This window comes from Scomber japonicus, chromosome 21, assembly GCF_027409825.1.
Source record: "Scomber japonicus isolate fScoJap1 chromosome 21, fScoJap1.pri, whole genome shotgun sequence".
Lineage (NCBI taxonomy): Eukaryota > Metazoa > Chordata > Actinopteri > Scombriformes > Scombridae > Scomber > Scomber japonicus.
Window position 1 is genome coordinate 28,374,723 of NC_070598.1, and position 72,089 is coordinate 28,446,811.

General features: G+C 41.4%; 1 protein-coding gene and 2 pseudogenes across 1 annotated transcript; 1 reads left to right on the plus strand and 2 right to left on the minus strand.

Moving 5' to 3' along the window:
* Positions 1-6,877: 6,877 nt before the first annotated feature.
* LOC128382393 (uncharacterized) lies at positions 6,878-22,014 on the minus strand (annotated as a pseudogene).
* A 96-nt stretch (positions 22,015-22,110) lies between these two features.
* On the plus strand, positions 22,111-23,573 carry LOC128382394 (transcription factor Adf-1-like). Its single transcript, XM_053342383.1, has 4 exons — positions 22,111-22,240; positions 22,384-22,656; positions 23,026-23,139; positions 23,287-23,573. Exons 1-4 carry the CDS (start codon positions 22,111-22,113, stop codon positions 23,571-23,573), a joined length of 804 nt encoding a protein of 267 aa, XP_053198358.1.
* A 47,090-nt stretch (positions 23,574-70,663) lies between these two features.
* The window catches only part of LOC128382395 (G2/M phase-specific E3 ubiquitin-protein ligase-like), a 9,459-nt pseudogene continuing 8,033 nt past the window's right edge, over positions 70,664-72,089 (minus strand).

The following is a 72,089-nucleotide window of genomic DNA, read 5'->3' on the forward strand; positions in this document are numbered from 1 at the left end:
CCTCATAAGGTGAACAAAAAGATCTGAGTTGGAAGAACTCTTGGCAAAACTTAAAAACCTTAGTTAAGTCAACAACAGCTGGCAGAAGTTGAGAAAACTCAAAAATCTCTTGCATCATGTTGCCTTGATATTTTACATTTTCTCAACTTTTTCTTTTTTACAGTGTGGGTTGAATGCTTCCTAATTCATCCTTTTAAGGAGGGAGACTATGTACTAATCAAATCTCTAGAAAAAGTGACTTTGTCTCCTAGGTGGAAAGGGCCGTACCAGGTGCTGCTGACAACCAGGACAGCTCTAAAGGTGTGCAAATCGATTGCAGGTCTGTTTGTTGACTTCAGCTCGACATTCAACTCCATCAGCCCCAGCCGACTGATAAACAAACTGCAGATATTGCAACTCGGAACCCCGTCTGTCTGTGGATCAAGGACTTTCTGACGAACAGACTTGGGCACTTCCACATCCTCCACCATCGTCCTCAACACTGGTGTTCCTCATGGCTGCGTCCTGATTCCAGTCCTGTTCACACTGTACACCCTGCACTCAGGCCTGAGCATCAACGGGGAGGAGGTTGAGTGTGTCACGGATTTCAAGTTCCTCGGCGTGCACATCTCGAGAACCTGGGCTGGACTGTGAACACCACCCACATCATCAAAAAAGCCCAGCAGCGTCTCTTCTTCCTGAGAACGCTGAGGAGGAGCAAACTCAAAAAGCCCAAAATATCATAAAAGACACTTCACACCCCGGACACTCACTGTTTGAACTGCTGCCATCTGGGAAACGATACAGACTCATGAAAACAAGGACAAACAGACTCAAACACAGTTTCTACCCAACAGCAATAACTACTCTCAACAAAAACAGGCGCTAATGTGCAATAACAAAAATGATTGTATGTTGATGAATGTTCTTGTATTGTCCGTGTGTTGATGTATGTGTGGAGGGGTGAATGTGTCTAGATATATATTTATTTTATTTTATTTTTATTTATTTTATTTATTATTTTTTTAGTTATTTTATTTTATATATGATGCACTGACTGGAGAGCACTTTTAATTTCGTTGTACCTGGTGACAATGACAATAAAGATCTATTCTATTCTAAACTCCCTCCACCTTTTCTGAGGAACTTCTACCACTGCACAATAGAGAGTGTCCTTACTTTCGGATGCACAGTGTGATACGCCAGCTGCACTACAGCAGAGAAGAGACGGCTGAATAAAGTCATCAAGACAGCTAAGTGGAACGTTGGCTCCCCACTCCCACGCCTAGAAGAGATCTACTCGAGACATCTCCTCCGGCGGGCCAAAAAGATATAGAATGATCCCATTCACCCATGTCACTCTCTGTTCACCAGACTCCCGTCTAGCAGGCTCACAGTAATGCAAGCCTGTACAAACAGACTCATACACAGCTTCTTCCCCATGGCGGTGAAGAGACTGCTGCAGAAACAATGAACATACCCCAATTTTACCTGCACTTCAACTTGTTCTTGTTCTTACTTGATTTTTGTACATATTTTTTAGATATGTTATTTATTTAATACATATTTATTTATATTTATACCGATTGTAACTGCTACAAGGATTGCTGCCAAACTAAATTTCATTGTATCTTATGTGCAATGACAATGAAGCTTCTTTATCTTCTTTATCTTTATCTTTATCTTTACAAGACCTTATTCTGTTGAGCTGTGCATTACTCCTGCGCTTGATGAAATGCATTCAAATGTAAAGTAAGGACATTTTTGATAATTTTGTGTTTGTGCATATGAATACATTTTTAACATCCAAGTTAGTGTTAAAACTGCATTTTTTTTGCCCTACACCTGTCAAAATATCTCTTGCCGTTGTTTACCTGATGGTGCCATTTTCATGTATTTTGCTTATGGATAAATACAATTTATAAGAGTGCGTCCAAAATGACCTGTTTGTTTGGTATGGATGTCAGAGTGTGGTATTTATGTATTTGTGTATTGAAAAATGAATGTGTGCATGTGCAACAGATAGAGAATTCATATCGTCTTTCAGGTCTGCATTTGCAGCTTCATGTCTCAATCGTTCTCTCTCTCTCTCGCATCACACATGCATGGGTGTTGCCCATGGAGGTGGGACAAGTCCCATCCACTTTTTAAAATGATAGTTTGGACCCCTCCATTTTAACAATGTCGAAAATCAGTGCATCAGTCTTTCCACTCAGTGCTGTTTATTGAGAGAATGCACAGACAAAGTTTCACACACACAATGAAACTCAATGAAAATCAAAGCTTGGCATTTAACTTACATGTTTGTATTTTGTTCGCCTGTTGCTCATAGGTTTTTATTTTTGTTTCACACTCTCCATACAGACACGTGACACGTGTGTGTGGGTATGTGTATATGTGTGTGCGTACACATGTATGCACAGCTCAAGAGACTGTACAAATTATATTGTGCTGCGTTCACAAGTCAGAGAATTCGTATTGTCTTGCAGGTCTACAGTTACTCTGTTACCTGCATATGCTGGTTTGTGCGCATGTGTGAATAAGTGATTTTTTCAGCTGCTCCAGGTAATTCTGAACCCTGAAGGCAGGCTGGTCAACTGAGCTTGGTAGATTGTAGAATGTAGACTCAATGGGAGGAGGCTGTTAATGGTGCAATGTTGGTTTGCTGAACAAACAACACAGAAAGGACACAGAAAAGAGTTATACCTAATTATACATGGGAGGATGGACTGGCAATCTTACAAATAGCTGATTTCACAAAAACTTGTGTTTTCCTTTCTGTTCCCTTGTGTTCCCTCAGTGACATTCTGCTTATTTTACTGGCTCATAGGAGCTCCAGCACAATGTGGTGTGATTGAAGCAGCCAGTAATATTCTGTAGGTGGGACACTATTTTTATTTATTTTTTAATCTGTTTACATAAATAATGTAGTAAATGATTCTGAAGTTACAGTCCAACATAACTATATAATAAAAGATCTTCATTAAGTCAAACCATATTTTTATAGTATTTTTGATAACACAACATATTTCCAGCTACAGTCATTAAACCTATTTACACTTTGCCCTGTATTCTGATTCGTATCTACAGGGTAAAATGCAGCATGTAATTCAGTCGTACAGTTTTTAATTTCATCTCTTTGATATCAGCCTCAGTTTACTGTTAACTTTCCTATAGCCACATTAAAGGTGAATTTACTTACTCCAAATGCAATACCAATTTTTCTTACTGCTACTGCTTCAGATTAAAAGTGTTCAACTGGTGAAATATATGCTGATTTTTATAGTAAAGCAGCAACAGGAAATGCATTGTATTTGTCACCATAGTTACCACCAAAAGTGATAGTTGATTATAAATGTGTCTAAAATGAATTAGTAGGTTTCCTTAAAATGCAGTCAGTTGTGTTGGTTGTTCTGCAAACAGATACCCAGTTGCCTGTTTTAGCTGCCCAATAAGTGTTTGCTGTATTATTAAATAGCACTCGCCAAATTAACCAGGACTGAAATCTTAAGGATTACAACATAACTCATTTTTCCTTGCACATTGTTTCATATGATGAATGTTTGAACTTCATGTGCAGAATGATGTATGAGTTAGATGGCTGTTTTCACATTCATTTGCTGAACGATGAAAGTTTGTCTGTACTCACCACCAATCTTCAGATTTGTGATATCACAAATTAGTTAGTACTGAGTGGTGGTCCAGTATGCAATAAACACAGGTGTGATGTGAAAATGTGAAGTCGTCAATACATTGAGCACAAAGTTGTCAGTGAAATGGAGACAATGTGTTCAACAGTTAAGCTTGTGAAATTAATACTACTTGCATATTTATAGATTTAGGTTTTTTTCAATCAGGGAGAATAAGTATTTCAGAATTTGTATAAGGTATTCTGACTTTCTTACGGACTATTTTTGTATGTCTTGAAATATGTCTGGAAGGGACCTTTAACTACTATCTCCTCACATTCAGTCTTCTTCAGGGAGGATAAATGCATACTTGCACTTCCAAAAATGTATTTTCTTTATCAAATAATCCTAGTTTAACAGCAGAAAACATTGTCTTTTCAATTCCATTTCTTTTTAGATACGTGCAACATTTAGCAAAACAGCCTGACCACACTTCATGGTGTTGGAGATGTACCCCTACCACTATCAGATTCAGTGAATATCCTTCTAAGTCTGCGACATTACAATTAAAGTAGTGATTCTTTTGGGGTTTCATACCATTCCACAATAAGGTCCAACAGGCAGTGAGGAGCCCATCATACAGCTTCAAAAAGTGTTGACAATCTCCATGGTCATCCTCACTGATTTGGGTAAAGGTGACAGTCGCCACCCTCTCTAGGTGCCATGGAGACATGTCACAGTGGGTATTTAAATGTGATATAAATGTGTTTTCACTGTGGGTTCAAATGTAACTTTATACAGTGTATTTCTTTCTCTTTGCCACAAGAGGGAGTATTCACCAAGGTGAGCGCTTGAGCTGCAAGACTTCTGCTCCTCTGGCAATAAACACAACTTATATAAATGATCAGTGTCTGCTTTTCCTGGAAAAAAGCTAGTAATGTGTGTTACCTTTTGACAACTTATTCCTAAGAACTCTTAGAGCTCTTCTGATGTCATTTGGGCAAATGATGCAGTAAACGATCATCACATGTAAATTTCTCATATGTTATATGTGAAAGGGTGAATCGTGCATTTTTTTCATCTGACAATAATTGTGAAGAATAAACATTTGATTTAAATAAAAGAGAAATCCTCATCCTATCATAACCTCTGCTGAAATTCTGACCATGTATTTATCTAATGATCTCTCTCTTGTTAATTCTTGACTTTATAGAATTGTAAATTAAAAATTGTGGTTAGTGTAAGTGAACAACAACAAAAACAAATTTAAACCAAACTTAAATCAAAACTTGAAACTGCAAACTTAAATCCAAAACCATAAGTATGAAAAACTGTTCCATAATGGAAAACTATGGTGGAATGGAGTCACAAATATCACTGACAGAGATGTGTTCAGGACTTTCATTCTGAAAAGGAACTGGCCATTAGAATTGCAAATATTATTTCTTGAAGAATTGGCCTCTTCAATGTTGTGTAATTGTTTATTATTATATGCTCTACTATTCGTACTTATCTATTGTTCTTTATTATTTCTTATTGATGCTCTTCCATTACTGTCCACTTGCTGCTGTAACACTGCAAATGTCCCCATTGTGGGGAATAAAGAAATATCTTATCTTATCTTATTTTGACACGGGAACATCTATGACATGCTCTTATTGAATGTGAGTTTGCATTGCTGAATAAAACTGCTGTGATTTCAAATTGATTCTAAAATGAAGTCTGATTTTTTAACTGAAAGAAAATTGTTACTGTCAACAGAAGTCACTTGCACAATACAGACAGAAACATAGTCATAATCCTGCTTCATCAGGTGGCAGTCAATGATAGATAGATAGATAGATAGATAGATAGATATAAGGGTTCTGTCTTTTGTGGTCGTGTGTGTGTGTGAAAGTCTACCACACACAGACATACATCTATGTGTGTTAAGCAATAAAGACTGTTTTCTAAACAAAACCAGTTCTGCATTATGTAGGATTTTTGTGTATTTTCAGAAAGGATAAGTGATTCAGTGGGCATTTGCATGAACTTGCTGAGAAAAGACAAATTAAGCAATAAAAGGCCATTCTCTTAACAGAAGTGCTAGAAAGTTTACTTTTAAGCTTTGAAACTGATAAAGACATACATGAGATCCACCATGAGCCAAGAGAGGCTCACAGGATTGGCCGTTACGTCAATTGAGCATGATGTTCGCCGGTCTTTGGACATGGAGGACATTGTGGTTGCCTTTGCTGAAGCCAAGGCTCGCAAACAGCAGATGTAGATATTTTGCATATTTTTTAAAGGTTAATCTTATATGTGTATGTGTGTGTGTACTTTTATCTATGTTGGATTTTATATTTAATACCGAATTTGCAATTTTTTATATATGTTGATTGCAAATGTTCAAATAAAATAAGTAAACATACTATGTGTGCAGGGTTAGGGTTAAGGGCTAACCCTAACCCTATGCAACATTTGTAAGCAGTATTTGTTAAGAAATATTTTATTGATATAATGTGTGGTTGAACTTCAACAGTGTGTCTATGCTGTGGTTCCTGTAGGCTTTGGGTGGGCGGGGTGGGATGGTGAGGCGTAGGTTTTTTTGCTGTGGTCCAGGGGTGTCGGCGTCGGCGGGTGGTGGTGATGGGGGGGCCTCCAAGTCCATTTTGCTTGGGGCCCCCAAATTCCTTGAAACGGCCCTGGCAATACCAATAGGAAACTACTGCTGCTGCTTCACATTAAAAAGTTCAACCAGTTAAATATATGCTGATTTTTATAGTAAAGCAGTGTTGGACTTTATCAATCAATCAATCAATCTTTATTTGTATAGCGCCAAATCACAACAAAGTTATCTCAAGGCACTTTACACATAGAGCAGGTTCTAAACCGAACTCTTCAGGTTTTAACTTTAAAGAGACCCAACATTCCCACATGAGCAACAGTGGAGAGAAAAAACTCCCTTTTAACAGGAAGAAACCTCAGGCAGAACCAGACTCAGAAGTGGGCGGACATCTGCCTCGACCGGTTGGGGTTGAGAGGAGAGAAAGGAAGGATAGAGGAGAGAAGCACAATGAAAATCAACAATGGAGCCAGATGGTCCGGGACTGGAATCCGTCATCTGGACGTCTACAGGCCCAGATTACCTGTGAGACGAGAAAGCAGAGCCAGAAACCAGAAACCAGAAAGACAACTCCGGGGAAGAAGTTTAGGTTATTGAATGCACTAATAGAACATAAGTGTTAATGGATATAGATGGATGGATAGAGAGAGAGAGAGAGGGAGGAGGAGAGAGAGGCCCAGTGCATCATGGGGGTGGGGTCCCCCGGCAATCTAAGCCTATGGCAGCATAAGTTAAGAGCTCAAAGAGCCCTAACTATAAGCTTTATCAAAAAGGAAAGTTTTAAGCCTACTCTTAAATGTAGGGAGGGTGTCTGCCCCCCGGACCAAATCTGGAAGATGGTTCCACAGGAGAGGAGCCTGATAGCTGAAGGCTCTACCTCCTGTTCTACTTTTAGAGATACTAGGAACCACAAGTAGACCTGCATGCTGGGAGCGCAGTCTTCTAGGAGGTACATAAGGTACTATCAGTTCTTTGAGATATGATAGGGCCTGACCATTAAGAGCTTTGAAGGTGAGGAGAAGGATTTTGAATTCTATTCTGAATTTTACGGGAAGCCAATGCAGTGAAGCCAAGATGGGAGTAATATGATCTCTCTTTCTAGTTTTTGTCAGAACACGGGCAGCTGCATTCTGGACCAGATGGAGAGTCTTTAGAGACTTGTTAGGACAGCCTGATAATAATGAATTACAGTAGTCCAGCCTAGAAGTAACAAATGCATCGACTAGTTTTTCAGCACCATTTATAGACAGGATATGTCAAATTTTTGCAATATTACGCAGATGAAAGAAGGCAGTCCTTGAAATTTGTTTTATGTGGGAATTAAAGGACAGATCCTGATCAAATATAACTCCTAGGTTCCTTACAGTGGTGCTGGAGGCCAGAGTAATGCCATCCAGAGTAATTATGTCGTTTGATAGTGAATTTCTAAGGTGTTTAGGGCCAAGCACAATTACTTCAGTTTTTTCTGAGTTTAATAACAGGAAGTTGCATGTCATCCAGGCTTTTATGTCCTTAATGCATTTTTGTAGTTTAGTTAATTGGTTAGTTTCATTTGGCTTTATTGATAGATATAATTGAGTATCATCTGCATAACAATGAAAATTTATTGAGTGATTCCGGATAATGTTTCCTAAAGGAAGCATATATAAGGAGAATAGTATTGGTCCAAGCACTGAACCTTGAGGAACACCATGTCTAACTTTTGTTTGCATGGAGGATTTATCATGAACATTTACAAACTGAAATCTATCAGATAGATATGATTTAAACCATTTCAATGCTATTTCTTTAATACCAATTAAATGTTCAAGTCTCTGCAACAGGATTTGATGATCAATAGTATCAAAGGCAGCACTAAGGTCTAACAGGATGAGGACAGAGAGAAGTCCATTGTCTGATGAGGTTAAAAGGTCATTTGTAACTTTTACCAGTGCAGTCTCTGTGCTATGATGAGCTCTAAATCCAGACTGAAAATTCTCAAATAAACTGTTACTATGTAGAAAGTTACACAGCTGGTTAGCAACTGCTTTCTCAAGGATCTTAGAGAGAAAGGGAAGGTTTGATATCGGCCTATAGTTGGCTAGAACCTCTGAATCAAGAGTAGGCTTTTTAAGAAGTGGTTTAATTACAGCTACCTTAAAGGACTGTGGTACATAACCTGTCACCAAAGACAGATTAATCATATCTAACAAGGAAGTGCTAACTGAGGGGAATACTTCCTTGAGCAGCCTAGTTGGAATCGGGTCTAAGAGACAAGTTGATGGTTTCGATGAAGTAATCATTGAAGTTAATTCTGTAAGGTCGACTGGAGAGAAACAGTCTAAGGTATCAGGTTTAACAGCGATTTCTAGGTATTCTGTGTTAGAAGATGAATCAGAGTTTATTAAGGGCAGGAGGTGATTGATTTTGTCCCTAATGGTTACAATTTCATCATTAAAGAAACTCATGAAGTCATCACTACTGAGAGTTAAAGGAATACATGGATCAGTAGTATTATGGCTTTAGCTTTCTTTACTGACTAATCTTACACTATGTGTGACCTGAGTCTGCGTGTTCGTTTAATAAAGCAAATAGGAGAAGATATTCGGTCTCAATATGCCATTTATTTAGCAGTAAATGAACAAAGCATACAGAGCTCTAGGTCAAGATTTTCCTATCCCTGATGAACAACAAAGTGTGTCAGTTCACAAAGTCTGACTGACGATGCTCTCCCTGACCCAGTCTTATATGCAATACAAAATGTTTATGCAATGTATAATGTGTTGTCTTCTGATTGGCTGTTTATTTGACTCCATCCTTGCATCCTCACATTCCAGGATCTTCTGACTTCATGTGACTGCATCCGACCTCCTCGAACAGCGTCCGATATAATGAGATATTTCCTGTTTGAAACTTATAGAATGCAAAGCATCCTATATCTTATGCCTTCAGAGCGATAGCCCCCCTTGTTATTTTCATATTTTCTTCAGAGACAAGTAGTTCTTTGTCATAGTTAATACATACTTATAATCACAAAGCTTTGCAAAAGTTCAACTCTTTTTCATGCTTTTCCACTCAACATACAACTTATTGTTTTCATAATGTCACACACAGCACCACATTATCATATGAAGCAAATAATAAGATACTTCATCCCAGAGCTGGTGACTCGGACTTGCGACTCGTGTAAGTCGCACTACACATTGACTTCAGACTCGACTCGGACTCGACCTCAAAATACTTCAGACTTGACTCGGACTCGAGGCTGGAGACTCGCAAATGACCATTATTTTCATGTTATCATTTATATTCTCATTATTTATTATCTGTCATTCGTATTCTCTGTTTGCATTTGGGAAGTGATCTCTGGCTGTGACTGAGGCTGACAGTTAACACCAACATCACGCATGCGCCGTGTGTGTACGCGCGCATTTCGAGCAGAGCCCGTCTACTACTGTATACTGTATTAGAAACTCTCTGATTTCAAGACAATGGTGAGTGAAAGAAGCCCATCGTGCAAGTCTGTCAGCAAAGACACAGTTGAATTTGATGTTTTTCAAATGTAACCATTCTGTGGTGTAAAGATTTTTCAGGGAGGTGAAATGAGTTTTATACAGCCAGTTTTTCATTTTCATTTTTAAGTACAACTTTTGATTTACTAGCACCATGGTGGTTTTTCATTTTGTTATCATTTACAACATTACTAAGACACAGTTATTTCTTGTTAAGGAAAATATTTGGTTGTTTTTTTTTCAGGAATGTGAAAGAGGTTTTAAAGAACCAGTTTTTCATTTTTAAGTTAGTAAGTCAAATGAGTACAACTCATAATTTACTTGCACCATTGTGGGTGTGTTTTTTCATTTATTGTTAAAATGCAAAATATTGTGTGCCTGTTATCAAAATACATTGTTGGTGCGATATATTTCTTTTATTGTATTTTACAGCATTGTTAAAAAAAAACTCTTGTTAAAGAAAAATACGGTTATGAAATTGAAACAATCTTTTGTATTTTTTCCACGTCGCATTGCTGTAGATTCTAGTGAAACAATCATCAATACTGTCTTATATAGAGGATTTTACAGAGCTTATAGAATTTGAATTTGATTTAGTGTTTGCGAGAGACTTGAAACTTGACTTGGACTCTTAACCAGAGACTTGAGACTTGACTTGGACTTGCAAAAAATGACTTGTGAACACCTCTGCTTCATCCCATTAGCTGATACTTTAACATGTATTAATTCATAGCATATATTTACAGCAGCAACAGGAAATGCATTGTATTTGTCACCATAGTTACCACCTCTGTGATGAGTTCTGCATTTTCTGGGTGTTTTTGTGTATTTCCAGACAGAATACGTGATTCATTGACTTACTCCAAATGCAATACCAATATTTCCTACTGCTGCTAGATTAAAAGCGTTCAACTGGGTAAATATATGCTGATTTTTATAGTAAAGCAGCAACAGGAAATACATTGTATTTGTCACCATAGTTACCACCAAAAGTGATAGTTGATTATAAAATATATGCTGATTTTTATAGTAAAGCAGCAACAGGAAATACATTGTATTTGTCACCATAGTTACCACCAAAAGTGATAGTTGATTATAAATGTGTCTAAAATAATCATTTTCAACAGGCTTCCTTAAAATGCAGTTAGTTTTGTTGGTTGTTCTGCAAACAGATACCCAGTTGCCTGTTTTAGCTGCCTGATAAGTGTTTGTTGTATTATTAAATTGCACTTGCCAAATTAACCAGGACTGAAATCTTAAGGATTGCAATCTCCTTGCATATTGTTCTATATGATGAATGTTTGAACTTCATGTGCAGAATGATGTATGAGTTAGATGGCTGTTTTCACATTCATTTGCTGAAGGATGAAAGTTTGTCTGTACTCACCTTAAATCTCAGTTTCGGATTTGCAGATACAGCAACTTGATCGGCTGAGCTCGACATGATCACGGACAGCAGATAGCTTCGCCAAAAGTGTGAGGAATTGGGACAGAGAAGACGTACACGACGGAGGTCCAAGGATGACACGCAAATTTGTGAAGCGTTCCTCATTTTCTGACTTTTTTCTCACTTATTTACAAAAAGTTATGAGGTTACAAAATACAAAATGGGGAAACAGATATATAAAAACTCAACAATACATCTTTTAATGCGTTACTCAACTTCTCACATGTTAAAAGATAGTCATTAAACTGAAATATACAATATTAATAACACACATTAACAGCTCATCTTGCTGCGGACAGTTTAAAAGTTCATGAAAATCAGGAGTGAGCTGAAAACAGTGAAGCTCAGAAGTATAGAAACAAGCTGCAGTTGCTCCAATCAGCCACTAAGTGTCGCTGTCCGGCCACTCTGTAGGAGGCATTCAGGGACGCTGCTGAAGCGCCGGAGACCAGAGGTTCTTATTTCGTTTATTCATTTATTATTATATACTGTTAAGTAGAATATATAGACAAGGACACATACCAAAATAGAAATAACAGTAAAATAACCAACAAAATATTAATCATTCAATCATCAAATCAAAGCCAAAACACATTCAAATAAACAAGTCAAAAAGACACACTGTACCAAATCATTTAAAACAACCCTTGGATATTATTAAGAGTTTTGAAGTAAAACCAGATCCTTAAACTCTACAGCTTTTACTTTAGTGCCATAATTCTTCCACTTTTTGTTTACAAGGTGAAGATGTTGGATCTGTGTTTGTTTTCTATGTGTTCCTCCACACTTCTACATAGTAGGTCACATGTGGGACAATGAAGCAACAGTACTGTAGTGATGGTTGATTTGGAAGATCTTTGACTCAATTAATATAAAAAGATTACGAGAAATTAGAAATGAAAAGCATCCGTCTACTGAAACAGCACACACAGAACCCTTACATCTATCTATCTATTTATCTATCACCTCCATCATTTTAGAATCAATTAAAATCACAGCATTTTCTTTAAGCAATGGAAAATCTTACATCTATCTATCTATATATCGATCAATCTATCTATCTAATTGACTGCCACCTTATGAAACAGGATTATGACTATGATTCTGTCTGTATTGTGCTCGTGAGTCCTGTTGGCAGTAATATATTCCATCCATCCATCCATCTTCTTCCGCTTATCCGGAGTCGGGTCGCGGGGGCAGCAGCCTAAGCAGGGAAGCCCAGACTTCCCTCTCCCCAACCACTTCGTCCAGCTCTTCCCGGGGGACCCCGAGGCGTTCCCAGGCCAGCCGAGAGACATAGTCTCTCCAGCGTGTCCTGGGTCTTCCCCGAGGTCTTCTACCGGTGGGACGTGCCCTGAACACCTCACCAGGGAGGCGTCCGGGAGGCATCCTAATTAGATGCCCGAACCACCTCATCTGGCTCCTCTCGACGTGGAGGAGCAGCGGGTCTACTCCGAGCTCCCTCCGGATAACTGAGCTTCTCACCCTATCTCTAAGGGAGAGCCCAGCCACCCTACGGAGGAAGCTCATTTCGGCCGCTTGTACCCGCGATCTTGTTCTTTCGGTCACTACCCAAAGCTCATGACCATAGGTGAGGGTAGGAACGAAGATCGACTGGTAAATCGAGAGCTTCGCCTTTCGGCTCAGCTCTCTCTTCACCACGACGGATCTGTGCAGAGTCCGCATTACTGCAGACGCCGCACCGATCCGCCTGTCGATCTCCCGTTCCATCCTTCCCTCACTCGTGAACAAGACCCCGAGGTACTTGAACTCCTCCACTTGAGGCAGAATCTCATCCCCGACCCGGAGAGTGCACTCCACCCTTTTCCGGTTGAGGACCATGGCCTCGGATTTGGAGGTGCTGATTCTCATCCCGGCCGCTTCACACTCGGCTGCGAACCGATCCAGTGAGAGTTGGAGGTCACGGTCTGATGAAGCCAACAGGACCACATCATCTGCAAAAAGCAGTGACCCAATCCTGAGGCTACCAAACCGGACCCCCTCTACACCCTGGCTGCGCCTAGAAATCCTGTCCATAAAAATTATGAACAGGATCGGTGACAAAGGGCAGCCCTGGCGGAGTCCAACTCTCACCGGAAACAAGTCCGACTTATTGCCGGAAATGCGGACCAAGCTCTGACACCGGTCATACAGGGAACGGACGGCCCTTATCAGGGATAACTCGGCGACCTCCACCCCAGAGATAGGAGAGCCCACACCCGAGCCCCCAGGCCCTGCTTCCTTACCAGAAGGCGTGTTGGTGGGATTGAGGAGGTCTTCGAAGTATTCCTTCCACCGATCCACAACGTCCCGAGTCGAGGTCAGCAGCACACCGTCCCCACCGTACACAGTGTTTACGGTGCACTGCTTCCCCCTCCTGAGACGCCGGATGGTGGTCCAGAATCTCTTCGAAGCCGTCTGGAAGTCTTTTTCTATGGCCTCACCGAACTCCTCCCATGTCCGGGTTTTTGCCTCAGCGACCGCCCTAGCTGCATTCCGCTTGGCCTGCCGGTACCCGTCTGCTGCCTCCGGAGTCCTACAGGCCAAAAAGGCCCTATAGGACTCCTTCTTCAGCTTGACGGCAGCCCTCACCGCCGGTGTCCACCAGCGGGTTCGGGGGTTGCCGCCCCGACAGGCACCGACCACCTTGCGGCCACAGCTCCGGTCGGCCGCCTTAACAATGGAGGCACGGAACATGGCCCACTCGGACTCAATGTCCCCCGCCTCCCCCGGCACATGGTCGAAGCTCTCCCGGAGGTGGGTGTTGAAACTCTCTCTGACAGGAGACTCTGCCAGACGTTCCCAGCAGACCCTCACAATGCGTTTGGGCCTGCCAGGTCTGCCCGGCATCCTCCCCCACCATCGGAGCCAACTCACCACCAGGTGGTGATCAGTTGACAGCTCCGCCCCTCTCTTCACCCGAGTGTCCAAGACATGCGGCCGCAAGTCCGACGACACGACTACAAAGTCAATCATCGAACTGCGGCCTAGGGTGTCCTGGTGCCAAGTGCACATATGGACACCCTTATGCTTGAACATGGTGTTCGTTATGGACAATCCGTGACGAGCACAGAAGTCCAACAACAGAACACCGCTCGGGTTCAGATCAGGGGGGCCGTTCCTCCCAATCACACCCTTCCAGGTCTCACTGTCGCTACCAACATGGGCGTTGAAGTCCCCCAGCAGAACGAGGGAATCCCCAGGGGGAGTGTTTTCCAGCACCCCCTCCAAGGAGTCCAAAAAGGCTGGATACTCTGAACTGCTGTTTGGACCGTAGGCACAAACAACATTCAGGATCCGTCCCCCCACCCGAAGGCGGAGGGAGGCCACCCTCTCGTCTACCGGGGTAAACTCCAACATACAGGCACCAAGCCGGGGAGCAATAAGTATTGCCACCCCTGCCCGGCGCCTGACACCAGTGGCAACTCCAGAGTGGACGAGAGTCCAACCCCTCTCGAGGAGACTGGTTCCAGAGCCCTTGCTGTGCGTCGAGGTGAGGCCGACTATATCTAGCCGGAACTTCTCAACCTCACGCACCAGCTCAGGCTCCTTCCCCACCAGAGAGGTGACGTTCCACGTCCCTAGAGCTAGCTTCTGCAGCCGAGGATCGGACCGCCAAGGTCCCCGCCTTCGGCCGCTGCCCAGCTCACAGCGCACCCGACCCCTTTGGCCCCTCTCACTGGTGGTGGGTCTGTGGGAGAGGGGTCCCATGTCCCTTCTTCGGGCTATGCCCGGCCGGGCCCCATGGGGGAAGGCCCGGCCACCAAGCACTCGCCTCCGAGCCCCGCCCCCAGGCCTGGCTCCAGGGGGGGGCCCCGGTGACCCGCGTCCGGGCGAGGGACACGAAAAACCAATAGTCGTATTCATCATCGGGGTTTTCTGAGCTACCTTTTGTCTGGCCCCTCCCCCCGGACCTGTTTGCCATGGGAGACCCTACCAGGGGCATAAAGCCCCCGACAACTGAGCTCCTGGGGTCATTGGGACACTCAAACCCCTCCACCACGGTAAGGTAGTAGCTCAGGGAGGGGGTAATATATTCTTTCAGTTAAAAAATCAGACTTCATTTTAGAATCAATTTAAAATCACAGCAGTTTTATTAAAAATCACACTCAGCTCCATTACTACAATAAGAGCATGTCATAGATGTTGTGGGTCAAAATAAGATAAGATATTTCTTTATTAGTCCCACAATGGGGAAATTTGCAGTGTTACAGCAGCAAGTGGACAGTAATGGAAGAGCATCAATAAGAAATAATAAAGAACAATAGATAAGTACGAATAGTAGAGCATATAATAAAAGCAATTACAAAACATTTAACAGGCCAATTCTTCAAGAGATAGTATTAGCATTTCTAAAAGGCAGTTCCTCTTCAGAATGAAAGTCCTGAAAACATCTCTGCCAGTGATATTTGTGACTCCATTGGACCATAGTTTGTTCTTCATAATTATCTTCACATGAAAAAAATGGACAATTCACCCTTTCACATATAACATATGAGAAATTTACATGTGATGATAATTTACTGCATCATTTGCCCAAATGACATCAGAAGAGTTCTTAGGAATAAGTTGTCAAAAGGTAACACACATTACTAGCTTTTTTCCAGGAAAAGCAGACACTGATCATTTATATAAGTTGTGTTTATTGCCAGAGGAGCAGAAGTCTTGCAGCTCAAGCGCTCACCTTGGTGAATACTCCCTCTTGTGGCAAAGAGAAAGAAATACACTGTATAAAGTTACATTTGAACCCACAGTGAAAACACATTTATATCACATTTAAATACCCACTGTGACATGTCTCCATGGCACCTAGAGAGGGTGGTGACTGTCACCTTTACCCAAATCAGTGAGGATGACCATGGAGATTGTCAACACTTTTTGAAGCTGTATGATGGGCTCCTCACTGCCTGTTGGACCTTATTGTGGAATGGTATGAAACCCCAAAAGAATCACTACTTTAATTGTAATGTCGCAGACTTAGAAGGATATTCACTGAATCTGATAGTGGTAGGGGTACATCTCCAACACCATAAAGTGTGGTCAGGCTGTTTTGCTAAATGTTGCACGTATCTGAAAAGAAATGGAATTGAAAAGACAATGTTTTCTGCTGTTAAACTAGGATTATTTGATAAAGAAAATACATTTTTGGAAGTGCAAGTATGCATTTATCCTCCCTGAAGAAGACTGAATGTGAGGAGATAGTAGTTAAAGGTCCCTTCCAGACATATTTCAAGACATACAAAAATAGTCCGTAAGAAAGTCAGAATACCTTATACAAATTCTGAAATACTTATTCTCCCTGATTGAAAAAAACCTAAATCTATAAATATGCAAGTAGTATTAATTTCACAAGCTTAACTGTTGAACACATTGTCTCCATTTCACTGACAACTTTGTGCTCAATGTATTGACGACTTCACATTTTCACATCACACCTGTGTTTATTGCATACTGGACCACCACTCAGTACTAACTAATTTGTGATATCACAAATCTGAAGATTGGTGGTGAGTACAGACAAACTTTCATCGTTCAGCAAATGAATGTGAAAACAGCCATCTAACTCATACATCATTCTGCACATGAAGTTCAAACATTCATCATATGGAACAATGTGCAAGGAAAAATGAGTTATGTTGTAATCCTTAAGATTTCAGTCCTGGTTCATTTGGCGAGTGCTATTTAATAATACAGCAAACACTTATAGGGCAGCTACTTAGGCAACTGGGTATCTGTTTGCAGAACAACCAACACAACTGACTGCATTTTAAGGAAACCTACTAATTCATTTTAGACACATTTATAATCAACTATCACTTTTGGTGGTAAATATGGTGACAAATACAATGCATTTCCTGTTGCTGCTTTACTATAAAAATCAGCATATATTTCACCACACAGCAAAAACTGGAGTGTTGAATTAACTCCCAGAGTCAATTTCAACTCTTTTTCAGGGCTTATATAGCTCCACACTCTACAGAGTTAAATTAACATTTTCCAAATAGTTAATTATTTAACACTTGCAGCTTGGCTGACAACAAAACAGCTTAAACTTAGGTCCAGGATAATAACCGTGTTCACCTCTTAAATGTGACATCAACTCCTGACTGCTGAGATAAACTTTCTTACACTTAAAACATGTAAGCATTTTGATCACAATGCCTCTTAGAGACTGCCTTGCCTTTTACTCAGGTTGTGACAAGTATTTCCTGGTTAATCACTTAACACACGCCCCTGTTTTTTATGCTGTTAGCCTAAACGACATGCCCAAGTTGTGAGCAGCACAGATCCCACATAGTTTGAGACTCAGAGATGTGTCTGGTATCATTGGAAAGGAAACACTCTCAGGATTCTTGTAAAAGTGTCTGTGTGATTCTGTGACTTACTGACAAAGAGTGGCAGAGGTTACAATGATGGGGTTGTTTACTCGCCCATAGGTTTGTCTTTACAATGACATGTGTACAGACATTCAGGGACCTCTCAGCAGGATATAGACACAATGAGGCCACAGCCACATGTCTTGGCTTCATGCAGTCCAAATTTGGAGTCAAAAGACCAAAAGATGAATTTTTCAGAATTATTTTTCAACAGGTATGTACATGCGTTTTCCTCAGGTCCTTTTTGAAGACTCCAAATGGACACTTGGTTACCAAAGCTGTATAACCACAATCAAACACCTATAACTTCACATCCCCTTTGCCTACAATCAAAATCTTGGTCTCTAATGAAAGCTGACGCCATATTATTATTATTATTATTATTATTATTATTACATATAACCATATTTTTTTGTTTGGCCATATCTATCTATCTATCTATCTATCTATCTATCTATCTATCTATCTATCTATCTATCTGTTTATTTTGCTATAAGTCATATGTCAAGTCGAAGAAGAACCAACCGTGTACCAAAATGCCGAGTGCGTATGATATATGGTTCAACTCTTTTACGCACAGGGCGCACGCCGGTTACGCTTGGAGTTTGTTTATGGACAGCCAAACTGATAGCTTAGTGTCATACACCGTTGGAAACCTCTGACTATTGGCTAAAAGGTTATCAACTTCATTTCACCGAATATTTCCATAGGCTGGACCAGCTGTCAATCAAAGCCATGTCGTCATTGTTGTCGGTCACATGTCCTCATTGGCTTTGGAGACATGTACTGCCTAATCCTAAACACCGATTGGCTTGTGTGTGGTGTCGTCAGAAGCAGAAGAGGCTCACGGTCGTAAACATCTAGTCACGTGTACTCTGAGATGGACGCGCAGGTCAGGAAATGACGTAAACGGACCGTATTTGGTTTGTTATTTGTGTTATTACGTTACGTGTTGGACTAAATACATGTTGACATATTGAGGAAAGTATTTCGGTTTTATGGAAACGGATTTCATATTTCACAAGAATGGATACTTGGCGAGCTGTACAGAAAGTTCTGAGTCATAAGATGATCGTTGTGGATAAAGGGAAGACTTTGAAGGTATGTAGGCATTATAGCTTTTCTTACTTAGCTCAGGGGCTAGCCGAGCTAATCGCTAATACTATTACGGCTGTGAGCAACCATATAAGTCGTGAGTGGTCTTGAATGAATCAGAACAATCTAAGCTTTCCAACGATGTACGGCATGAATATATATGTTTAAGGGTTGGTGTTTAAAACATCCAGAAGAACTTGTGGCTACCTCCTAACATCCGTCCCGTCCCGTAGACGGAACAGCATGCGTTAAGTGGTTAAGAAGTTTGGCTCTCATGTCTCGAACTCTTGGTGACTCCTTCATTTTTCCCATATCGATATTATAGACCAGGGGTCTCCAAACTATTCCACAAAGGTGTGCTCTTGCTTGGTTGGAACTAAAACCTGCAGCCACATGGCCCTTTGTGGAATAGTTTGGAGACCCCTGTTATAGACTGTTGTCTGCAGGAATGTGTAAAAATTCACAAGCGCACCATCGTAAGACACATTGAACACAAAATGAGCTTTAAAAAGCTCATCAAATGCCCCAAGGGAGCGGTTGGCCTGGCAGGGGATGAGACGCTTGTCCATGGAGACATAGAAGCTGTCGATCTTCCTCTTCTGGCGCCCAACGGCCAGGAGGTACGGCTGCTGGCTCTGCTGATTCCGAAGATGCTCTTCCAAACTGCAGCAAGACTGGGGTTGACACAAGGACATTGGACATTAGACAAAGTAGTAAGTCAGAAAATAGCATTACATCCCATGTAAACTTGACTGCAATTTGTTTCATCCACCTCTTAGCCACTTTTACACATGAGACTAAGACGATGACATGACAAATTATCATAAAAACTATATATTAACTATAATTACCTTATGAAAGACAACATGTCTCTCAATTGCATCAGAGGCGCTGATTTTTGGACACTTCGGTCCCCCTGGTGGTGGCGGAAGTAGATATAACAGCAACAACAGGGAGGCCATCTCTTGGTCATAGGCTATGGACAAAGTCAGGAGAATGAATTAACTGCAAATATTCAAAAGTTCTTCGAATTTGAATGAGAATTCTATAGAACAAAACTCACTTGTTGCCTCATCAAGATCACTTCCTGGTGGACTCTGTGCTGACTGCACCATTTGACGCAACTCTGGTGTTGAAGTGAGCTGTTTGGCCTCTTTTATGACATTATACCTGAAGATCGGATCCCATTTCTGAAGCAATCTGGTGGATACCTCATCATCAAACAGGAGAGCGAAGTCTCTATAAGAAAGAAAATATACTACTACCACATTCAGCACAAAATTTCAAGTCATTGTATGGCTTTCATACTTACCAATCCTTTTGTATCCAGTAATCTTGGGAAGATGGAGAGGATGTCAAGACTTTTGTCTGTGTCATTGATAAGCTTCTGACGATGCTGAAAGGTCTCTCTCATCTTCTGGAAAATTAAGGAAGTGTCTGTTGTATGGTTGAGCAAAGAGATGGCTTCCTGGCATGCATCCCCATCCAGCTGCTGTTCAACAATAAGGGACCTTTGGAAATTTGGGCCTCCTGAAGAAAAGCACACACATTCAAAAAAAAGCCTAGCAGATAGGTAAGTGGAAACAGAACAGTATCATTAAGTACAAGTAAATGTTAATGACAACATTATCTAGTTTGTGGACAGTTACTTTCTTACCTCCTCCTGGGGAAAAGCCAGTGGGGCTACTTGGAGGTGCAGATCCTCTTCGAATCTTTCTCTGGATCGTCTTCAGACGCCAAGAAATGTATCCGGTGCTGCTTGCAGCATCACAAAAGTGTTCCTAAAATGGAAATACATTCAAAATTAATCTGTTATCAAACTCATAAGTTCCTAAGAAATCTCAGAATTTAAATGTTACTGTAATGCACACAAAACCCAACAACACAAAACATTATTTTGGGTTGAATTATGTAAACAAAGAGTACAATAATAATGACTATACATAGCCTTTCTTGGAGTATGGGTCTTTGAAGGACGGGAACACTGTCACTATCCCAAGAGCATACTCTTCTCGAACAGCTTTGGTGGGGAGTTGCCTGAGAAGAGAGATTAAATTAGCATTCTACTGTATATTTATGTAACGGCCAAGCAAAAAAAAGGGTTAGGGTTAGCAAAAAGTTGTGATAAACAGCTTTTCTAAAGATGACAAATGTTGATGTTTTAAGAAACCTGTGAAATCTGCTACTTTTTAGCAGATGCTGCATCAATTGTACCCTCAACTCTTGGTTTCTTCCTAGGGACCTCATCTAGGAGTATAGTTGATGTACTTGCACTTGAACTGAAGCTCGAGTCAGACCACTCAGATGGAGAGGACAAGGAGCAATCAGAAAATTCTAAAAGGAAAAAAAAATGCATGCATCAGATTTATCAAAATACATTTTGTATTCATGTTGGATTTATGTCAATTGAAATGACGTTTAAACCATTTTAACAAAAGTTAAATAGGTTAATGGCTGTAGCTGGAAAAATGTTGTGTTATAAAAAATATTATACAAATGTGGTTTGAATTAATGACGATATTTTATTATATTGTTATATAGTTATTATTACAGCTATTTGTAAGATTGCCAGTCCTTCTTTTCTGTATAACTCTTTTCTGTGTCCTTTCTATGTTGTTTGTTCAGGAAACCAACATTGCACCATTAACAGCCTCCTCCCATTGAGTCTACATTCTACAATCTACCAAGCTCAGTTGACCAGCCTGCCTTCAGGGTTCAGAATTACCTGGAGCAGCTGAAAAAATCACTTATTCACACATGCGCACAAACCAGCATATGCAGGTAACAGAGTAACTGTAGACCTGCAAGACAATACGAATTCTCTGACTTGTGAACGCAGCACAATATAATTTGTACAGTCTCTTGAGCTGTGCATACATGTGTACGCACACACATATACACATACCCACACACACGTGTCACGTGTCTGTATGGAGAGTGTGAAACAAAAATAAAAACCTATGAGCAACAGGCGAACAAAATACAAACATGTAAGTTAAATGCCAAGCTTTGATTTTCATTGAGTTTCATTGTGTGTGTGAAACTTTGTCTGTGCATTCTCTCAATAAACAGCACTGAGTGGAAAGACTGATGCACTGATTTTCGACATTGTTAAAATGGAGGGATCCAAACTATCATTTTAAAAAGTGGATGGGACTTGTCCCACCTCCATGGGCAACACCCATGCACGTGTGATGCGAGAGAGAGAGAAAGATTAAAGGGGTGTTCACACCAAGAGCGTTGGACGCGATTTTGCGTCGAGATTACATGTAAAGTCAATGCAAACACGCGATTGACTGCTTTGCGGCGCGATACAGCGTCACACGCGACGCGATGCCGCGAAAATCGCGTCAACGCTCGAGTTGAAAATATTGAACTTTTGCAGCGACATCGCGTGACGCCATTCCGCAGCAGCCTATCAGCGTTGAGATTCTCCTGACGTCGCTGACGTCACTGACGTCACCGTCCTGGATCACTCTTCTACAAGATGGAGGACAAATTGATCGTTGCCGTTACAGCTCACCCCGTGCTTTACGACACGTCCTGTCTCCTTTACCGGGATATGTATAAAAAGGAGCAGGCGTGGAGTAAAGTAAGCGAGGTGGCTGGATTACCTGGTAAGTTCTGTAAATATGTATTTGTTGCGTGTTTGCAGCTATTGGTTAGCATTAGCATAGCCCCAGTTAGCGTAGCTGGCTTTCCCGTCATAAAGTTACTGGTTTACTAGATTCAACAGTTAATTTACGTGTGTTCTTGTCAGTTGATGTGTGTCGCAGGAGATGGAAGAGCCTCAGGGACACATATATGAGGGAGAGGAGGAAGGGGACAGAGTCAAGGAGTGGGGCAGCAGCAGGGACAGCGAAGAAGTGGAAGTACTTCGCGGTCCTGTCTTTCCTCGACCCCTTTGTTGCCCCCCGTGAAACAAGCGGGAACATGGGGGCAGGGGTCGAGGAAGATGGGGCCGTGGAGTACAGTGTAGGGTCCATGGAGGACGAGGGAGAGACAGCAGGCTCATCAGGGATTACCATCGGAGGTTTGTTGATGAATGAACACACACACAGAAACGACATGGAAACTAGTTTTTGTATAAAATGATAACTGACTTGTATTGATGTGTCAGTACAGATATTTTTTTCACAGCCTGCACTAAAAAAATGTCAATAACTAATCTGTACTCTCACCTACACCAAACCTACAAGTTAAAATGTGAAGAATGAAGGGCACTAAAACACCATTTGCTTTAAAGTGTTGTGGAGGATAGATATTGCTATGGCTAGAACAGTATGATGTATTAAATGACTGCATCTGTAAAATGCTTTATGTGCTGTAATTGTTAGAATAACCTTGACAATTAATATACTGTATAAACAAAAAAACTAAGACATGTGTGTCACTACTACAGCCCAAGCAGATTCTGACATTGAGCCAGAGTCTGCTGGTGCTCCCCCTGATGATGGTCCAGTTGTCTCTGCTGCTGTCTCTCCCACTGCTGTCTCTGCTGCTTCAGTGCCAAGAGGTATGTACAAGACATATTTAAGATAGTTTAATAGATAATTAATTTAAGATATTTAAACAAATATTAATTTGGATATTGAGTTACTTCTAACTATTGCATTTTTTGGACGGTAGTAGTTTCATAAAATGTTTTTTCTATTTCATACAGCGATGAAGAGGTCCAGGAAGAGAGCCAGGGAGGAGGAAAACTCCGCCGAATCCAACAACAGACGGGTGGAGTTGGAGGCTCTCGTCCTGGAAACCCTCAACGGCCTGAAGCAGCGAGCTCAACCTGCTCCCCAGCCTCCCCCCTCAGAGGATGAACTATTCCTCAAAAGCCTGGTTCCTTCCCTGGAGAAGTTGTCGCCCCATAAGAAGGCATACGTTAAATTTCAAATTCATAAACTTATTTATGAAGCTAGCACTGTTGTGCTCAATTTGGAACCTGCCGAGTAGCTATTTAGCAATGGGGCAGCAATCACTGCAGGGAACGTATCAGACTTTTGAGGAATCATTCATTTTGTTCATATGTGTCCCTGAGGCTCTTCCATACGTTATTTATTTTTTATTGTTTTTGTACATATATATATATATTTGTTTTTTGTATGACAATTTAATTAATAAAATATAAAAATCTCAGCTGTCTTTCGTCTACTCTTACCTACAGTGAACATTCTCACCAGACTTCAGATATTTGTTGCACACCCACATTGTGTACTGTAAACTTTGATTCAAGCTGTGCAGAGGTTATTCACATAAACTAAACAACTTATTTCAACCTCTTAAAACACACTGTTCCATCTACGGGACGGGTCAGAGGTTGGGAGGTAGCCACAGCATTATGTGGGACACTGACTAATCATTTACAGGACAAAACAATACCAGAATAATATCAGATGGCACCATTGATATGATAGTTAGCATATTTATCATGTCATGCACATTTTATGTTTATTGTATTGTTGCAGACATGCCAAATTAAAGCTTTATTAAAGGCAGTCCCAGATAGCGGACACCACATCAGCCACGACCATGGACACAGTGGAGACCCCAACACGGAAGCTGTTGGCGATGGTCCTGTAGGAGTCACCAGTGGCCAGGTATCTGCATCATAGAAAACATTAAATTAAGCTGAGTTGTAGCATGCAGTGATACTTTATGTGGCAGTTTATATTTTATTTAGATCAGAAAATACACAAATACATAGGCCTACAGTATGCATCAAATCCATACTCAAGACTCAAAATACAAAACAACCACAAAGACACAAATAAATGATCACATATGATATGTCATATGTGAAAGTGCTCAAGCAATCAATGCATGCAATGTCTTTCTTGTAAAGCACTTTGAGCTGCACTTCATGTATGAAAAGTGCTATACAAATAAAGATCAGTATTGGTGAAAGGCGATCTGGTCCTGTTTTCCAAAAAACGGCAATAACGAGGCTCACTGCTGAAGTTATGCCGGGTGTTGCGGTTTAACTGGTGACCGTGTTAACTGGTGACTTTCTCACATTACATTACGTTACGAGAAGTCAATGAGTTATCTGAACAAAACCAAACTTACATAAATGATTAGTTATTACACATATTATTGTGTATTTTTAAAGGATTAAACTACAATCAATGGCTTTTTTAAGAGAGTTATGAGAAAGTCACCTATTAACACGGTAACCAGTTAAACCGAAACACCAGCTGTGAAGCAACATTTCTCAGCAAAGCAGCAGCAGCTAAATCTCCCTGTCAGTGAATATTTATTGATTTTAACACAACAATACACAACTACTCACCGGAGACAGATGGACAGGGCAGCGGTGGTAGCAAATGTTGTTATCTCGACCATGGTTGAAGACAGGGGCGCAACTACCTACTTTCTGAGGGGTATGCAGATACATTGCAGGCGCCCCCCCCCCACCCCCCACCCGGCACCCCCGCCTGACTTTTTTTTTAATGGTTATGTAACCCATGTTTGTTTTATGTGTGTTTGTATTATTTGTATGATTTGAGTGAAATGCCGCTTTAAGGGTTAAGACGACATCACATTATGACAGTTTTAAGACAGTCATGAGATTTACGATAGTAAACTCCCTAGTGAGCATCGCGAGCTCAGATGTGTGTCCTGATTCCTTCTCTCCATCCTCACACCTGAATGACATGAACTTTGTGTTAAGGAAGTTTCAAAAATACAGCAAGCAGTCAAACCACATATAAAAATATGAAATTTTAATTGTAAATGATATCCTTATTGGATATCAGTTACTGATTGGACGCTGCATCTGATCTGACTTATCAGATACATCACAACAGCACTGTAGTGTTATATCTGAGTGAAGACATTAAACTCAAGTGTATCACTCCCAAGTTCTATAATTTATCTGTTTTATGATTCACCATCTAGTTAAAAAAAAAGATAACTGTCTGAACAACAAAATAACCACAAACCAGTTCCTTTATTTTTCTTGTCATGATCTGTTATATTGTAAATACTGATCAGACAACAGTAACCTGTTGTTTTACTAGTAGTAGCTTTAGCTAACCTGAATGTTTACAAGCCTCCTCTTGATACACTGACATAACTTACCTACTGTCTTTCAACCACTTTGAAAAGCTTTTTTTCATCCCTGCAAAATCTTTCTCTTTCTCGCTCTTCCGTTTTCTGTTTTGTGCCCCCGAGAGCTTTATTTTCTGTCTCTCCATGTCATTAGGTCCCTGTCATCAAATGACAACACGATTAAAATGAAAACACTCCTGCTCTAGCGCGTGCTCGAGGGGGCGCGCACCGGCGCGCCTATAGTGTGGAGGCGCTCCGGTGCTTTCACCTCTCTCCCCGGAGGGGAGGCGATTATCGGAGGGGCAGGGGAGGGAGGCGGAGGGGCGCCTAATCAGTGACGTGCCTCTGTTATTGATCATATCATTTACTACACATGCACAAACGCTGTTAAATACAGAAAATGCAGACTCGAAATAATTTTACCCCCATCGCTTTGGCGCCCCCTCCATTGTGGCGCCCCTATGCGCCGCATATAGTGCATTCCCACTTTTTGCGCCACTGGTTGAAGAGACAAGAAAGCAATGTTGTTGTGCTGTGAAAATGGGCAGACTCACGATGGCGCGATGACGCGATTGTACACAAAATGGTCACGCTTCAAAACTTGAGCGACAGCGCGACAGATTTTCATTTGTCGCGCCGCAAAATCGCGTCCAACGCTCTTGGTGTGAACACGGCTTAAGACATAAATTGTATTCATCCTTAACCACTTAACGCACGCTGTTCCATCTACGGGACGGGATGGATGTTAGGAGGTAGCCACACATTCTTCTGAATGTTTTAAACACCAACCCTTAAACATATATATTCATGCCGTACATCGTTGGAAAGCTTAGATTGTCCTGATTCATTCAAGACCACTCACGACTTATATGGTTGCTCACAGCCGTAAAAGTATTAGCGATTAGCTCGGCTAGCCCCTGAGCTAAGTAAGAAAAGCTATAATGCCTACATACCTTCAAAGTCTTCCCTTTTTCCACAACGATCATCTTATGACTCAGGACTTTCTGTACAGCTCGCCAAGTATCCATTCTTGTGAAATATGAAATCCGTTTCCATAAAACCAAAATACTTTCCTCAATATGTCAACGTGTATTTAGTCCAACACGTAACGTAATAACACAAATAACAAACCATATACGGTTCGTTTACGTCATTTCCTGACCTGCACGTTCATCTCAGAGTACACGTGACTAGATGTTTACGACCGTGAGTCTCTTCTGCTTCTGACGACACCACACACAAGCCAATCGGTGTTTAGGATTAGGCAGTACATGTCTCCAAAGTCAATGAGGACATGTGACCGACAACAATGACGACATGGCTTTGATTGACAGCTGTTCCAGCCTATGGAAATATTCAGTGAAATGAAGTTGATAACCTTTTAGCCAATAGTCAGAGGTTTCCAACGGTGTATGACACTAAGCTATTAAGTTTGGCTGTCCATAAACAAACTCCAAGCGTAACCGGCGTGCGCCCTGTGCGTAAAAGAGTTGAACCATATATCATACGCACTCGGCATTTTGGTACACGGTTGGTTCTTCTTCGACTTAACATATGACTTATACCAAAATAAACAGATAGATAGATAGATAGATAGATAGATAGATAGATATGGCCAAACAAAAAAATATGGTTATATGTAATAATAATAATAATAATAATAATAATATGGCGTCAGCTTTCATTAGAGACCAAGATTTTGATTGTAGGCAAAGGGGATGTGAAGTTATAGGTGTTTGATTGTGGTTATACAGCTTTGGTAACCAAGTGTCCATTTGGAGTCTCCAAAAAGGACCTGAGGAAAACGCATGGACATACCTGTTGAAAAATAATTCTGAAAAATTCATCTTTTGGTCTTTTGACTCCAAATTTGGACTGCATGAAGCCAAGACATGTGGCTGTGGCCTCATTGTGTCTATATCCTGCTGAGAGGTCCCTGAATGTCTGTACACATGTCATTGTAAAGGCAAACCTATGGGCGAGTAAACAACCCCATCATTGTAACCTCTGCCACTCTTTGTCAGTAAGTCACAGAATCACACAGACACTTTTACAAGAATCCTGAGAGTGTTTCCTTTCCAATGATACCAGACACATCTCTGAGTCTCAAACTATGTGGGATCTGTGCTGCTCACAACTTGGGCATGTCGTTTAGGCTAACAGCATAAAAAACAGGGGCGTGTGTTAAGTGGTTAAGCAAAATACATGAAAATGGCACCATCAGGTAAACAATTGGATGAAACTACAATCTGAAGCCACGGCATGAGATATTTTGACAGGTGTAGGGCAAAAAAAATGCAGTTTTAACACTAACTTGGATGTTGAAAATGTATTCATATGCACAAACACAAAATTATCAAAAATGTCCTTCCTTTACATTTGAATGCATTTCATCAAGCGCAGGAGTAATGCGCAGCTCATCAGAATTGTCAGATTGCCCCGCCAAACACTGACTCAGAGGACACACCGTTCCTCCAGCGGGTCTAACCGCGGCTAGTAACATGGCGGAGTCTGCAACGTCTGCTGCGGGACGGATAATAAGATGAACCATGAAGTATCTGCCGCTTAAACAGATAAGTACTACACCACCTCCATCTACACAATCGATCAACGGAAGGCTGGTGATTGCCGTAATAATTGCATCATTGACATGTTGTACTATCAGCAGGAGCGAAGGACTGTTTGTACACTCCTGCAGCAAAAAGCCAATACCTGCTTTACTCAAAGATGCTGAAAAACGTCTACGCCAGCACCTCCTCCTCGTCAGACAAAGGCAAGAGACACTCAGCCAACCACAGCCTCGTCCAACCAGCAGTAATGCTGCTGCTGGCCGGAGATATTGAACTGAACCCAGGACCGCATTGCTGGCTGTCTGCCAACACGGATGCTAATGTTAGCTACCCACGACAACAACAACAGCTAGCTGCACATGCTAGTGGAGATACCAGTGTGCTAACAAACCTAGCCTTCCAGCTAACTCATCCAGGATTGACAGCAACAATGCAGCTAACGCAACCAAAAGCCAAAGCTCTGGTGGACTTACTCCATCTGCCTCCCCCGGTGTTTTGAAGGATCTCCGGCGTGGCCCTGGCGTCAACATCCCTTGCCGCCAGAGCCCAGTGTCGCAGCAGCACCGACGCCGCGCTCGGGAGAGGCAGCGAGACCCGGACCGCCAGCGGAGTCGTGCTAACGGCTCCCTGCAGTCCAGCAGCTGATGGTCGGACATCACGGCACCCCGCGACTCCATCACATCCACTCCCCGGGACCCTCCGCTGCAGCGATGCCGGTGTATCGGATGACGCATCCTCCCGGAGAAGCCGTGGGACCCTGGCTGTCAGCGGGGCCGTGCTAATGGCTACCAGAAGTCCAGCAGCTGGCGGTCAGGGGTCGTACAACACCACGGTTCCTTCTCCTGTCTCCGGTGCGCTCTGCGGCAACGGAGCTGAGAATTACCAGGGAGGAGACAACGACATCCCGGGCCATGCCAAGGGCTCTCAGCAGCCCAGCAGCTGATGGTCAGGCACCACCTCTGATTCCCGGAGCCCTCAACCAGTCCAGAATAGTCTGGGATCCCCATTGCAAGCCGAAGGGACTTTTTTGTGGACACCTGAACATTAGAAGCCTTGGCAATAAACGTGAACAAGTGGAACACCTCCTCAGTGACTCAAATATCGATATACTAGGCCTTTCAGAGACCTGGCTGAAACCATCATCTGCAGAATCCCTGGTAATGATGCATGAATACCAGGTATTTAGAAAGGATAGGGAAAGAGGCAAAGGTGGGGGAGAACTACTTTATAAAAAATCTAATTTAAAATGCAAACTCCTTGAACTACCAGAAGCCATCAAATTTGACTGTGTTGGAGTAGTGTTGTGTTGCTATCTACTGAAATGTCTTTCATTTTACTATGTCTACAGATGAAGCCATTTCATAGTTCCCGTGTTTCCTTGATGGCTCCTTGACTGGTCCTTGACCGGTCCTTGGCTGGCCGATAATGGAAGCAGGGGGGAAATGCGATCCCCCCGCGATGACGTGGTCAATGAGGCCCAGACTGGGAACGCCCCTAAGCTGCCCGATTGAAAACCAGCTGCAATGCCTCATTTATCCACGGGGAGGAGCAGTGTGTTTAGACCCACTGCTCATAGGAAAGACTAGGCTGTACAACGATTAAAAAAAATTAACCGGATTCATCACGTTACAACCCTGTGATTAAACCTGATTAAAATACTAGGCCAAATATTATATACACTAATATTACTTGTTTTACTTCTATTCTTCTGTATAAAGTCGCCGAATGAAGCAGACAATATAGTTAATCCATTAGAAAGATGCAATGAAGCTGCCGTACATCTGACAGGACACCGTGTGTCACAGGAAACACTCGCGGACACTTAATAATTCCTCTGACTGATCACTGATCACTGTCACTGTCAAACCAAGAAATACCCCATGAGACAAACCCAGTCTAGTGATTTAAAACAGGACACGCTATTTAATACGTAGTGTTAATATTATATGGGTTCCCAATCCGACCATTTTTTTGTGTATTATTTTATCATTATTAAGGCAAAATAACTCAATTTATGTCCATCGACATTATAATGAATCGGCTATAGGCTTAATATTAGTTTACATCCAGCGTGCTGCGTGGACTTCATCTGCTGCACCGCTGTTACCACAATAATGAAATGCTAAGTTTACTACAGTTTGTGACTGTGACCCTCATAAAAATAATATTTTACAAATCTGCATTATATAAACTAACGAAATTCGTTAAAGCAAGTCATTTGGCGACTTCTAAGTCATTCAGTTAAACTAAGTCTGTTCAGCTGCTGCTGGAGAGGCTGCGAGCGTCAATGAAATCAGTGCGTCTTTTTTACACAAGTATCTGTAGTAGGCTACTGCATGACTCAGGCATGACTCAGAAGAACATGCTTGTACTTTTTAATCATAGTGCGTTGTGTTAATTGATCGGCTGTGTTGTGTGTTATCGGCGCAGCACACGTTATGTGCGCCTTTTGCGCAAGGCATGTGCCGGATGCAATTGTGCTTGAGTACACTTGGGTTTTGAGGTAATGTGAGTGCGGGCCAGCGGGGGACGGGGGGCATTCGCTTTGAAAGACAATGGGACAGCACTGTAACCATCCCCCTCAACCCATCACCTTCGAGCTGGACATCTCCCCCACTGAAAATCAAGATCAAGACACTGTTTGTGCCCCCACTATATCCAGCACATATGCTACCGTATGTGTGGTTGAGTTTTAATTTTTACATCTTTTCTAAGTGAGTGAAGGGTGTAGTAGTAGATGTGTGTAGTGCCCCCACTCTGTCAGCACACATGTGCGGTTGAGTTTTCAGTTTTACACCAATAGTTAATTAACTTAGTTACTGTAATAATAATAATAACAAATCTGAATGTAAACTCAATTTTTCTGACTTATATTTATCTTTTTCATATAATTAATGCTCATTCAACTCTGTCTGGCCCATATCTGTCGCGGCATCTGAGCGCTCTTTCTCAGCCTTGCGCAGGCTGAAAACCTGGCTACACAGCACCATGACGCAGGAGATATTTGACTATTATGAAAGCTCACAGTGACCCCTCTCAGAAAATAGTTCCGACGTCCATGAACACTATTCTGATCTCTGTGCGTGATTTGTGTGACCATGGAACCAAAAGGGCCATTAAGCCCAAACAAAAGGTTGAGCAATGATAATGCTAATAAGGTGGATGGGCTTACCTGGCTTAACGCATGCACTGAATAGACCGGGGTTGGCTGGCACACATGTGCTGTATAATTGCCTAAAATCAAATACAGTCCTGTGGTCCGTTTTTGTCATTTCGTATTATTTATCTGAGCCTAAAATTAAAATATGAAAAGGCTTTTTTTTCGTTTTTTGTGTTAGATTCAAAACAAATAACAAAATAATCAGCAGTCAGTAGTAGTAGTAGTAACACAAAAAGTAGTAGTATTTAATAATATATTAATATTTTTTGATTTGATTCGATGAATCTGGATGACCTGACAGTAACAATTCCTAAAACATCAGAATGTGAGCTAGTTTGTGACAGAAGCCTGTATTACAATGAATAGGCGGGTTTACAGGAAAGGATAGACACGCCCAGGAGAAGGAGGGGGTCTCTCCAGCTGCTGGAACTCAGCTGGAACTTGGCTGGAACTTGGCTGGGAGTCAGCTGCCATTCAGCTGGCATTCAGCTTGGAGGGGAACTTTGAAGTGGCTACTACTGTATATCGCCACCCATCCACCAAAATAGACTTTTATGACCAACTAAAAATCATGTTGAACTCAATTGGCTCAAATAAAGAGTTAATCATCTTAGGGGACTTCAATGTAAACTGGGATGACAAACAAGGTAGGAAATTAATCACCGAAAATTACAACCTAAAACAACTAATAGAGCAACCAACTAGACTGACAAATAAATCGCAGACAAGAATTGATCTTTTATTTACAAACAAACCCGACAGAATATTCAAGACATATAATTTCCTGACTGGTATCTCTGACCATAACAGCATCTTTTTGTCTAGAAAGCTCAATAATTCAAGGTTTACTAGACCACCTAAAGCCCACCCCTCCCCCAGTTTTAATGTAATACCGAGGAATCAGCTTCAAAACCTCAGGGAGGGCATAGAAAACATTGATTGGGAGGAAACCCTCTCATCAAACAACATAGAAACCAGCTGTGATTCCTTTCTAAATAAAATCAAAAATGTGTTGTCTCCTCTCACCAGGAGAGGGAGGAGAAGGGCCAGGACACGTAATGCCCTGCCATGGCTCGACCAAAATTGCAGGGACCTGATGAGGTCTAGAGACTCACTACTTAAGCATTACCTGAAATCTGGCCCGCCTACCGACAGGCTAAAATTTACACACATGCGTAACAAAGTAGTACAGTCTTTGAGAAAGGCCAAAGCAAACTTTTTTATTTCTGTAATCAAGGATGCAAAGGGCAATGGGACGAAGGTGTGGCAAACCTTAAATAAATTATTAGGTAAGGATACCAAGCACGAAACAAACACTCTTGAACTGGAAATTGGTAATATCTTGGTGAAGGATCCTGCAAGAATTGTTAACACTTTTAACAATTACTTTTTAGACAGTGTGCTTGAAATAGCAAGACATTTCAATCCCTCAACTATTGTACCTCGCTTGATCAGCAATGAACAGCCCATTTTTCAGCTGGCTAACATAACAGAGACAGAAGTCTCAAAGATTATTGGAGCACTCAAAGCACAAAAGATGTATTTGGTATTGACACAAATTTCATAAAGACACATTCTCATGCATTGCTTAAACCCATTACTCATCTGGTTAACTTATCAATTAACCAGAACAAATTCCCGTCAGACTGGAAGGTGGCCACGGTGACTCCCATTTTTAAATCTGGCTCCAAAACACTGGAAGCCAACTACAGACCAATCAGTATACTACCAATTCTTTCCAAAGTAGCTGAAAAATGGGTAGCGAACCAACTGATCGCACATCTGGACGGAGGTCTCACTCCACTGCATCCTATGCAGTTTGGTTTCAGGGCACACCACTCCACTGAGTCAGCAAAATGTTCATTGAAAAAACTAAGTGTCTGTTGGAAAAGTCCCCATGTGTTAGTGCTGTATTTCTTGACCTTAAAAGGGCATTTGACACCGTCGACCACCAAGTACTTTTAAACAAACTCACATTTTTTAATTTCTCTGATAACACCATGCTATGGTTTAAATTATACCTATCAAGCAGAACTCAATGTGTGACTGCTGATGGGGTCAAATCACCTTTTCACACTTCTACTGTTGGTGTCCCGCAGGGTTCGATCCTTGCGCCTCTGTTGTTTTCACTATACATAAATGACCTTCCAGATGTGTGCCCAGACCTTAACTCATTGGCTGCCATTGACGTCTATAGACGTCAATTTGATTACAACCGTTCACTGCCATTGACGTCTACAGACGTCAATAATGTTTTTCAAGGGGGAGGGGGGGGGGGCTGGGGGACGGTCTGGCGGAGCTTGTCCATCAATAATCAGGCATGTAACTAGGGTAATGACAAACTGACCCCTGTAGATGGCAGCAGTGGTATGTGTGGATGGTATAGATGCGAGAGGGATGCGCAAAGAAGAGGTAGAAGAAAGATGGCGAAATGTACGGTATTCAAACAACTCACGCTCGAAGTTAGGAGTTGAGTTTGTTTACATCGCCACTATTCTCCTTATATATGCTTCCTTTAGGAAACATTATCCGGGATCACTCAATAAATTTTCATTGTTATGCAGATGATACTCAATTATATCTATCAATAAAGCCAAATGAAACTAACCAATTATCTAAACTACAAACATGCATTAAGGACATAAAGGCCTGGATGACCTGCAACTTCCCGTTACTAAACTCATTTATTGTGCTTGGCCCTAAACACCTTAGAAATTCATTATCAAACGACATAATTACTCTGGATGGCATTACTTTGGCCTCCAGCACCACTGTAAGGAACCTAGGAGTTATATTTGATCAAGATCTGTCCTTTAATTCCCACATAAAACAAATTTCAAGGACTGCCTTCTTTCATCTGCGTAATATTGCAAGAATTAGACACTTCCTGTCTCAAAATGATGCTGAAAAACTAGTCCATGCATTTGTTACTTCTAGGCTGGACTACTGTAATTCATTATTATCAGGCTGTCCTAACAAGTCTCTAAAGACTCTCCAGCTGGTCCAGAATGCAGCTGCTCGTGTTCTGACAAAAATTAGATCATACTACTCCCATCTTGGCTTCACTGCATTGGCTTCCCGTAAAATTCAGAATAGAATTCAAAATCCTCCTCCTCACCTTCAAAGCTCTTAATGGTCAGGCTCCATCATATCTTAAAGAACTGATAGTACCTTATGTACCTACTAGAACACTGCGCTCCCAGCATGCAGGTCTACTTGTGGTTCCTAGTATCTCTAAAAGTACAGGAGGTAGAGCCTTCAGCTATCAGGCTCCTCTCATGTGGAACCATCTTCCAGATTTGGGGCAGACACCCTCCCTACATTTAAGAGTAGGCTTAAAACTTTCCTTTTTGACAAAGCTTATAGTTAGGGCTCTTTGAGCTCTTAACTTATGCTGCCATAGGCTTAGATTGCCGGGGGACCCCCATTATACACTGAGCTCCTCTCTCCTCCCTCTCTCTCTCTCTATCCATCCATCTATTTCCATTAACAGTCATGTTCTATTAAAGCATTCAATAACCTAAACTTCTTCCCCGGAGTTGTCTGTGCTTTCTCGTCTCACAGGTAATCTGGGCCTGTAGACGTCCGGATGACGGATTCCAGTCCCGGACCTTCTAGCTCCATTGTTGATTTTCATTGTGCTTCTCTCCTCTATCCTTCCTTTCTCTCCTCTCAACCCCAACCGGTCGAGGCAGATGTCCGCCCACTTCTGAGTCTGGTTCTGCCTGAGGTTTCTTCCTGTTAAAAGGGAGTTTTTTCTCTCCACTGTTGCTCATGTGGGAATGTTGGGTATCTTTAAAGTTAAAACCTGAAGAGTTCGGTTTAGAACCTGCTCTATGTGTAAAGTGCCTTGAGATAACTTTGTTGTGATTTGGCGCTATACAAATAAAGATTGAGATTGATCATAGCAACATGGTGACGCGTATTCTGCCGGACCGCGTCACCATGTTGCTATGACGATGTAAACAAACTAATATTATATACTGTATAATACGGTAACATCTGATTTCCATTACTGATGTGAATGAATTTTCAATTTACAGATTGTGTATCCAGCAGAGAGCCCACTACTGGCAGTGTGGAGAGGCAAGGTAAAAAAAAAAAAAAAAAAAGTTTTTCTCCACATCACACAGCAGCAATAAGAACTGTATTTTTATGGTAATTGTATTTCTATAACTTACAGGTCATTTATTGAGCAGAGGCAATCCAGCAGAGAGCCCACTACTGTTGGCAGTGTGGAGAGGCAAGGTAAAAAAAAGGAGTTTTTCTCCACATCACACAGCAGCAATAAGACTCGTCTGTCTAGTCATGTCTAGGAACAGGTTCCAGATTATATGGAGGTTCCTGCATTACAATAATAATGCATCACAAGATGCAGCTGACAGGATGTACAAAGTCCGCCCAGTGTTAGACTACATAGTCAAAAAGTTCAAGGAGATGTATCAGCCAGGCCAAAACATCTGCATTGATGAGGGCATGATGCAGTGGCGGGGGCGACTCTCCTTCAAAGTGTACAACCCACAAAAGCCGGTGAAGTATGGGATCAAATCATACATACTGTGTGACTCTGCCACCGGCTATTGCTTCAACATGCAGCCTTATGTGGGGACAGCTAGCACTCTTCCTGACACAGTGTTCACTCTTCTTGATCGTCTCCCAGGCAATGGTTACACTTTATACATGGACAATTTCTACAACTCCATTTCACTCTGTGAGCGGTTACTTGGAGCACGAACCAATGTTTGTGGAACCCTTTGGAAGAATAGGGGGGAACCCAAGACCATGACAGAGGTGACCAAGACTGACCTGGGAGTGGGGGGGAAAGTTGTGCGACATAATGAGAGGGTGATGGTAGTAGTGTGGCAGGACAAACGCCTAGTGAAGATGGTGACAACCTGCCACCAAGATAAGATGCAAAGAGTTGATGTGTGGCAGAAGGTACAGAAAAACAAGGTTCCTCAGTTGAAGCCAGAGTGTGTGGTAGCCAGGGGTGGGTAGTAACGCGCTACATTTACTCCGTTACATTTACTTGAGTAACTTTTTGGAAAAATTGTACTTCTATGAGTAGTTTCAAAGCAGCATACTTTTTACTTTTACTTGAGTACATTTGTGAAGAAGGAGCGGTACTTTTACTCCGTTACATCGGGCTGATTCTGCTCGCTACTTTTTTTTTTTTTTAATCGATCCGTCTGCCGCATGGTCTGTTTTGTTTATATGGGGAGAGCATGGGTCGGGACTTCCCAGAGGCTCTGTGACTATCACATGACTGCATCTCACCAATCAAATGTAGCCACTAGCGACGTCTAATTCCTTTTCACCAATCAGGCAGAGCCTAGCAATCACATGACCGCACACACACTCCCCGCGGCAAACAGGCGGAAAAGAGCACAGAAACTGTGAACTCCGAAGAAGCCGAAGAGGAGGAGGCACAACACCCCTGGCCCCACATAAAAGAAATGTTCACACTCCAGGCAACAAAAAAAACAGCTACATTATGCGTTGCCATTTGTGTCTCCCGAAACAAGTGGAGGTTTCAGCCTACCAAAGTTCAACTTCGAATTTGCGTAAACACATTGCGGTAAGTAGTACTTCCCCCCCCCTCTTATTTTTTCCCGCTGTCTTTGTAGGCTGACGTTAGCCCTGTTTATCAGAAATAACTGTAAAATTAGGGCTGGGCAATTTAACTCAGTCAGCCAGTCCCTCCTCCTGCTGGACTCGGTGTCTCTCTAGCGCGAGGCTGTGTGCAGCTACATTTTTCAAGCAAGGGTTATGGCACTTAAGTTCATATGGCAGCAGAACATTGAAATAAAAGTGCACTTTACACTACTTTTGAATTCATTATTAGAATACACACACACACACACACACACACACACACACACACACAGGTCACAGACAAAAGTAAAGCAGAATAAACCAAGTGAAAGCTTGATCTCAGTGAATACAACTTAAATTAAATGTATTTTTTGTAACTCTTTTTTTTTGTGTTAGGCCCTACACATGTATGTAAGTATATAAGTATTTTTTTTTTCTGTCAACAGAGGGTTCACCCCACCAAACTGACCAAATACATAGACCTGATAGAATCCCACCGAAAGAGAAGATCGTCTTCTGCTGAGGAACCTCCCACCAAGAATGCAAAGATCACAAGTTCCTTCACTGTCCCTTCACGGCGAGTAACACAGGCAACACTCAATAAGCTTGTGCTAAATTTTGTGTGCCAAGCGAACCAACCATTTTCTGTTGTTGAGGCACCATCTTTCAAAACCATGATCGAAACCTTGCAACCTCAGTGTACAGTTATAACAAGGAAAACATTATGCTGTAGAATACAGGAAGCTGCGAAGACATTGAAGAGCATAGTTATCAAAAAGCTAAAAGCTGTCAACCATGTTGCTACCACAACGGACTGCTGGTCTGCCAGACAACGTAGCTACTTAGGTGTCACCTGCCACTGGATAGACCACAACTCTCTGGAGAGGCACTCCGCTGCATTGGCCTGCAGACGCCTCAAAGGCTCACACACATTTGATGTCCTTCCTGCAGCATTGGAGGAGATACATTCCGAATACCAAATCAGGGACAAAATTACCAGGACAACAACAGACAGTGGTTCAAACTTCATAAAGGCGTTTCGAATATACGGGAAAGAGGACGAGGCCACTGATGGACAGGAGGAGAAAAACTTAAACATTGATGATGGGTCAGAAGATGAAAATGAGTCGGAGGTGGAATATCAAGACGTTTCTGCCATTTTGGATGATGACACTGGACTTGAGTACCAGCTTCCAAAACACCAGAGGTGTGCATGTCATCTCCTAAATCTTGTGTCAACAGTCGACACCACTGTTACAGAAACTACCAATGAAACATACAAGAGGTTGTCTCGAGCAGCTTTTGCAAAATGTAATGCTCTGTGGAACAAAACGAGCAGGTCAGCCACAGCAGCTGAAACTGTGGAGCGAGAGTGTAAGTTGCAGTTCCTCCGACCAAACCAGACCCGTTGGAGCTCCCTGTTCCTCGCAGTTGAAAGGATTGTGCACATCCAAAAGGAGCAAGGAGAAAAAGCAATCCGCAATGTATGCATGGCACTGAAGAATAAGATGTAAGTTGGCAGAATGTAATGTATGTTAATCCATCTCTCTTAAGTTCAATATCATGCAATGTAGTTTCTTATTAACCTATTTTATTATTGTATTTGTATGTTCATTGAACACACAATGAACAATAAATATATTTATCAGAAGTTGCTAAAAGCTCATTTTGATCTTTTCATCTTTTACAGGCTCAATACAGCTGAGATGGCATTTTTGACAGAGTACGCTGCAGTGATGAAGCCTGTTGCGATGGCTCTTGATGTCCTCCAAGGGGAAACATCGGTCCACATGGGCTTCCTGCTGCCAACACTTCATCAGCTGCAGGACAAGCTGAAAAGGTTGCAGGCCTCATGCAAAATGTGTGGCTGTCTCATTGATTCCCTGCAGCGTGGGATCACAAAACACTTTGGAGACATCATGCAAGAGCCGGAGTTGATCGCTGCTGCAATTTTATTGCCAAAATTCAGGACATCCTGGACTACTGACGATAACATCATAAAAGCTGGTAAATGTACATGTGAATCAATTCAGGTGTAAATCAGTAGTATTGTACAACACCTCTGCCATCAATTCTGCATTTACAAAGATAAGAACATATATTCATTCATTCATTCTGTTGATATTGTCAGAGAAATATTGATTTAACCATATTTTTGTTGAGATTGTGAGGGCTGTAACTTTATTTTGTTAACAAAAACTGAAAAATGATGACCAGCAAGAGTTATAAACACAGAGGGTTTTAATATATAAAAAAACAGCAGCTTAGCAGACTATATATTAGATGGGTAAGAAAAGTGTACAAACCTAACTCTTTTGAAAACTATTTATCTTGCCACAGGCCTCGACTACATCAGAGGGCACCTGGGTTCCGACTTGGAGCTGGATGAGGAACCTCAAACCAACAGCAGTCATTCAGATGAGGACGATTTCTTTGCATCCATGGGAGAAGGGCAATCAAAGACAGGAGAGCTAGAGAGGTACCTCTCCTGTACGTCACCTGGAGGTATGGACCTTCTCCATTCTTTTCCTGAAGTGAAGAGGCTCTCACTAAAGTTGAATACAGCCCTCCCAGCGTCTGCCGCCTGTGAGAGGCTGTTTAGTCATGCAGGCCTCCTGTACACAGCTAAAAGGTCACAGCTTCAGAGTGAAAATCTTGAGAGCCAGCTGTTGTTGAAGATTAACGGTCACTTTATGGAGTGAACATGCACGCGCACACACACACACACACGCCTACACTTACACACACCTACATACACACAGTGTTATGAATGAATGAAGGAAGGAAGGAAATGTATTGGTCACTCAGAGACTGCCTTGTTGTTGTTCTTGTTATTCATTGTACAGTAATCTCTGCAGTGCCTATGGAGCCCACTGTTCTGTGTTGAGTGTTCTATGGTTTTTAGAAACTTGTTCTTTGTAACCTCAACTGTACCTCTACTATTGAGCCCATTGTTTTGTTATTAGTTTATTTTTATTTTAATGTATGTGTATTTATTTTACTGTGTAAAGATTTAAGTTATTATATTATTTATTTATTATTGTTTATTATAAACTGTTTCAGTTGTCTAAGGGAATTGTCCGGCTCTGAAAAATTATCATTGCCATAATATATTTTTGTGCATGCATCATGTGCATTATTTAACATTATTTGACCTGATAAATAAAAGAGGTTACTCGACAGTTACTCTGTACTTGAGTAGTTTTTTCACCCATTACTTTTTACTCTTACTCAAGTAACACAGGGTGACAATACTTTTTACTTTTACTTGAGTCATATTATTCTAAAGTAACAGTACTCTTACTTGAGTACAATTTTTGGCTACTCTACCCACCTCTGGTGGTAGCATACAATGCGTTCATGAATGGGGTGGACAAATTGGATCGCAACATCGCCTACTACCCCTTCATCCGTAGATCACTCAACTGGTCCAAGAAGTTTGTAGCTTACCTCTTCCAGATATGCATATACAATGCATATGTCATCTACAAATCGAAAAACCCAGGCGAGTGTAAAACTCTCCTGGAGTTCATACGCAGGGTTGTGAAGTCCTGGACTCCAGCACGACATGTGGGGGAGGAAGAGAAGGTGGCGGAGGAGGAGGAAGTTGAAGGTATGGAGGCTGAGTCAGGTGAGGACTTGGAGGAAGGCCGTCGCACTCCAAGGGCACCGTATAATACTGACCCTGATAGCAGGGTTATTTGTAAATAAATTATTATTTTGTCATCAAAAGCCCTTTCTCTGTGTTGTTTTTGTTGTTTTATAGAAGGAAAACACTGTTCAGATGTTTGAAGTGTCACTAAAGCAAAACATATTTTTTTCCACAAAAAGCTAATTTTCTCAGTGTTTTGGTCAAAAACTGGTGTTTTTGGTGAGACCAGCCTATCTTCTACACTCTAAAAAATGATTCAGGAGGTTAGTTAGTATGACTTAAAAACATGAGCTTTTTCAACATAAAAAAAAATTGTTACATGTCCATTATTTTATTAAGTTGATAACTTATTTCAAGAAAAGGATTAAAATTAAAAATGAAGAAAGTTATCTTAACTCAAAAATATATTGATTTTGGAAAAGCATTTCTGCCTTCACTTAACAAGGAAAAGAATTAAGTTAATGAAACTTAATATTGTATTATAATATTAAGTTAGTGCAGCTTCCTGTCACGTGTGCCATATTAAAACAGAGAGCGTGACCAACGGCCATTTTATGCTGCCAGACTCCACCAGCAACAGAGGGAGAGACCGCAAGATGTGAAGGTCAGTGGTTGGATTCATTTTACTCGGTGAGTAAATATGCTTTTATTGTCTTTATTGTATGTGCAACAGTAAGTAATTATCAGCACTCAGTCCAGTTACACAACACTAAAACTGAAATGCCCGCAGCATGCTTTGTCTTCAGCTTTTAGCTAGCTAGCTAAACTTCTTCAAAGTAACTTAACTTTTAACGGTAGTATGACAGCTGTAGTTTAAAACTAAAAGTTGGTTAATTAACCCCTTTAAGAATGGAGCGGCCGCCGGAAGTCACGTCGTAACATAACTGCCCTAAATTAAGACTATGTTAGGTAGAGTGGTCCCTTTTTTGTAGCTGGAAGCTAAGACTGCTGTCTTTCTCGCTGTAGCATTTTCGCGGGTTGATGACGGCTTTGCGGTACGTTACGTTACATTACATTATGTGCGCAGCGGCGATATAAACACCCGGTGGCGCAAAGAAGTCACGGGAAACAGTGATGTATGTCGGAGAGATAGAGAGAGAGAAATAGAGAGAATATCAACTTAGTAGTTTCTAGTGTATTTTAGATATTTTCACCGTTGGTTTTGAGTATTTTTTTTCTGTCATAGTCAGTCAGTAGTTTTAGTGTTAGTTCGTTGTTCATTTTTACCACAGCTCTTCAGCAGTTTTAGCTAGTTTCTTGTTTTTAGTACAGTAAATCAATCATTTTTAGCATACTTTTCCATCATTATATTGTACAGATTCTAGGGATATAAAGCACTTAAAGATACTCCATCAAATGACAGTAGACGAAAATGCCAATGTATATATTTCTGTTGCCTTGTATTGCAGATGAAACCATCAAAACGTCTTTGCACTCAGTTCCTAAAAATGAGCATATCTCAAAAACTAAAAAAGATAGATTGTTGCAATAACTTGTATAGTGTTTAGAAATATTTTGGTTTTTTTTGTAGAAATGTTTTGGATCACCATGTTTTGTGTGTTGAGTAAAATGTGGTGAAAAATGTTCCGATTTTTATATTTTTTTAATACTTACGGCATAATTTCAATACTTCTATAAGTTATTATTGCCCATTGACTTTCATAACCTTTTAGTTTAAGTTGTACAGATCATAGAGATATGAAGCACTTGAGGATACTCCAAGAAATTACACCACTATGCACAAAATTAACAACGTAGGCACTGGCGGACCATTTCTATTGCACTTTTTAAAGGGTTAAAAGAAAATTATATTTTGCACATGCAGTGTGCAAATGTAGGCTGAGAGCCAACATCTTGTCGAATAAGTTACAGCCCCTGAAAATAAAATTAAGGGACTCCGCAAACAGAGAAACCTGTGATTTGTGATCTCTTAAAAATGTTTTCTGTAGGATAGTAATAAGCAATTTATAATTAATAAAATAATTCAATTTATTTTGATCACATTTGATTCTAACTGTATTTTTTCTTGTTTTTCAGAAACGGGAGAACTGGTCTCAACATCCGGTTAGGAAAGCAACATTTCCCAACAACGGTTAGCAATGGATAGCAACATTAAAACATTCAAAAACATCATATAGACAGCAAGTTATTACTACAGGTCTACTGCTACCTAAAATCTAAGTTCTCATATACAGAACTTGATGAACTAAAATGAATTGGATCTGTAAAATTTGCAAATTTCAAACACGAAGAAAGACTGACCTATTAAAGCATTACAGACTTAGACATGGCCATGGTGGAGAATTACTCCCTTGTCTTTATTGGGAGTGTTATTGCTCATTTAAAACATGGGGCAGCCTGCGAACCCATTTGTCAAGAAGCCATTCAACCCGTGACACAGTGATACACACAGAAGTCCTGTCTTTTAAATGTCCATGTTGCTCTTTAATCACCATCTCCACAGAAAAAGAATATTTTGAGCACATTGGCCGTCATTTAAAAAAACAGGAAACTGTGTCTTGTGTTTTTGAAAATTGTCCTTTCAAAACAAACAATTATGAAACCTTTGCCTCTCATAGGAGTCGGAAACACAATCCACACTCACTGGATGACTTTAAGTCTGAACTTTTGCAGAGGTTTGTCAATCCTTTAAATGCAGGGGACAGTCCTGGTGTTGTTGATGAGGACACTGAGAGTGCAGTGAGTGAAGATCCTAAAGATGAGGAAATGAGAGAATTGCCTGACTTGATAGAGAAAAAAGTAGCCCACCTTCTGTTGAAAATGGAAAGCATATTTAATGTACCGCAAAGGTGTATTAATGAGTTAGTGGAAGAACTGCACTTTATTTCTTCATCAGCTTCAGGACCTATTTTAAAAGAGATTATACAGTCATGTTTACAGACGCGTAATTGTGAGGTTGATGATTTGATTATCTCAGAGATGGTGACAATCCTATGTGAGTGCAATCCAGTTACATTAGCTCTTGGGAGTAACAGTCATCTTTCCACCTCCTACAAAAGAAAAGAGTATTTTAAGGAGCATTTTTCTATGGTGGAACCCATAGAATATTTGCTTAGTGCCAGGGAGCAGAGAAGTTTACAATATATACCCATTTTGAAGTCCTTACATGAGGTTTTGAAGCAAAAAGAGATCCAGGATTTCCTCACACAATTGTGAAGTAAACAGCAGTTCTGAAACTCAATATAAGTCATTTCATGATGGCACACACTTTAAAACAGGGTATCCGCGGGGTCTTAAAAAGTATTAAAAAGTCTTATCACGACTCTTTAAAGTCTTAAATTTTTAAAGTATTTTCCCAAATTAGCTGTCCAGGAGTTTGAGTCCCAAAAAACATTGTAAAAGTGTGTCAAAAAAGCAAAACGAAGATGAACAGGTAACAGTAAAAAAATTAAAAAATAAAAACCCTAGGCGGGTGCGTTCGTGAATTTTCTCGGAGACTGCCGGCATGAGTGGGCGAGCGAACGGGCGGATATTCAGAAGCACAATCTGGCACTCCCAGCGAATATTACGAACGCACCTAAAAGTACACCCCGCGAAAACGAAAAGTGAATGTTGGTGAAGGTTGGTGAAGAAGATGGGGAAGTGTAAGTTTGCAGAGTCCTGGCTGGAAGTACCGGATTTTAAAGAGTGGCTACAGCCAGTGGAGGGGAATGTAAGGGAGGCATATTGTTTTTTTTGTAAAAAAAAAAATCAGCATTTCCGCAATGGGAATCAACTCCCTTAAATCGCATATGGCTTGCGCTGCTCACAAAGCCGCTGCTTGCCGCCGAGAGCGGCAGCTCTCCATCGCAAGCTTCTGCACAACACCACCGACAGCCGCACCTGTACCTCCAGCTACGTGCCGTGCTCTCTCCACCTCTTATGCCGCTGTAAGTGACATTAGAGTGGCTCTTGGCGGCACGGCAACGCTACGTGCGGAGGTGTTGTGGTGTCGTCATTGTGATCCAGTGGAGCAATGTTTTTGTTTTTTTTGTTTTTTTGTGATCAAATTTTTTTATTTGTGGCTCTCTTTTGTATTTTATTGTTCCTAATAGTTTTTCTGTTCTCATGTATGTTAATGTAGTTCAAGGTTAAAAAAAATAATAAATGAATTTACAGCAGAGCTGTTGTATTGAATTGAATTGACATTGGATTGTTCAAGTTACACAGTGCGACATTAATATCACCATTTATATATAATATAACCAAGTCGCGGTGAGGTATTAAAAAATATTGAGAAGGTCTTGAAAAGTCTTAAAAAGGTATTAAAATTAACTAGAAGATTCCTGCATATACCCTGTAAAAACAATACACTGCTATCAGAAAACAATCCTGCCATCCTCTGATTCTGTATGTGGATGATTTTGAAGTGTGTAATCCACTTGGCACATCAAGAAAAAAGCACAAAATAACTGCTGTGTATTGGGTTTTAGCTAATGTGCCACCTCTGCTCAGATCCTCGCTGACATCAATCTACCTTGCCATTCTCTGCAAGGCTGATGACATAAAAAAGTTTGGCTATAGTGCTGTGTTAGAGCCACTGCTAAAAGATCTTGCCAGCCTAGAAGAAGGAGGACTGTACATTCCTTCATTAGGCAAACGAGTCAAAGGAACTGTGTATTGTGTTGTTGCAGATAACCTTGGCGCCCACTCCATTGGAGGATTTGTGGAGAGCTTCTCAAGTGCACATGTCTGCAGGTTCTGTCTTGGAGAAAGATCCCACTTCCAAGTAAGTGAAGTTAGAACTGGAGCATTTTATCCCAGAACCACACAAGAACACAGAGAGCATATTCAGACAGCACAAGGAGATGATGGTCAATCTCATTGCTGTGGGGTAAAGAGACAGTGCCCACTGACTGAAAAACTGAAACATTTTGATGTTTTATCTGGCTACCCACCTGATTTGTTACATGACCTCTTTGAAGGTATTGTACCTTTAGAATTAGCATTTGCTTTGATCAAAGGGAAATATTTCACGCTTGATGAATTAAATAAATTAATTAAAGAGTTCCCATACCGATGGGCAGATAAAACAGATGCACCACAACCAGTTCCAGTGACATTTGCTGCAAGGAAAACTGTGGGTGGGAATGCCCATGAAAATTGGGCTTTGCTTCGCCTCCTACCCCTCATAGTTGGAGAAAGAATTCCAGAGAGTGAACCGACATGGCAGGTCCTTCTGAATCTTAAGGACATAGTAGAACGTGTCCCGTCTCCACTTCACACAGACTCAACTATTTGTTTCCTTGACAGTAAGATTTCTGAGCATCGCCACAGATTCCTGACAGCTTTTCCTCACAACAAACTTATTCCGAAGCATCATTTTTTGGAGCATTACCCATAGCTGATAAAGGCTTTTGGTCGTCTTGTGTCTCTGTGGACTATGCGCTTTGAAGCTAAACACAGCTTTTTCAAACGTGTAGTAAGGCATACCCACAGCTTCCAAAACATACTGTTGTCTCTTGCAGTGAAACATCAGTTAATGATTGCATATCATCTACATGGCAGTAAATTTGTTCAACCATCTCTACAGGTAACCAAACTGTCCACAGTGGATTTGACTATACTGAGGGAAGACATCAAGAAAGTACTGGAAACAAAATACCCCGGTGAGTCATTTGTCCAGATTGCAAACACATTGTGTTTCAGTGGCACCAGTTACTCCACTGGAATGATCCTGGCGCATGGTTCAACAGGTGGTCTGCCAGATTTTGTGGAGTTGATTCAGATAGCTGTTGTTAATGGGAAGGTCGGCTTCATTGTGAAATGCTTAAATGCATGGTATATTGAACATCTTGGAAGCTATGAGCTTGAAAATACAAGAATTGTTAAAGTGATTGAGCCAAGTGAGTTGTCTGACGTCTTCCCAATGGCAGCATACACAGTTGCAGGGAAGCGTATGGTGACACTGAAGTGCAACATTTACACACCATAGATGGCAAAGTAGTAATTACAGTACACCTTGTCATTTGTTTGACTTAACCCACAAGACCTCATAAGACTACCATGCAGGTGCAAAAAAAAGTAATGAGTAGTTGGAGCTATGAGCTCCACATAGAGATGGTAAAATGTCATAGTTGTGGCTTTTTTGTGATTTATCACATCCTTTTAATCCATGGGAATGTCCTAATCTCTGTGATTTTACTTTCATTACATTGTGCTTCAGTGAAATTCATTAAGAAACTTAACCTGTTAGACCCGATGGACCCGGTACCGGGTCGAGCGAGCAATGCAATTGTTTACTGCCTGTAAAAAGTTAATAAAACACTGTGGTGTTTTTTTTCTTCAAATGTTTCCAAAAGATGAGGCTTCAACTCTACCAAAACAACAGTCCAAGTGTATTTTTCTCAAACAAACAGCTTCACATCAGTCATGGACCTAATGAACTTTGCACTGCTGGGAAAAGGTTACCACTTGTATGTGGACAACTTTTATACAAGTCCAGCACTGTTTCAGCAACTTGCCACCAATCACACAGCAGCTTGTGGAACTATCCGCCAGACCCGCATTGGCTTTCCGAAAACAAAAGTCAACGATCTACCAAAGAAGGCTGAGAGGGGAGACATGAGGTGGCTGCGGAAGGACAACCTCCTCTTTGTCAAGTGGAAGGACACAAAGGAGGTGACAGTGTGCAGCAGTTTCCACAAGGCGTACAGTGGAGACTCCACCCGCAGGAGAGTAAAGGAGGATGGACAGTGGCACAACAAAAACATTCCTGTTCCTGATGCAGTAAGGGATTATAACGGGTACATGGGAGGGGTGGACCTGTCAGATGCCATGATCCAGTACTATTCTGTTCGAGGGAAGACGATGAGATGGTACAAGACTTTTTTCTACCATTTTGTAGATATTGCCGTCGTCAACCCCTACATCCTCTTCAAGCTCTTGGCCATCGGACGAGGAGAGACTCCCATGAGCCACAAAAGATTTAGGGAGGTCCTCATGAAGGAGATGGTAGATGAGGCCCAAGCTGCAGTTGCTGCTGCTGCCCCCCGCCCCACTCTCAGCACTACCTGTATGCCCATGTACTTTGGACAAACTGCCACTGACCAGCGGAGGGTGTGTGGTGTGCAAGGACCAGGGGAGAAAGGTGAAGACACCGGTGTACTGCAGCAAGTGTGATGTTGCTCTGTGTTTCACCTCAAGCCGGAACTGCTTCAAAGACTACCATCTTAGGATGTAAAACCTTTCACAGCACTCAACTAGTGCATACCCCAGAAACATTCCTCTTATTATGTTTTTTTTTTGTGTGTGTGTGTGTGTGCTTTTTCACTTTCACCTTAGTAATGTTATTATACATTACACAGTTCATTGTTTTTGTCTTATTTATTATTCTTATTCTTTTTTTTATTATGGTTATTGTTCTTATATTTTTTAAATATTTGTACATAGTTTACAGCACTTTCATTGGTGTTTTACATGTTCATAATAAAACTACTCCATTTGGAGACAAAATTATACAATTTAGTTGTTTTTAAAAAAAAAAAAAAATTCATATCCAAAAGCTCCAGTAAATGGTAATAGACTCCTGTAATGGACATAAGTTGTATTTTTCAGCCAGTTTCCTTTGGAAATGGAAAATAACCTATTTGGCACACTTTGGTGCCAAACTGTGCCAAATAGTGCCAAATGAATGTCCGCCTAATTCTTCATTTACTTTGGGTATGTCTTTTTACGTGTTTTTTCTGAAAATATGGCTAGGGCTTAACAGGTTAAACTTAAAAATGCAGTCCTCCTACTTTTGTCATTTGCCATAGAAGAAATGTCTGTAACAGATCTATAATGGGCTTTTAGATTTGCAGTAGGATTTGTAGAAGTTTAATTTTGGACAAAAATAAGTAAGAAAATGTCAGTCTAATGGAAAAGCTAACTTCTTGAAGTAATGAGCAGCATAGTACCTTCCTGTATGCTGGTTGATATTGCAAATTTGACCAAATCCAATGCTTGTATTTCAAATAAATTTCAGTGTTAATATTCTCCTCTGATACTGAATGTTTAGGAGATGTGACTGCATCTATTCTATAACTTAGTAGAAGTAGTTCATTATTTCCTCTCCGCCATGGATGTAATGGTGAATTTTTTGATCCATGAAATACTCCTAGGGATTCAGAGGAAAACAGATTACAGCATTCACCCAATTGTGACAACCTAAAGCCTGAGGCTTTAGTATAAAATCACGGTGTAAATGACGTCTTTTCAAGTCAACTCTGCAAGTGGGGCTTCAGGAGATGTAGATTGAAGCACATGAGCATTTTTTAGTAGTCACAATTGAGGTCTTTTTTTGTGGAAGAATGCTGCAAGCTGTTTTCCTCTGAATCTCCAGAAAGATCTTATGGCTTCAAAAAAGTTGCTTGACCTGCCACCAGCATAAGGGTGAGTATATGACAGATTTTTCATAGAAATGGAATAATTCTTTAAGTGCTGTGTTTTCACATACAGATGCTCCAATGTCTCAAGCCAAACTTCGGATCATTCTTCAGGACCATGACATACGCAAACTGGACTTGCCTCATGGAATTCCTGAAACTGTGGAAGAACTTGAGTGTATTGTGAGAGAGACATTTAAGCTTGATGGGAACTTCACTTTGCATTATAAGGATGCAGAGTTTGCAGAGGAATATTTTTCCCTTTCCTCAACAAGAGACATCAAGGACAAGGACTCTATTAAGGTGTTTTACATTGTTGAACCCCCCACATTTACTATGACCTTCAGTGATGTGGACCCTCTTGAAAGTGCATCATCATAAGCACAGATGCAGCCTCAGTCAATTCTTCCATCTGTCCTTCTACCAGCACTTGCTCTTCTGGATCACAGGATACAGTGATACTTTCATCCTCTGAACATGAGCGTTCAGAGCGTTGGCCGACTGAATTCCCAATACCTCGCTTTGCCTACGACACAGAGCTTGTGCTTGCCGCAGGAAATGAAGCTTTCAAAAAAGATGGAATTCAACTCAACTTTACCACAATTCTTCCAGACATCCTTGAGAAACTGGCAGAGAGCATGTTTCAGTATGTCGCCTACCCAACAAACGCACACAGGGCTGATGTCGCTGAGGCACTGATTCGTAAGCATCCTTGCCTAAAAGAGCCAGGATCGTATAATGGAAGCTATGGATGGCAACAAAGACTAAAATACAAAATGGGCAACTATAGATCTAAATTGAAAAAGCTTGGATGTCCTGAGCTTGAGGTGAGCACTCTGTCAAAGAAGCGAGGACATGAGAAAGCACCGGCAAAGAATATCAAAAAGCCAAGAAAGGCAGAGGTGAACTTTCTACCTCCTCACCCACAAGGAGAAACAGAAAAATGTTTGGAACATGAGAGAGTGGATCTCCTTAGTGAAGTAAAGAAGAGGGACAACCGTCGGATCATCAGTGAAAAAATGGCAAAAACATTTTCATTTCGCAGACAGGAAGTTATCAATGACGCACCACCGGTCAGTGTCTTAAAAGACCGATGGCCTGCTCTTTTCAATGCAGCTCAGGTAAATGTTTTTTCATGATATGCTTTGCATTATGTACTATATTGAAATCAATTTGACTACATTAACAAATTGTTTTTCTTTTTTTATTTGTGCCTTTTATTTTTATATAGATAAACGAAGAATTCAGAAGAATCACTACAGTTAACTTGGAGACAACATTTATGGCAAAACTGGACGAGTACACCCCGAAGATAATGTCCTTTGTGTCATCAAGAGGAGGGGCTGCAAGAGTGGCTATTCAGCGCATAATGAAGATGCTGCAAGAGGTATGAATGTATATAACGTGGTTCATATCAAATAGAACCCCCCCCCCCTTCCCCTGTTTCTCTTTCTCTCTACTGCTCCTCCTGCTTGTTGTTTTCTTTTCCTCTTCTCCTTCCTCCTCTTTGTCCTGCTCCTCCTCTCTTCTTCCTCCTCTTCTGCTTCCCTCATCCTCTCTTCCTTTACCTCCTCTTCTCCCTTCCTCCCTTTCTCCTCATGCTTCACAGCAAAAACTCAAGATCTTACTAAGAATATTTGTCATATTTCTTGTCAAAATGTCTTAAAATTCAGACATTACCTAAAAGTAAGCTGTTTCTGATTTGTTTCCAAGGTAAATTTCACCCATTTCAAGCAAACTTTTCACTTGAAGTAAGTAAAAAAAAAAATCTGCCAGTGGAACAAGGGTTGGTAACAAGAAAATAAATCTTATTTCACTGGCAGATTTAGCTTGAAATAAGTTAAATTTCACTTGAAACAAGTCTAACAACTTAGTTTTCAGGTAATTTCGTACTTTAAGTGTAGTGAGACATTTCGACTAGAAATATGACAAGATTTTGAGTTTTTGCAGTGTTCCCTAATCTTCTCTTCAGTTTCTTCTCTTTGTCCTCCTCCTCCTATTCTCCTCTCCTCCTCCTCTCCTCATGCTCCCCCTGTCTGTCTTCCTTCTTTTCTCCTCCCCTTCTCCTCGTCCTCACTTCCTTCTCCTTGTCTGCTCCTGGTCCCCTCCATTTCCTCCCCTCCTCCTCTTCCTCCTCATGCTTCTCTCATCCTCTCCATCTTTCACATGTCCTTGTCCTCTTGTCCTTTTTGTTTTAGTTTTGAAAAATCATTGGTATAAATGGGTGTGAACCCTGATTACACACCCTTCCTCATGGAGGAGTAGTTTAACATTTTTTTTGTCTTCATATTCACAGGATGATTCTGTCGAAATGAGGAGAGAGGTTGCAATCCGTGGATTGGTGGTGTACCTCGGAGAAAAGGAGGAGAATCTCTTTAAAGAGCAGTTGGTAGGTAAATCTGACACAGGAAAACTATACTTTGTGTGCGTCTTGTTTTTTATTGTTACTCATGTGTTTAATTCTGACATTGATTCTGGCCTATTTATGCTAGGTTGATGGAGATCTCAACACTGAAGTGTTGAAGATCATTGTTACCAGAGGCGTCACATCTGATCCAGCCAGCGCACAGATATTAATCGAGGGAACAGAAGTCATGGAAGACGTAGACGTACCCAGAGCCTGTGCCTTGCTCATGGGGCTAATCTACTCATTGAATCTCAGCTACCCGAAGGAACTCAAAAAGACTTTTGAAATGTTTCAAACGGTGTTCCTTGAGCTGGATAGTATGAAAGCAAGTCCCAAGGTAATGGCTGTGAAAAGTAAACTGCTGTACTGAAAAATTTGAAGACTGCACTTATGGAGCAGGAAATGTTGCATTTTTGTTGATGCATTGTATTTGTATATTTGTTAATTTTTTTCTGTATACACTCCAGTTCAAGTTTTTCTGAATAGTTAAAGTACTTGAAGTACACGTTTACACTTGAAGTTCAGTAAATATTGTACATCATATCTGTACATTTTGTTGTGCTGTATACACTTTATTTTGTACAAGTTCAGTACATTTATAACATAATGCAGCTTCATTAAACATATTGAAGATGCTTCAATAAATGTGCTTTGATGGTAAAACTGGAATTGCATTGTCTAATTTCTTCTGACTTAAGTGAAATAAGTTAGTTGTACTCAATAAAATTGAGGTAACAATTTGCATGGACTTTTCTGAGTAGAAAGAAAGTAAAATAAAGGAGCTATAGCAACTTAAATAAAGGAGTTATAGCAACTTCAAAAGAGTAAGTTGACCACTTATTAACACTAAAAGTTTGATATAAAAATTGAGTTTGTTCAACATAATTAAGCTTGTAGAGGACAAAACAAATTAAGTTGGTTGTGCTAGACTAATTGAGTTAGTCCAGCTACAAAAGTGTCATGGGAACTACTCAATAATGTCTTAGTTGGAACTACTTAAAAAGATCAATGCAAATTGTTACAACAATTTTTTTAAGTTGAGCCAGTGTATTTTTTTTTTAGAGTGTACTGTCGTTTTCTAAAGAACGGAAAAGAGTCTACTCTTTCTTTTGGTGCCTTCGGTGTTTACATAGTCATAGAACACAATATTCTGTGGGTCTTGAAAGATCACTCAAAATGCTCTAAAGCGGCTGGCAGTATGGGGCTCTCTGCTCTGAAAATGACTGGCAGCCAATGAGTTAATGTCCAGATGTATGCAGACGATGCAGTCATTTTTACTCACAGTTCCAACTCTGACATTACTTCCAGCAAACTAACAAATGCTTTAACTAAGGTACAAGACTAATAACAACTGCCTTATGCTCAGTACAAAAAAAACGGTTTGTATGATTTTCACCAAACGACCAGTAAAGCAGAATAGATCTAACGTATTCATTGGAGGAGACGAACTTGAATTGGTAACCCAGTTCAAGTACCTTGGTGTTACACTAGACTCAAATCTCACTTTTAAAAAACACATCAAAAAAGTGGCCAACACAATAAGATTCAGCCTGCAAAATTTTAAACAAATCAGACCCCTCATCTCGTCTGATGCAGCTAAATCTTACCTTCACTGTATGATTCTGTCCCACATTGAATATTGTTTTGCGGTATGGTCGTTTGCTGGTGTCACCACACTGAAACCAAACAACTATATAAAAAATCTATTAAGGTATTTGCCAGAAAATCCTACTCTTCCCATCACTGTCCAATTCTTGCGAGGTACAACTTCTTAAGTTTTGATCTTAAAAGTTTTAAAAACAGCTGCCTTATCTATAAAACCCTCAATGGGCTGGCTCCTCCCCCGTTAGAGGATTTTTTTAAACGGAGAGACAACACACTCAGCACCAGATCTGCCTCCAGAGGGGACTGAGGTACAGTTCAGACGTAGCCATATAGGCCAAAATTCATTGACTGTCAAGGGCAGTGCATGTTGGAATAGTCTTCCAACTCCGATCAGAGACAGTTCCACTTTTATTGCTTTTAAAAAACATCTTAAAGAATGGTTACTGTCCCACCAAATATGCACCCATGAATAACATTCTGACTAGCACTTTAATACAGCATTACTGTAGCCTTTATTTGTTACTATATCATATCCTGTACTGTATCCTAGGATAGAATTGCTGCTAACATTGTGCCTTCTTTTATTTATATATATTTTTTTTTATTTATTTAATTTTTTTATATTTTAAGTTGTTTGTTTTTATGGGATGTCTGTCTGTCTTTTAATGTGAGGACTACGGGTGGAAATTAGCCTTGAGCTAAACCCGGTATATTTACAGGACATCATTGCACTAATTGTACATTAATATACATTGTCCTCGGCAAATAAACGATAAATAAATAAATAAAAATTGCACATAAGATACAATGTAATTTCGTTTGTCAGCAATCCTTGTAGCAGTTACAATCAGTAAAAATATAAATAAATATGTATTAAATAAATAACAACATATCTAAAAAATCTGTACAAAAATCAAGTAACAACAAGAACAAGAACAAGTTGAAGTGCAGGTAAAATTGGGGTATGTTCATTGTGAGCCTGCTAGACGGGAGTCTGGTGAACAGAGAGTGACATGGGTGAATGGGATCATTCTATATCTTTTTGGCCCGCCGGAGGAGATGTCTCGAGTAGATCTCTTCTAGGCGTGGGAGTGGGGAGCCAACGATCCACTTAGCTGTCTTGATGACTTTATTCAGCCGTCTCTTCTCTGCTGTAGTGCAGCTGGCGTATCACACTGTGCATCCGAAAGTAAGGACACTCTCTATTGTGCAGTGGTAGAAGTTCCTCAGAAAAGGTGGAGGGAGTTTGCTCCTCCTCAGTGTTCTCAGGAAGAAGAGACGCTGCTGAGCTTTTTTGATGATGTGGGTGGTGTTCACAGTCCAGCCCAGGTTCTCGAGATGTGCAGGCCGATGAACTGGAAATCCTTGACACACTCCACCTCCTCCCGATATGGGCCTTAATATGCTGCAACACCAGTCTCTCCATGCATTTCATGACTACCGGCGTGAGGGCCACAGGCCAGTAGTCATTCAACCCTGTAATGGCAGAGGTTTTGGGCACAGGGATTATGGTGGCAGTTTTCAGGAAGGTGGGAACACTGTGGCTTGTTGCAGCGAGCGGTTAAAGATGTTAGTGAATACTGATGCAAGCTGATAAGCGCATGATTTCAGCACCCTCCCTGGTACTCCATCCGGCCCTGGTGCTTTGCTGATGTTGATGCCACGCAGGACCTGCAGTACCTGATGTTGTTGGAGGGTGGGGGGCTGGTCATGTTCTGATGGTGTTAGCAGTGTGTCCTCTGCCTGTCTGCTGTTGTCTTCTTCAAAGTGTGAGAAAAAGGTGTTGAGGTGGTCCAGTAGAGAGGTGTCAGCAGGGGAAGGGGTCTTGTGGCGTTGTTTGTAGTCTGTGATGTTGTAGATGCCTTGCCACATGGAGCGGGGGCTGTTTTCTCTGAAGTTGGCCTCTATCTGCTCTTTGTACTTTGTTTTAGCAGCCTTGATACCTCTGTTCAGGTCCACCCTAGCCTTCCTGTAGGCCTCCCTGTCTCCTGACCTCAATGCTTAATCCCTGGCCTGGAGCAGTGCTCTGACAGTAGCGTTGAACCAGGGTTTTTGATTGGGGAATGTTTTGACTTGTTTCCTTATTGTTACATTGTCAATGCAGAAGCTGATGTATGACAGTACAGAGAAAGTGTGGCGCTCAATGTCTGGTTGTTCAAAGAAATCCCACATGGTGTCCTCAAAACAGTCCTTTAAGGATAGTGTTGCTTCTTCAGTCCAGCACAGTACTGACTTGTTCTATGGCTTAGATCTGCAGATGAGAGGACTGTAAGCTGGTGTCAGGAACAGGGAAAGATGATCTGAGTGTCCGAGATTTACCTCAGCACTGCTAGCAGGTGGTGGACTTAGACTTGTCAGTGCATAAATTAATGCACTGACAAGTCTAAGTACATGGGTTCATGTACTTAACATACAGTCAAGGGTCACCACCATGGAGAGGTTACAAGCACTTTCGATGCATGGTGACCTTGAATCCTTAATCAGTTTCATCCTCATAAATCCTCTTCATCAATTCTGGTTACTCAAAATAGAGAAATGTTTAACTGTACTTCATTAAACAAAAGCAATGGGATGCCCAGGCTGTCAAAACACTGAAGGTGTCCAGCAGGTGTCGACTCCTCGGCCTCACATGTCCTGCGACAACAGTGGAGCCACCACTATCCTTGGAGATTCTCTGGATCACCTTGGCGTCAGTCAGACCGACCATCCCGTGCTTCCCCTCCAGCTGGAACCGCTTAGCCTCAGTGAGACGGCTGGCATCTCCCCTGAGCCCTCGGAGCATGTGAGGACACTCATGAGCACCTGCCCGTGCTCGTTACCGACATTGTTAACCCAGGAGGCCATGTCGGAGACAGCACCCACAAGCTTCTTCGTCACCTGGTAGGGGGAAAAGAGAAAGAGAGAGGGGAAGAGATAGATTTCAAATGTAACTGTCAGTGCACACAAACACAGACACACACAGCTGTGGTGTAAAATATGAAATTGTGAGACACAATTTTACGTCATGGTCGAATCCATCTTTAAGATGGATCCAAAGGTGGACGTGATCCTGGCCTTGAACTCATCCAGCCGCGAATACGGTCAGCAGCCAGATGGGTGATGGCAGAGGGGGCATTTGGGGCAGTGGTGGAAACTCCCCCTCACTTTGGACAAGGCCAGGAACTGCTCGCAAAAGTCAAGGTAGTGGATGGCTCTCCGCATCCAAGCATCCGAGTGCTGCTCCCGCAGAGTGCTGCACAGGTGATACGCACTGTTGCCCAGAATGCGGGACTTCAGGTGTGCAACCAACCTCAGGTCACAGGACAGCCTGCAGAAACACAACACAAGAATTATATACACATTTATCACAACAAACACTGATATGTATACAACAATAAGAAGTCTGTCTTACTTGTACGTGAGTACAGCTGGAAACTGGCAGCGGTGGCAAGCTTGGGGAAAGCTGCTGCAACTGTATTTCTGATAAAAGTCAGCAGAGCAACCATTTTGCTGCCAGAGACGTTTTTCTTGTGCAGTAGCAAACGTTTGGAGGGTGTTCTGGCAGTATTTTGTATCAAGAAGCACAAAGTCGTTTGTTGTCTTTCTGATAGTTTATCGAGTCGTCTGCAGACTGACTCCTTGCTGTCTCAAGCGTGAGATGGCACGAATGTCAGATTATATACAATGCGTGAAAGCATGACCTTGTTCTATGATCAGAACCAAGGAAGTGCTCTTGTTCAGTGAAGAATTTCCTAGTGAAACTGACCTGTTTGTTAAAAACAAGCGATTGACTGAGGGTCTTTGCGCGTTGTGATAAAAAAAACCCTGAGAGTACTAGTCACTATCAGGTAATGAGGGACGACGGAGTCTGAAAATATCCGTGTAAAGTAAAATAGGCCTAGTGGACAACGTTGTCCTGTAAACCTCTTGTGGATGCAAAGGCAAGAATTCTCCACTCGAAAGAGTTGAAGTGAGAATTACCACAACAGGAAATTTTCTTGCTGTCCTACTAACAAGAAACCAGTTCTTAGAACACCCTAGGTGTTGAATAACTGGATAAAAAATTCCTAAAAATGGGAAAAGGAGCGAGTAAACAAAAAGAGAAACTAGACTCAAGAGATTGGAAATATATTGAAACCCAGGATCCTGGTAAAATTAAACATCTAGATAAATGGATACGAAAATATGAGTTTGATGGCCGACTAAACAAAAAAAAAACTGCTTTGCAAGACGCAATAATAACAAAAACTAAAGGTAATCCTAAAAAGATGAAGGAGGAAGGTGATACAGAATTTTGGAAGAGTGAAGCAGAGAAGAGAAGAGAAGGAGACAGAAAGTGTAAGAAAGAGGGACAAGAGAGAAAGGAAGAAGAAAGAAATAGACAGTTGATGTTTCAAAGGAAAGAGGATGATGAAACAGGGCCAGTGAAGCGAAGAGAAGTTAGACATGAGGAAGAAGGAGGAGAGGCAGCGGCAGGTAGAGGAGGATTGTATCCTAAATTATCTACTGGAGCACCTCCTGAGTATGAGGAAACAACCCCCCGAAGACCAAACACCAGAAGTCAGGGTCCGACCCAATGGGGGTGGTCCACAACCCTAGGGCAAGTAATGTCACCTGTGGTGACACCAGTAAGACGAATAACTAATTGGTGGCAAGGATCCCCATCTGGGGAGTCCCCATCCGCACCTGAAGTTGATGAAAACAGAGATAAGATTCCAGCTTTTTCAGCCTTTCCAATGATAGAGGTAGCAAATCCAAATGCAGGTGGACAAGATAATAATCCTGCTACTATACTGGTTTATAGAACCTGGACTATGGAGGATGTTAAGAAAGCTGTAGCTGGAGTGACTCCTTATAAAGAGGATGTTGCTCAGTTTTGTGCTGACATGGAAAGTCTGAGACGCTCATATCACCTGAATGGTGAAGAGGTACAGCAGATTTGGATGACTGTGTTGGGGTCAGATTGGCATTATGTGAGAGGAAATTGGAACCCAGTGAATGCTGGTGCAGTGCTGGCACATGGTGATGCCGAATTAGGTAACCGAGTAAGAGATCTCGAGGAGAGAGTTACCCAACGGTTCAGGCGTAGAGCAAATTATGGGCAAATCGGAAGAGTAAAACAAAGAGAAGATGAACCATTTGAGGAATATAAGATAAGAATGACCACTGCTTTCAAAACTCATAGTGGGCTTCAAGATGATAATCAACCAAATGGGCCTTTCCAGCAACAGCTAAAAAATGCTCTTCATGCAGGATCTAAAGATGCAATCCGTAGTTGGGTGACTAAGCATTACATAGGACTTCCAACAGGAACTCTTGATGAATATGTTAATCACGCTTTGCATGCAGAGAAAGTTGTAAAAGAAAAGAACAAGAGTAAGAAGGCTGTAGAGACCTTTTACCATGACGAAGAAGAAATCCTCTACCAGGGAGGAGGTAGAGGAGGTGCTAGAGGAAGAGGAATAAATTATAGAGGCAGAAGAGGAGGAGCAAGAGGAGGAGGAGCAGGAAGGGGAGATTTTAGACAGAACAGAAACCCTTTCTGTTGTTGGAGTTGCGGTAAAGAAGGCCATATTGCCAAAAATTGTCCAGAAAAGAAGCATAATTCAGCCTGACTAGGCCAAGGATGGCAGGCAAAGTGTTATCAGGAGAGTGAACAGGATAAGACAAATGGAGACCTTTTAAATTTACAAGATATACTCTCAATGGATGATGTGAAACCTGAAGTAAGATTGTTGGTAAATGGCAAACTTATTACGTTTTTGTGTGACACAGGAGCTTGCAGAACTACCTGTAGGGAAGGTGCACCACAGGCTAAAACTAATGGCAATGTTGTAGTAGTAAGATCTGCGAGCGGGAAGTTAACTGAAGTTGAAGAATCTGAGCCAGTGTGGCTAAGAGATCCAGAAGGCTCGTCTTGCCATCTATCCATTCTGATGTTTCCAGAATGTCCAGTTAACCTCCTTGGGAGAGATGGGTTGTTGTTATTAGGATTGGCATTGGTGCCTACACCAGAAGGACAAATTGTAGTTAAAAGAAAAGCAGAACTACAGATGGGAGACTTTTTTTTGTTCTCCGAGGGATAGGATTACCACACTATTTCTATTCCCTTGATGTTCCTAATAAACCACCCCATAAGAACGCAGATGCACTCCTAACTGAAGGAAGAAATGCTATATCAAAGCCACAAGACCAAATGAGTAAGGATGATTTGCATATCACTCTTTGGTATAAAACAACTCCTGGTCCAGACAAAGAGTATGAAGTTAAATTGGCTAAAATGACTCCCACAAAAGTAACAGTGACATATGTGTATGGAGATGGGAAAAGTACAGCAGTTACAGCGGTATCTTTAAGAGCCTCTGAAATGAGCATGCACAAGTTATGGTATCCGCCCCACATATCTCTGTACAAAGACCCAGGTAAAGACTGGAAAGATTTGGGAAAGATAATCCAGCAAGGGGAGAACGCTACTGACTGGATAGACACGTCAGTCAATACATGGGCTAGTTTATCAACAGGCCTGATTAAAAAGGCTCTGTTTTGGCAGATACAAGTACAAGAAGGAATACATTTGCATGTGTTCCCCTCTAACAAACAGTGACAAGTAATGTTAACAGACACAGAGGAAGATTTGTTAAAGAATATTCCTGATGAACTATGGTCTAAAGGACCAACTGATGTTGGGCTGGTGAAAGGAGCTTTGCCTGTTCAAATTAGACCTAAGACAGAATATAGACGCTGTGTAAGACAATATCCACTGAAACAAGACGCACTTGAAGGGATCAAACCAGTAATTAAAGACTTGATTTCAGCAGGAGTGATAATTAAATGTAACGATTCACCTTGCAATACACCTATATTCCCAGTTAAAAAGCAAGCACCGTCTGTAGGATGGCGCATGGTGCAAGACTTGCAAGCTGTGAATAATGCAGTGATTCAGAGAGCTCCGTGTGTCCCAGACCCATATACACTGTTGAATTATTTAAGACCAGATGCTAAAGTATTTACTGTAGTGGATATCAGTAATGCGTTTTTCTCTGTACCTATAGATAAAAATAGTCAATATTGGTTTGCATTTACCTTTGGAGGCCAAAGATACACCTATACTAGATTGCCTCAAGGTTATTGTGAAAGTCCAACTATCTATTCTCAAGTAATGAGTGCAAGCATGGCTAAGTTTCAACCCCCAGGGGGAAGTCAAGTTTTAATATATGTAGATGACGTGTTATTAGCCTCTCCTGATTTGAAAACATGTAAAGAAGACACTTTAGCTTTACTAAAGCATTTGGCTGAAGAAGGCCATAAAGTAAGCAAAAGTAAACTCCAAATATGTAAAATGCAAGTTAAATACTTAGGACATAATCTTAGTATGGGAGGAAGAACAATAATGGAAGACAGAAAGATTGCAATTCTCCAAGCTCCAAAACCTTTAATAAAAAAGCAGATGATGTCATTTCTGGGGTTGACAAACTATTGCAGAACTTGGGTGCCAAACTATGCTGAAATTCCACTGCTATGCCGATGACACACAGTTGTACCTCAAAATGGACTCTAACCACCCCAACCACTCTGCACTCTCACCATCTGCCACTCTCACCACCTGCCTGGAGGAGATAAAGGTATGGATGAAGCTCAACTTCCTGCAGCTAAACAGCTCCAAGACTGAGGCCATCCTAGTCGGCACTCCACACCAGGTTGGCACTTCCACCATCACCAGCATCACCTTCTCGGATCAGGCCATTCCACTATCCCCAGTTGTCACCAACCTTGGTGTAAAAATGGACCCCCATCTCACCTACGACAACCACATCAAACAGCTCTGCAAAACCTCATTCTACCACCTCAAGAACATCGCTAAACTCCGTCCGTCACTCACCCTCGCAGACGCAGAAAAATTGGTCCATGCCTTTGCCTCCTCCAGGCTGGACTACTGCAACGCACTCCTCATCGGGATCCCTAGCAAGAGCATTCAAAAGCTCCAATACATCCAGAACAGCGCTGCTAGGATCCTGATGAGGGTGCGGAAATTCAATCACATCACTCCCATTCTAAAAACACTCCACTGGCTCCCTGTCTCACTCCACATTGAGTATAAGGTCTCCCTCCTCACCCACCAGTGTCTCCATGGAACTGCCCCCACATACCTGAAGGACCTCCTCACTCCTCAGACATCCACACGTTCCCTCCGTTCTTCCTCCACCCATCTCCTTAAAACCCCAAGGACTAAGCTCCACACAATGGGAGATCGGGCTTTCTGCTCCGCCGCCCCCCGTCTTTGGAACGCCCTCCCAGACCACCTGAGGGCACCACAGGCTACTGACACTTTTAAATGTGGCCTGAAAACCCACCTTTTTAAAAAAGCATATGATTGCTGATTTTATGTGTCGTATATTATGTGTAGCACTTTGAGATTGCTTTTATGAAAAGTGCATTACAAATAAAATGTATTATTATTAAATAACGGCACCATTAAGTAAATTGATGTATGAAGAAGACCTTAAAATGACATCTCAGCTAAAATGGACTGAAGAAGCTGAAAAAGCTTTCTGTGAAGTAAAACAATTGTTAGTGTCCAGTACAGCACTAGCATTGCCAGACTATAACAAACCATTCATTCAGATGGTTGACTGTAAGGGTCATTTTATGACCTCTGTATTGACACAACAATATGGAGATAAGATGAAGCCTATAGCTTATTTTTCATCAAAGCTAGATAGTGTAGCTTGTGCACTACCACATTGTGTAAGAGCAGTGATAGCAGCATCCATGGCTGTGGAAACAAGTGCAACTTTAGTATTGTTTCATCCTTTGATTTTGAAAGTACCACATGCAGTCTCGGCACTGTTGTTACAGACGAATATGACGTTTTTGTCACCAGCAAGACATCTGTCTTGCATGTCCACTTTACTGTCCCAGCCACATCTTACTATTGAAAGATGTACAACTTTAAATCCCGCCACCTTATTGCCATTACCAGAAGATGGAATGAAGCATGACTGTCAAGAATTAGCAGAACAAATGGCAAAAAGTAGAGCGGATTTAAAAGATTTACCATTAGAAACAGGAGAAATTTTGTTTGTGGATGGTTCCTCTAAAAAAGATGAAAAGGGTAAAACGCAAACAGGATATGCGGTGGTGACTCAAACTACAGTGCTAAAAGCAGAAAAATTACCTTCACACTATTCGGCACAAGCAGCTGAACTCATAGCTCTAACTGAAGCATGCAAATTAATGAAGGATAAAGAGACAACTATCTACACAGATAGTCAGTATGCATTTGCTACAGTACATACATTTGCACAGTATTGGAATAATAGAGGTATGACTACCTCTACTGGAAAACCTGTAACACACGCAGCGCTCTTATCTGGCCTATTGCAGTCAGTGCAATTACCAAGAAAAATAGCAGTATGCAAATGTGCAGCACACACATCTGGTACTGATAAAGTTTCTCTAGGAAATGCATTTCCAGATAAAACCGCGAAAGCAGCTGCGGCAGGTCAAATCAATATATTGACTTTAGAAGAACAAACTAATATAGATGATACCATACTAAAAGACATGCAACAAAACAAAGTCCACAATCTGAAAAAAACATTTGGGAAAAGAATGGAGCTAAATTGCCAAATGACATCTATGCATGACCAAATAATAAACCTATCCTACCAAAGAACCTCTATAAATGGGCAGCAATATTGAGTCATGGTGTAACACATGTCTCAACAGGAGGGATGATAAGGCAGATACATCAATACTTTACCACTTATGGATTCAACTCTTATTCAAAAACTTTTTGTAGAGCATGTCTGACATGCGCTAAGCACAATCCACAAGGTAATTTGAGACCGCGTAGAGGGTGTTTCCCCACACCTCAGTATCCGTTTCAAATTATCCATATGGACTTTATAGAGTTAAACCAAAGTGAAGGGAAAAAGTATTGTTTGGTCATAATAGATGCATTTTCAAAATGGATTGAACTTTTCCCAACCAAGAATCCAGACGCTTTGACGGTAGCAAAAGCACTTTGTAAGGATATTATTCCCAGGTATGGCATTCCTGAGAAGATATATAGTGATAATGGGACCCACTTCGTTAACCAAGTGGTTAAGAAGATTGGAGTAATGTTTCACATAGATTTAAAAAATCATTGTGCATACCACCCTCAAAGTGCAGGATTAGTATAAACGACAGATATGGGCCAGACAGAGTTGAATGAGCATTAATTATATGAAAAAGATAAATATAAGTCAGACAAATTGAGTTTACATTCAGACTCGTTATTATTATTACAGTAACTAAGTTAATTAAGTATTGGTGTAAAACTGAAAACTCAACCGCACGTGTGCTGACAGAGTGGGGGCATTACACACATCTACTACTACACCCCTCACTCACTTAGAAAAGATGTAAAAATGAAAACTCAACCACACATACAGTAGCATATGTGCTGGATATAGTGGGGGCACAGACAGTGTCTTGATCTTGATTTTCAGTGGGGGAGGTGTCCAGCACGAAGGTGATGGGTTGAGGGGGATGGTTACAGTGCTGTCCCATTGTCTTTCAAAGCGAATGCCCCCCGTCCCCCGCTGGCCCGCACTCACATTACCTCGAAACCCAAGTGTACTCAAGCACAATTGCCTCCGGCACATGCGTTGCGCAAAAGGCGCACATAACGCGTGCCACACAACACAGCCGATCAATTAACACAACGCACTATGATTAAAAAGTACAAGCATGTTCTTCTGAGTCATGCCTGAGTCATGCAGTAGCCTACTACAGATACTTGTGTAAAAAAGACGCACTGATTTCATTGACGCTCGCAGCCTCTCCAGCGGAGCAGCTATAGAACAGACTTAGTTTAACTGAATGACTTAGAAGTCTCCAAATGACTTGCTTTAACGAATTTCGTTAGTTTATATAATGCAGATTTGTAAAATATTACTTTTATGAGGGTCACAGTCACAGACTGTATAAACTTAGCATTTCATAATTGTGGTAGCAGCGGTGCAGCAGATGTAATGAAGTCCACGCAGCACGCTGGATGTAACTAATATTAAGCCTATAGCCTATTCAGTATAATGTCGATGGACATAAATTGAGTTATTTTGCCTTAATAATGATAAAATAATACACAAAAAAATGGTCGGATTGGGAACCCATATAATATTAACACTACGTATTAAATAGCGTGTCCTGTTTTAAATCAGTAGACTGGGTTTGTCTCATGGGGTATTTCTTGGTTTGACAGTGACAGTGATCAGTGATCAGTCAGAGGAATTATTAAGTGTCCGCGAGTGTTTCCTGTGACACACGGTGTCCTGTCAGATGTACGGCAGCTTCATTGCATCTTTCTAATGGATTAACTATATTGTATGCTTCATTCGGCGACTTTATACAGAAGAATAGAAGTAAAACAAGTAATATTAGTGTATATAATATTTAGCCTAGTATTTTAATCAGGTTTAATCACAGGGTTGTAACGTGATGAATCCGGTTAATTTTTTTTAATCGTTGAACAGCCTAGTCTTTTCTATGAGCAGTGGGTCTAAACACACTGCTCCTCCCCGTGGATAAATGAGGCATTGCAGTTGGTTTTCACTCGGGCAGCTTAGGGGCGTTTCCAGTCGGGACCTCATTGACCACGTCATCGCGGGGGGATCGCATTTCCCCCCTGCTTCCATTATCGGCCAGCCAAGGACCGGTCAAGGACCAGTCAAGGAGCCATCAAGGAAACACGGGAACTTTGAAATGGCTTCATCTGTAATGATTTTAAACCAGTGTCTCGAGGAGACATTTGGTGGTGGTGTGGAGACAATAGACTTTTTGACAGGTTGCCTAGATATGTGACTGGATATTGTGCATTAGTGACATTACTGTTACCAGTTTCAGTACTTCCTATGACGACTGAAGGACTGATCACTGAATCATTTAAATTTGTGTCACAACAGTGGCTTCATAAGAAAAGATCCACTGCTTGGTTGACAGACAAAGATCCAACTTACATTGATGCTATCGGTGTTCCATGCGGTGTACCTAGTGAATACAAACTGGCTGATCAAGTTGCGGCAGGTTTTGAGTCCACCCTCTGTTGGTGGTGTAACATAAATAAAAACGTAGACAGGATTAACTACATTCATTACAATGTTCAAAAACTAGGAAATTGGACCCAGAGCGGATTTGAAGCTGTACATGGCCAACTGGCAGCTACCTCCCTTATGGCTTTTCAGAATAGAATAGCGCTGGATATGCTGTTGTGGTGTATGTGCGATGTTTGGGGGAAAGTGTTGTACTTTTATCCCCAACAATACAGCTGCTGATGGCAGTCTGACTAAGGCCATTGAGGGCCTGCGTTCACTGAATGGTAAAATGAAAGACCATTCCGGTGTTGACACCACCTTGTGGGATTCATGGATGAATACCTTTGGGAAGTACAGAGCTCTGGTATCTTCTGTCCTAGTCTCAATTGCAGTTTTTGCAGTGATTTTGACTTTGTGTGGGTGTTGTTGTATTCCCTGTCTCCGTGCCTTAATTAATAGATTAATCACTACTGCCATTACCCCCGTGGATAGTCGATTTGCTCAGATGTATCCTTTGCTTGGACATGATGATAATGATAATAATGATCTTGAGGAATTTACCTGATCTGTTCCTGATTTCGTCTAATGTTAATTCTGATTGGTAAACAGTAAAAAGAAAGCAAATAACTCTGAGTGTAAACCTATTTGTACTCATAAAAATGATCTTACAACTGAAAATCTTTTGAAGTGGTTGATATAAGTGAAATGAGAAGATGAGCAAATATGTGATAAACAGGAGGGAAATGTTGGAATTATCGTATATAAGTTATCCCATATTTACCCTTTCTATAATCATTAGTCTTTATGGTCTACAAGCGTGCTGTTTTAAAGTTGTTTTTCAGGACCTGTGACCCTGCTCAAGACGTCTTTGAAGTTCTGTGACCAACCTGTGACCCTGCTGAGGATGTCTTTGAAGTGTGTGTGTCCACCTGTAACCGTAACTGTACCTGTTACAATGACAATGAGGAAGTTGTGTGCAGACATAGCAGCTGTCGTTTGTAATCCTTCTGGTTGTCAATAGTACTACCAGGAAATTTCTTCAGTAGGGGGCTTCAGGAAGGGGGTGAATAAACTCAGGCAGCAATTCTCTCCTCTTTCTGCAGTTGTGTGGTCCAACTTTTAACCACACCCCTCCTTCACTCACAGTTCAAGGCGGGGGAAAGTATTGGTTCACTTACTGATGCTCTGCACACTTGATGGTGTTTCGTCAGTGGGCTCAGGAACACGTTTGCAGTGGCTGGCGTGTATCTAGGTGGTCCGTTCTGCAACTTTCACTGCTGTTTCCGTGGTGAGGCGGATTTGGAAAGGTCCGTTCCACCTGTGTGCTTTCCAGCTCTTTCCTCAGATCCCTCACGGTGATCCAATCTCCTGATTCCAAGTCATGTAGTATGTAGTTTTCGCTCTGGCTTTTGTTTGGTAGGGCGTCCTTAGCCTGTTTGTGGGTATCAAAAAGTACAGAGGACAGGTTTGCACAATAACGTAACTGTTGGAATTATCGTATATAAGTTATCCCATATTTACCCTTTCTATAATCATTAGTCTTTATGGTCTACAAGCGTGCTGTTTTAAAGTTGTTTTTCAGGACCTGTGACCCTGCTCAAGACGTCTTTGAAGTTCTGTGACCAACCTGTGACCCTGCTGAGGATGTCTTTGAAGTGTGTGTGTCCACCTGTAACCGATCAGTGACCAATTTGTGACCGATGTGTGACCCCTACCCTTGAGAGCAAAAATGACTATGTAAATTAGGGAAATCCTGAAACCAATAAAAAGAAAGGGTTCGGCCAGGTTTGCTCAGAGCGGGTTGAAGTTTGCTACTGAGCAGATCTCTGTCCGTTCTCCTTGCAAGTAAAAACTCTAATCCTGTTGTCTTCTCTCCTTTGTCTGATATTTTTTAAGTGTTTTAGGTTGCCTGAACCTGACAGTAACATTTCATCTTTGCACTGGCTGGTATGGAGGAGTTGCCTCTTAATCCCTGTATTCATTGGCCGTGCGAAGAGGATTTCAAATGGGCCGAGGCCATTTCTGCTTCTGACCCTAGCTCTCATGTGCATCAAAACAATCGTAGTTCTTTTGTCCAAATTAAACCAGTTTCCTCATAACATTACACCCACGCTCTTCAGGGCTGTGCTCACGAAAGGTGTACCATTGTTAAATGAGATTTTTACGGTGGCCCTGAAGGGCAAACTACACCAACAAAAAGGAAAACACAACGGCATTAACAAAAACACAACGACAAAAAGAAAAACACAACGACAAAAGGGAAAACACAACAACATTAACAAAAACACAACGACAAAAAGAAAAACACAACGACATTAACAAAAACACAACAACAAAAAGAAAAACACAATGACATTAACAAAAACACAACGACAAAAAGAAAAACACAACGACATTAACAAAAACACAACGACAAAAAGAAAAACACAACGACATTAACAAAAACACAACGACAAAAAGAAAAACACAACAACAAAAAGGAAAACACAACGACAAAAAGGAAAACACAACGACAAAAAGGAAAACACAACGACAAAAAGGAAAACACAACGACATTAACAAAAACACAATGACATTAACTCCTAACGGAAAGGGTTGGTACCTGCTATGACAAGGATAATTGCTGATTGGACAAAAGCACGTCCGTCTTTTTAACAGGTGGGAAAGGCTGCTTTACGCCATACCAGGTAGTTTATGACAAACCTGGTTACTACAGAAGAAGCTATCAAGCATTATTTTGATGCAGGGCACACATATGAGGTGATCGTTGACATGCTGTCCACCTTTCACAACATCACAATGAGTGTTCGTACTCTGAAGACACGGTTAAGAGAAGCAGGGTTGTATCGGAGAAAGAATTATTCCCCACTCGCTCAGGTGAGACGAGCCATACTGACAGAGCTGCGTGGGCCCGGGCAACTGTTTGGCTATCGGACTATGTGGCAAGTACTCAAGTAAAAACACAAGCTATGTGTTAAACGTGCTGTAGTAATGAGATTGTTGAAACAACTCAATCCACAAGGAACGTATTTGAGAACACACGGGAGGTTTATGAGATGGACATATCATTCCATGGGACCAAACTACATATGGCATGTAGATGGCTACGACAAGCTGAAACCCTTTGGCCTGGCCCTTTCAGGATGTATTGATGGCTTTTCAAGACGAATCATGTGGCTTGTTTGTGGGGCTACCAACAACAACCCATCTGTCATCGCTTACAATTACATAAATTGTGCCAAGAATGTGGGTGTGATCCCAATGAGACTAAGAACTGACTTCGGAACAGAAAATGGGACAATGGCAGCAATACAATGTACCCTCCGCCATGAGCATACAGACTACTATGCAGGCTCGTCAAGCCACAGTTATGGCTCATCAACAGGGAATCAGCGTATCGAGTCGTTGTGGTCCTTTTTCAGGAAAGGAAGGTTGGTACATTTGTTTTTGATGGATTAAAAATACTGCTTTGTAACTTGGGAGCCTGCAGGCCTTACCTCAGGCCTTATAGTTGGCTAAACATTGAGTAATGCATGTCTACTGTTATAAAATGTGGTCTACTTCATAGGACCACAATCTGTTTACATTGAATATTGCACAACGCTATTGTGGCATATAGGATATTGTTTGCTAATGCTAACATAGCTCCTCCAAGATTGAAACGGTTGTTTATCAAATGTTGGCAATCTAACATGTGACAACACATCAACTAAGGGTATACGGGCTGTGACTGCTGGGTGGTGTTGTTGATATTGTTTAAATATGCCGAATTGTAATGTTATGGGTTATTGTTGTCCAGACGATTGAGCTAAGCTAGCTAACTTATGCTAACGCTAGCTATCGTGTGTTGCCATAGCAACAGTAAACATTCACGTAAGGGCTAATGGGATGTAAATAGAGGACTGTTGTAAATACAGATTAGATACTTTGTAATTTAGCAAATTTGGAATATAATTAGTTTAATTTGTAATACTTACCGTTGAATTGATTGTAATCTTTGGGTTAATTTATTATTTATTTGGAATTCCCCATTTCTTTGAAATCTGTTCATCCTGAGTCCGGCCGGATTCGTGGGTTTAACACTATCAATATAAAGTCATATGCACTTGTTCATTAATTAAGTCCATTGCTCTTCCACGTAGGCCTAAGCATTCACACAATCACATTTATTTTACTAATGATGGTAGTTAAACGACAGTTTTAAGTTATTCAATTATGATCTTCTGAACTTGTGTATAATAAGCAACCTTGTATTTCATGTATTCCAGAGCTTTGGATGGACCTATTTGGAGACCTCAGAGATTCTGGACAGTTTAATGGCAGCCACGAACACCAGGACTTAGTGAGATTCTGCTTCAGTGATGTTCTGCAGAAAGACCTGGATGAATGTACCGACCTTTGGAACAAGCACAGGATTCGACGCTCCAGACTCGCATCATGTCCTGGAGGGATTCCAAATGAGCTGCATCTCTTGCCTCACCGGTAATCAATATCAATTCAGAATGAAATTTGAAAATATACATTCTTATAAAAATGCTAAGTGTTGTATTATAGCACAATAGACATGGGAAATACATTTGGATCATTACAGGTGTAGGCAAATTATAACCTTTAATTTATAGGCTGGTTGTCTCTGCCTTTGTTTACCTTCACATTTTTGTCTATGAAGTAGCGAAATCAAAGTAAGAATAATAATTTGAAACTGCATTTTCCAAATCCTAGGGACATGTTTTCCTTTCATTTTGAATTATATAGTTCTTTCACTCTGCAGGTTTGGTTCAAGGGACTGTGGATTGGCTGTTGAAGACGGGGAACTAAATATGTTTCCTGAGTCAAGACAAAGGATTCATCTATGCAGTGATCCTGACATTCAGGATTATCTACAACAGGCTGTAGAACAACATGGATTACAGCAGCCACATGATTGGGAGTCAGCCTCAGAACTGTACATTACTCTGAAGGAAATAGCTGGGCTATAAATATGGACCAATATACAAACATTGACTCAATTCACCAGAACACAATCTGACCAACTTGTTTATTGCAACTGTTAAGTACAATAAACACCATATGAAACAGCATGATCAATGCATACCTTGCCTTTTTCCTCACTCACTTGAAACAGTGGAGTGTTGACTAGAAAATTAGGTCAAGTAAACTGACTTTACTCGGTTCTCAAAATTTTGGAAAGGAAGTTTGACACAAAAGACCAAGCCAGGCTGAACATTGAACTTTCTTGCCCTTTCTACTTGGTAACTTCCACACTTTTCAGAGAATTCCAAAACCTGGCGAGTTCAGAATACCGAAGTCCATATTTGCTTTGAAAAGATTGTATGTTTGCAAGAGTGGAAGTGTGATTGTGTTGGCGCATGTATTCGCTAAGGGATACATGGACTCCTGTGTAAATGTGATGCATGGACGGGGTGTCATTCCAGCAGGTGGGATTGACTTCAGGCCTGTGGAAACATGAACACCTCCTCCAGTGACACAGGTCCTTGTTCTGTAAAAAGAGCAGCCATTAGATACATTTCCAATCATGTAAAATCAGATTTTATTATCTTATCAGAACAGTATTTTCCTCACAAACCTTCACAGTCCATAATATAGTCTCCCCAGAAACTGAGTGCCAAGTTTTCTGTTGTCCTCCTGCTGCTTCCTGCTAGACTGAGCTGTGGCCTAAAGAGTTCTTCAAGTTCTGTAGCAGTCAGCCTCTTGTCCATGTGACACAGCACTGGAGCCAGTACACTGGGATGTTGGCAAAGGGCATCAAGAAAGTGAAGGCTGGCTAGTCCTTGTTTGAATCTATTAAAGGATACAGATTAGTGAATAGTTGCAGGCAGTAAAACTCATCATACATTTTTTTGTTACAACATACAAGGTAATTACTGTAGGTATATTATTTCAGGCCATGTACAGTGGGCGGCTGTGGCTCAGGAGGTAGAGCGGTCGTCCTTCAATTGGAAGATTGGTGGTTCGATTCCCGGCTCCTCCAGTCCACATGTCGATGTGTCCTTGGGCAAGACGCTTTGACCAAGGACATATTGCTGTGCCAACGGTGTATGAATGTGTATGAATGGTTTGACTCCTCTGATGAGCAGGTTGGCACCCTGCGTGATAGCCCCTGCTATCAGTGTGTGAAAGGGTGAATGACATATGATGTAAAGCGCTTTGAGTGGTCGCACAGACTAGAAAGGCTATATAAGTACAGTCCATTTACCATTGTTTTAGCCCTGAAACACGCTGCATACTGCTTCACAGATTTTCTGAATATTGTCTTAATTTTCATTAACATAGGCACATCAGAGACACATCTCATGCAGGCAGTGTGGCTGCTCTAACCTGATAACATGGCCGCTGAAATGAAAATGATATATGACATTGTCCTTATTATTTATTTGAAGTAGTAGCAGCCCTATTGGATTTTGATGATTAACTTCGCCCCATTCAACACAATCATTCAAAAAACATCCAGCCTTACCTTTCAATTGCGCTGTAATTTCTGTCAATGATGCAGAATACCTTAAATGTATTCTGCCACAACTGTGTGTCTGTCTTCCACAGAGTTGACAGGCCTGAAGCATCCAGCAGTTTGAAGCAAGGAGCTGTGCTTCAGAATACGTCTTGCAGAGACGCCAAAGAATCTGCCAGCTCAATCTGAATGGGAGACAGAGACATGGAGAGGGAGAGAGCAAGAGAGAGACAGACAGACCAACACACAGTGAAAGAAATATATATAACAGCCAATTCATCCATCCATCCATCCATCCATCTTCTTCCGCTTATCCGGAGTCGGGTCGCGGGGGCAGCAGCCTAAGCAGGGAAGCCCAGACTTCCCTCTCCCCAGCCACTTCGTCCAGCTCTTCCCGGGGGACCCCGAGGCGTTCCCAGGCCAGCCGAGAGACATAGTATCTCCAGCGTGTCCTGGGTCTTCCCCGAGGTCTTCTACCGGTGGGACGTGCCCTGAACACCTCACCAGGGAGGCGTCCGGGAGGCATCCTAATTAGA

Coding starts and splice junctions, on each gene's coding strand:
- LOC128382394 (XM_053342383.1), top strand. CDS start 22,111: ATGGAGGACAAATTGATCGTTGCCGTTACAGCTCACCCCGTGCTTTAC. Junction 22,657..23,025: donor ATCAGGGATTACCATCGGAG/GTTTGTTGATGA, acceptor TCACTACTACAG/CCCAAGCAGATTCTGACATT. Junction 23,140..23,286: donor TGCTGCTTCAGTGCCAAGAG/GTATGTACAAGA, acceptor TATTTCATACAG/CGATGAAGAGGTCCAGGAAG.